Source organism: Erpetoichthys calabaricus, chromosome 1 (genome assembly GCF_900747795.2).
Source record: "Erpetoichthys calabaricus chromosome 1, fErpCal1.3, whole genome shotgun sequence".
Taxonomy (NCBI): Eukaryota; Metazoa; Chordata; class Cladistia; order Polypteriformes; family Polypteridae; genus Erpetoichthys; species Erpetoichthys calabaricus.
Genome location: NC_041394.2, coordinates 254,275,906 through 254,347,994, shown reverse-complemented (window position 1 = coordinate 254,347,994; position 72,089 = coordinate 254,275,906). Strand labels below are relative to the sequence as shown.

At 37.2% G+C, this 72,089-nt stretch overlaps 1 protein-coding gene across 1 annotated transcript; it reads right to left on the bottom strand.

Moving 5' to 3' along the window:
• Nucleotides 1-16,002: 16,002 nt before the first annotated feature.
• Nucleotides 16,003-57,550, bottom strand: LOC114661125 (ankyrin repeat and SOCS box protein 13-like). The gene is made up of 6 exons (XM_028814282.2): nt 57,391-57,550; nt 39,567-39,754; nt 32,655-32,805; nt 29,684-29,818; nt 19,859-20,050; nt 16,003-17,882 (listed from the first exon to the last, which is right to left on the bottom strand). Exons 1-6 carry the CDS (start codon nt 57,401-57,403, stop codon nt 17,755-17,757), a joined length of 807 nt encoding a protein of 268 aa, XP_028670115.1. The 5' UTR covers nt 57,404-57,550; the 3' UTR covers nt 16,003-17,754.
• Between the last annotated feature and the right edge of the window lie 14,539 nt (nt 57,551-72,089).

The window sequence follows — 72,089 nt, the reverse complement described above, 5'->3', positions numbered from 1 at the left end:
GGAGGAAACCCACGCAGACACGGGAAGAACATGCAAACTCCATGCAAGGAGGACCCAGGAAGCGAACCCAGGTCTTCTAACTGCAAGGCAGCAGTGCTACCACTGCACCACCGCGCTGTCCTCAATGGCCTGTTCTTGACAAAATTGTTTTAATGTGCTAATATTACCAGATACACCATTAGTCCAATTCAAACATAATAGGATTCAGGAGAAAAGGAAAACCATGGGATGAAATAGGCAATGTTTTCAATCACTCAACTGGACTGTGATAAATTACAGAAAGGTAGTGGAATGTGAAGAGTGGTGATGAAGGAAGAAAGTACAAAATCTGGTCTGTTAAGACAAAGAAAGGCAGAAAATACCAAATATTTTCATTAATTAAATACAAGAAGCACATATTATTACCAATGTACGTACTTTTCAGTTTAAAGGTCTTCACTGAAGATTGCAGTCAAGTAATAGACAGAGATGGTTCCTGCACCTCACTGGGCTGTATTTGACAACAAAAGTATGAATAGTTGAAGCAACACTTTTTCTAATAGTAACATATGGCTGTAGAGATTGGGAGACAATAAAGTACAGTGAAAGGATTGAAACATAAGATAGACAAGCTGATTACTTATAAATGACATAAACTTTGACTGCATCATGCAATCAAATGCAATTAATCTAGCCATACATTTCCTTAACCCACCTATTGCTGACCATGCAGTCGGACTCACTTATAATTAGTGTCCTCTGGCCCCTAATATCTCTTTTGGCCCCATCAGCGTTTGACCCTAACCATCGAAACATGTTGATATGCTACATTTATTATGTGGAAGTAACAGAAGGAGTTGGGTCGTAAGAGAAAAGCATACACCTCAGTTGATACTCCAGGCTTGTGTGTTACAGCAATGAGAAACCTTTTTTTATATCTACTCTGCTTTGTTACTTTTGTGGAATGGATATTAGAAGTTTAATTCTACTTTTGTATTGCTTCATACATTAAATTTTGAGCTCTTGTTTGTTCCTAATCTTCCTAAGGCTCTTGCCTTATAGATCATAAACTGCTGTTTTTATTCAAAATGTCTCAGCTTCTGATTCAAGTACAGCTCTTTATTTTCATATACAAATCCTTTTAAACAGCCCTATTGCTGTTAAACTTACCAACAAGCTAAACTTAAGGTTTTTTTTTTTTAAATATTATTTTTGGATGGAGTATTCCTTTAAGAAGGAGACTATGATGAAGGGGAGCTCTAAAATTCAAAAAGAGAGGTTATAAGATTTAAAGAAATACAAGATTTTCATAAAAATGATCAAGAATCATCTAGTTTTTGTTTCATGAATGAATATGGCTCTTTACTTTGTAAACTCTTGCCCACATAAGCATTTTAGAAATGACCTCTGCCACTCACAACAAAAAATATGTCAGATCAATAGATTTCGTTGACAGATGAAATATAATCAAGTAGATGAAAGAAAAGTAGAGCTAGGTTTTTACTGAGCCAAACAAGTTTCATAGTCTTACTTGTCAAATGTCTTCCATTCGTATTAAACCATCTCAAGGTCATCAGGATGTTATCGTAATGTCTGTCTCCACATATGGCCAACAGTTTGCTTCACAGCCTCCAGCCTTGATGCTCTCTGCATTACCTCTGTTAACTACACTGCAAAAAATGAAATCTAAGCAATGAAAAGTATTTACATCATGACATTAAATCTTGTTCTCCTTATTGTAAGAATTATTGACTTATCAAAAAATTGTATTTATGACTATTTAGCTTACTTTAAAAAATCTTGTCAAGTATATTTTGTTTACAAAATTGGCAGATTGTTTTGCTAAATAAAAAAAAACAACTCCCATTTGTCTAGTTTTTACATATGCATTTTTTGCAGTTTAAGACTCTAAAACCCATCAAAATCCTCCTAAAATGAAATGTATTGACTTAAAAAAGACAATTTAGGCTTTGATTGAAACAAACAAACAGAAAAAAACAAACTCAATGAAAAGCAAATGAAAGTATAAAAGACAAATGCCCTATTAAATTACAAGGAACTGGGAGAAATTAAGTTAACTAAGCTAACAAAGGATGAAAACTTAAGTACTGAATAAACAAAAGGGAAAATATAATTAAATCCGGAAAAGTTCTACAATAACATGACCAAAAACGAATACCAAAAGAATTTAACCAAAAGACAGATACGGGTCAATGCCTAAATACGTTTTCCTAGAAATAGCAAACACTGAACTCCTGCAAAGCAAAAACTTTACCCAATAATAAATCCACTACAACAAAATCTTAATTGATGTTAATGCCAAAGTCAAAGTGAGAATAACAAAATAAAAAAAAACACAAGGAAGGTATTCTGTCAGGGTTTTCCCAAGGACCTACTGAAACACACAGGGCCAGAGGTAAAATCACAGCGAGGAGCTACAGCCAAAGCACATCCTTACATCTTACCTCAGGTGAACTCACTTGTAAGTGCCACAGCACCTCAGGGAAACTTGCTAATGAGAAGCCCCGCCCCCAGATTAGGTCAATTAAGCAGGGACACGATGCACAAAGGAAAATGAAACTAGACAAAACCAAAACAAAAAGAATGATCTGTGAGATTGGTAGCACCAAACCAAGACACTGCTGGGGATGAAGACTCACTGTACAGTAAAGTCAAATAAGCGTTGTAGTAATAGTATTGCCACTTGTTTTCTTGATTCACTGTCTTCTTGATTTTAGTTACAGCTGATGTAAACTTGATTTAGTGTTTCAAGCAGAACTCCTTGTAGTGTGGCTTAGTAATTCCTGCAGTCACTCAGCAAGGCATTTTAAAAACAAAACTGACCAAAGATCGGCCATTTAGCCCAAGAAAGCTTGCCAATCCCATCCGACTAATTTCTCCAAATGATAATATTCTAACTGTAAAGACCCAGTGGATAGATAGAATAGCAAAAAAAATACAAGCTCACTGATGCCGACTATGCTATTGAAACTTTGCATAAACCAACAAGTATGTGCTTAACTTGATTTATAAAAATGTAAACCAGAAAGATTCCAAGCACTAATTTCTTATTTATGTGGTGCAGAATTACACACAAACTGGGGGAAAACCCGACAGATGATGCATGACATAAAAGTCCATATCTGTAAGCTGTATGCTCTTGAAGTTTGTCGGTACAGCACATCCTCCAGAAACATCTGGAACTGGTCACAACATCAGGCTATGTCCAGTCTGATTTCAGCTGTCTCTACCTAAGCTCAAAGTGTTCATCCCAGCTGCAAGAGGGAAAAGATAAAGTTATTCTCAAAATGAAAAAAACACTTAGCATCGGTTAAGTGTATCATTACGCACACATGTGGAATGTAGCTTGCATTTCTATTTGGCACATTTAAAAAATAATGGAAATAAAATCAAATCAGTATAAACTTACATAAATAAAGAGTCGAGATTCATTAGTCCAAAAGAACAATAAATGTTAGACAGCAATGGCACTTTGAGTTGTGCCAAACAAATTCCTTCCCAAAAGGAATTTTTAATACACAAGAATATCCAAAAAGCAGATCAGCACACCATGAAGCTGGGTTTAATTTATACAGTGACAACTGCCACAAAATAATATTAAAGATCCTTTTTTTTCTTCTTTGTTAATAGTGTGGTGCACTGGTTAGTCCTGCTGCCTCACAGCTCTGGAGCTCCGAGTCCAAATGTCGGCCCGGGTGCTGCCTGTGTAGAGCTTGTTGGTTTTTCTCTGGATACTTCGACTTTTTCCTCACATTCCATGATTGTGTTAAGTTGAATGGTGACTCTAAATTGTCCTAGTGTGAGTGAGTGTGGGTAGGCATACCCACTGCCAGACTGGTGTCGCCAAGGCTGGTTCACACCCTGCAGCTAGACAAGAACTGACTTCATGAACTGGTTAAGCTGGTTAGAAAACAAATGGATTTTTTTTGTGCATTTTGTTGTTGTTGCAAAGGCTTAATTTGGATTGGGTGTCCCAAAATCTGTTTTACATCAAAACGATTTAAACCATGTTACCTATGGCGTGAGTGTAATCCTCCTGATATTCACTGTGTTACATGCTCTCAAGTATTCTAGGGAGCACTACCTGTCTGTCTCGTAGCCACGGCACTGGTGACCTGACATGTAGCCATCCTGGGTCAGAGCCGCCTGCATCAGCCCTTGCCCCCCGTACTGGCTTGTCACATTTCTCTGTTCTTGTCACTGGCTGTGTGTTCTCCCTCCTCTACAGAGATATTCAACTTCTTTGTGCTGTGCCAACCTGATGGTATCCTTGTCCCTGAAACTTTTTATCAGCCAGGCTTCTTTTCATTTTATTTTATCTTTGACTAAGAATCTCAATGTGCCAAAACATTTTGTACAGCAGCATTTTTTTTTTTTTTTTTTAGAAAAATGAGTGTTGACAAGAATTCATACACAGTTGTGAGGGAGTGAGGGTGAAACTGGGAGCGACAAAGTGCTGATAAAGACAACCACGGTAAAGCAAATAGCTGTCTGTGTCCTCCTGTCTCGTAACACCAACTCCACCTAGTGACAAGGATCTGACAGCAAAAAAAAAATAAGCTCATCTGGAAAACATTAATCTGAATTTAAATGCATTCTTCACCAAATGAGATTTTAAATGGGGAAAAAAGTAGAATTTACGGTCAAAGATTAATTATAGTCTTCCATTGTGTACGACTAGACAGTATATGAGGAAAAGAACAAAGCTGATTGCTCAGCCTTTCACTGAGACAGACCAAATTGTGTGCAGCTTATAAAATGCAAAATCTTTTTCTCCATTTACATTTTTGCCTTGAAGCAGGACATCACTTAAAGAAGTGTGTTTGTGTGAATGTTATTTTTTTTTCCATCTCTCATTTAACTACCAGACAGCTTACAAAGGTGATATTTTAAATTACAGGCATTTAAAAAAACTCAGTCAGAATCCACAATTTCTCCTTACTGGTACTTTAAAAAAAATGAGGCCAAAAAAGACGGAACACCCACCATACACTCATTTTCGAGCAAGACTTAATTTATTTATGATTTCATTTTCCTTATGTAACCATTCACTGATCCACCGATCAATTTTCCAAAACCATTTTTTCCACTACAAAATTGTCAGCAGTTGGAGACATGTCTGGCAGCATGAGGTTCAAATCAGGAGCCAACCCTGGCCAGTGCCTCCCATTGGACTGAGGATCTTTGATCTGAATGCTTAACACTCGCCTGTGCCACTCCCATGTCTCTGCACCTGCGGAGTACTTACAGGGACACCTTATGAACAAATAAACTTTACAGAAGAAATGCACTGCTCTTAGTATATTTTATTTTCTTCCTGTGTAAAGCCTTGTGCCTGTTCATTAGTGCCCCCTGCAGGACACATTTCTGTCACTTTTTACAATCCAAAGACATAGGAAGAGCATGCAAACTCCACAAGAGAGTAACTGCCCTGTGATTTGAACCTCTACCTGCCTCCACAAATGGAGTTCTTATTTACATTTGTTTACTCAGTTAGGCATCCATGCTAAGTGAACAAAATCAACTCTTAAAGCGCCATGCTGCCCTTTAATTCAGAGCCTCAATACCAACCCACTTCTGACCCATTGAATGCAAGAAATGGAGCTAATAGTTTTAAATGGCCAACTGAAAAAATTTGGAAGGGATGCTGCCCTGTTGTGGTATTTTATACCTAATGTAAATGCAGGATGAGCTCCTCTCTCTCCACATATGAAATGTAACCTCTTGTCCTCTGGAGGTGTATTTTGTCCACCTATTGGCAACTAGCTGCACCACTGATACTTTCATTCAGATTATTTTTGTCTAAACTCTTGTGATTACCAGCTACTTCCACTGTGCCCCTGACCTGTGCTATGTATTTAAAGAGCCGGGTACCTGTTTTAAAAAAAACTAACTTTTATTTTATATAGTACCTGTTTATAGAAAACACTTGTTCCAAATCTCTTGACATGTGCAGATACACCGCAAAACTCTTCATTATTATTTGTATGCAGATATTAAGTGACTTGTTTAGGGTTGCTCTGAAGTTTAGAGGTTCTAGTTTGGGGCACCTTAACCACCATATTAAGAACATACAGTCTGGTGCCACCTAGTGGCTACACAGCCATATGCCAGAGAATCCTAAAGCAGTGGTTCTCAAGTTCAGTCCTTATGTCCACCTATGACTGCAGGTTTTTGTCCCAACCCACTTCCCCTACCTTAAATAAACAAACCATTACTTCCCAGTTTCCATGTTTTTTACAACCATCCATTATATGTGTAAAATGGGTAAGAATTCATTCACTTTCCTTTTAAATATTTTTTTATATTTTTTAATGTTCTGGTTATTTAGTCAAATATTTACTAATAAGAACACAAGTGGGTAACACTGAAGTAGCTGCTCCTTTCAGATTCATCTGCCCTGGTGACTGATCTGCTCGTCATAACTTGTTTGTATTCCAATCCAAATAAGAAAGCAAAATCCACAGAAAAAATGAATTTAAAAAAAATAACAAAAGAAAGACAAATACATGGAAGTCTTAATTCCCTATATTTGTAAATCTGACACTAGTGCACTTTTACTAAATGCAAAGTAAAATAAACAAATGAGTTTGTTATTTAAACAATGAGATCAATTAAAGGTAAAGATGGCTGACTGATTGAAAAACTGGTTGGAACAAAAACCTGCAGTCACAGGGGGCTCCCCAGAGACTGAACTGCCCAATTCTCTGCTGGCGAACCAGTTACTCATCTCCCCTAAGACACCTTTCTGGTCACTGCACTGCCTCTCTTCACTCCAGTGGGGGTCTTTATTAACACTGATACCCAGCCTCTACATACTGTATATAACCCCTGACAACCTGCTATATGAAATATTTGGGCAGATACAGGGCACTAAATCCAACAAATAACGTATTGTTTCCACATACAGTTTTTATATGGTAGATTTGTTTCTTCCTTTCTATGGTTCTTTGAGTGAGGAGAAACTTTCTATTGTTTATACAAAATCTGCCCTTAAGCTGTCACCTTATCCCCATGTTCTTGTTGAATTCATTTTAAAGTAACAACTGTGATCCACTGTGCTAATTCCTTTAATAATTTCAAACATGCATGTCACCTTTTAATCCCTGTTTGCCTAAACTAAAAGGGTTCAGCTCCTTGCGTGTACACATTATAAACCCCAGATCTGCCCCATTGTCATCTTAATACTGCCATCCTGAGAGAAGTCACAAGTTTCTCACTACTCTCAGTTGCAGACAAGACACTTTTGTCTGAGATAAGAGTTTTTTTTTTTTTCTCGCTGTTATATCTGATAGTCTTTTCTCAACTCATCTTTCCAACCTAGTTGCCTGTTTCTGGGTGTATGATTTTAATCAACTTGTGTACTCTCCTTTCCCCACTTTTGTACTGTAGTGGGTTAGCTCATGGGGGAAAGTGATAGAACATTGAGGATTGAGAGCTGGTCCTCCCATGAAACTGTGAAATTAGTGTATGTGTTTTTTTGTTTTTGTTTGCTTCTCCTTTTGTGAAAAGGTGGACACAACCAATTGGGGGCACCAACTGCATTGATAATTTGTTTGTAGTATGTATGACCACATAAGGAAGGAAAATTAATGCACTCACTGAGTCTCTTTCTTTCTCCCTTTTTCTCTTGCTCTCTGTCTGTTGCTGGGCAGAAGTAGACACTGGTGGACAGAGTCTGGCCAGTTAATACTGCTCATCAAAATGAAGGGTCATGATGTTGTCTGAAAGAAGGCTACATACGAGCACTTCATCCCTTCTTGTTTGAGGTTCAGCTCCTGTGTACCCCTTTGTATGACAAAGCAGCTTGATAATCACAGCTTTATTGAATGTGGCTAAACGGGGGTATTTTTGGGGACAAGAATAAAGGGAAAAAATTAGGTGGTAAGTAGTGCCAGCACAATGGTTTTATTTGAGTCTACATGCCAGATTTTAATTCCTGTTCTTTTTTATGTACTTATTAGAATTCATTTGAGGAACACTAAAGGGCACACATGGCTTTAATATCACACTTGTTGAATATTGACTTGGATATGTCAACAAGTAAAGAAATCTAAAGGAAAAAAAAAATGAAATAAAACAAGTATATAAATCTTCTACATATCCTGCATCAATTCAGATGTTCCATCACCCCTTCATATATGTGTCCTTATTCCTTCTCCATCAGAGAGCTGTGGTTATTTGACATTTACTTCCAAGCTCTTAGAGCTCTAGCTGTATTTAACCTTATAGAAGTCGATGTGAGGGTCAAAAATATCCACAAAAGCACCCACACTAAACTTTTGAAGAGCTCTGGTATGTCTCCATTAGGCACCCACACTAAACTTTTGAAGAGCTCTGGTATGTCTCCATTAGGTTAGCCCTGAAAATAACACTCCAAACCAGTCAAATATCTTCACAGGCTCTCTAGGGGTTCCAGATGGGATGGAAGTCTTTCCACGCGTTTGAGACTTTTGAGGATAGATGGTTACCATAAGAGGACCCTCACAAAGCGTCCCTCCCTCTCTCCATCTTTATACATTCTAATTTCCACATACTCAATGCATGAGCATGGCCTCCTAATAGCATTCTCACACTTATTTAATATCTGGCTGTGTAGAGTCTGCATGTTCTCTCTACATATGCATGGCTTTCATCTTTAGACTCTGATATCCTTACCACAAATCCAAAGGTGTGGGGTTAGCTTGATTGGTGACTCCCACCTACAGTAAGACTATACCTTTGGAGAGACTGCCATCACAACAAGGGCTGGCACTGCTTCTGATCCTTAGTAGGACTATATACAGTGGTGTGAAAAACTATTTGCCCCCTTCCTGATTTCTTATTCTTTTGCATGTTTGTCACACAAAATGTTTCTGATCATCAAACATATTTAACCATTAGTCAAATATAACACAAGTAAACACAAAATGCAGTTTGTAAATGGTGGTTTTTATTATTTAGGGAGAAAAAAAAATCCAAACCTACATGGCCCTGTGTGAAAAAGTAATTGCCCCCTGAACCTAATAACTGGTTGGGCCACCCTTAGCAGCAATAACTGCAATCAAGCGTTTGCGATAACTTGCAATGAGTCTATTACAGCGCTCTGGAGGAATTTTGGCCCACTCATCTTTGCAAAATTGTTGTAATTCAGCTTTATTTGAGGGTTTTCTAGCATGAACCGCCTTTTTAAGGTCATGCCATTGCATCTCAATTGGATTCAGGTCAGGACTTTGACTAGGCCACTCCAAAGTCTTCATTTTGTTTTTCTTCAGCCATTCAGAGGTGGATTTGCTGGTGTGTTTTGGGTCATTGTCCTGTTGCAGCACCCAAGATCGCTTCAGCTTGAGTTGACGAACAGATGGCCGGACATTCTCCTTCAGGATTTTTTGGTAGACAGTAGAATTCATGGTTCCATCTATCACAGCAAGCCTTCCAGGTCCTGAAGCAGCAAAACAACCCCAGACCATCACACTACCACCACCATATTTTACTGTTGGTATGATGTTCTTTTTCTGAAATGCTGTGTTCCTTTTACGCCAGATGTAACGGGACATTTGCCTTCCAAAAAGTTCAACTTTTGTCTCATCAGTCCACAAGGTATTTTCCCAAAAGTCTTGGCAATCATTGAGATGTTTCTTAGCAAAATTGAGACGAGCCCTAATGTTCTTTTTGCTTAACAGTGGTTTGCGTCTTGGACATCTGCCATGCAGGCCGTTTTTTCCCAGTCTCTTTCTTATGGTGGAGTCGTGAACACTGACCTTAATTGAGGCAAGTGAGGCCTGCAGTTCTTTAGACGTTGTCCTGGGGTCTTTTGTGACCTCTCGGATGAGTCGTCTCTGCGCTCTTGGGGTAATTTTGGTCGGCCGGCCACTCCTGGGAAGGTTCACCACTGTTCCATGTTTTTGCCATTTGTGGATAATGGCTGTCACTGTGGTTCGCTGGAGTCCCAAAGCTTTAGAAATGGCTTTATAACCTTTACCAGACTGATAGATCTCAATTACTTCTGTTCTCATTTGTTCCTGAATTTCTTTGGATCTTGGCATGATGTCTAGCTTTTGAGGTGCTTTTGGTCTACTTCTCTGTGTCAGGCAGCTCCTATTTAAGTGATTTCTTGATTGAAACAGGTGTGGCAGTAATCAGGCCTGGGGGTGGCTACGGAAATTGAACTCAGGTGTGATACACCACAGTTAGGTTATTTTTTAACAAGGGGGCAATTACTTTTTCACACAGGGCCATGTAGGTTTGGATTTTTTTTCTCCCTAAATAATAAACAACATCATTTAAAAACTGCATTTTGTGTTTACTTGTGTTATATTTGACTAATGGTTAAATGTGTTTGATGATCAGAAACATTTTGTGTGACAAACATGCAAAAGAATAAGAAATCAGGAAGGGGGCAAATAGTTTTTCACACCACTGTAGATGTAAGAAGTGTTGTAATCTTTAAGTCATTTCCTAACCCGTTTAATCCAGAACAGGGTCATGGAAAGGCTGGAGGCTATCCCACCTGGCACAGGATGCAAGGCAGGAACAAACCCTGAAGAGGGTGCCAGTCCACCACAGGGCATGTCTTTAAGTGCTCAGTATTAATGCACTAATTTTGAACATGGAAGTATCTGAGTATTAACAGATAAAGGATTTTTATCCCCCAGTCAAGCTTGTATTCAATTGGGTCTAGATAGGATGTTGAGGAGTTTGTTGGGTAGATAAAAACAATTACAATCAAAGCATGAGCCTCAGTTCAGTAAACCACCATATAAGGCTAATTCAGCTATCCAAACTGCCTTCCCTTCACAATTTTTGCTTAAGCATAAAGAAAAAAAATGGTACAAGTAGCACAGTTAATCTGGTAAATGTGGTATGAGGTGAAATGAAATAGGGAGTTGGCAGCACAGTGCTGCTTCATGTCTTTAATCAATAGCTTCACAATTTTTTTTTCCTACCATACCATTGCTACCAAACCTTTAGCAAACGTTGTGTATTTGTATCTCTTGCGAATACTGTCAATTTTTACTTTTGATACCTCACACTAATGCCATTGTTAAATTTGCAGTTACCAATGCACTGAGACATTCAACACTTTGAACAATGCGATGTCAAAAAGGTACTTTTGAGATTTATCTCTTCATTTGACTCACCAAGCTCATTTATTCAAAAGGAACAAGTTGTCCTTCTTTGAGCAAAAATCATTCTATTAAATGTTATATTTTGGAATTCATTTTATTATCATTCCAAATACTTTTGATTTCTTCTCTGTCAGATCATTAAAAGATTACCTACTGATATACTTCATTTAAAAAAAAGTGAGAGAGAAAAAAACACTTTTATTTTCTAGTTCTTCAAAAAAGGATAATTACAAATGAAGATAAAACTAAGAAAGAAACACACTGTACTACCTCTTCAATTATTGTATTAAACCCTACGCAGTTATAAATGAAGTCCAGATTGAGAAAGCTGTAGAAAGAACCAAAATCAAGTCCAACACACATAAGCAAGTCAGCAATATTAAAACAAATCATAAATGCAAAATATGTCTTTTTTAAGATCAAGGAGATATTTGGATGCTTTCAGATGTTAAATATCACAGTTTGTTCAATCTAATGTGATAAATTTAAGTTAATGACAAACTTGTGTCTAGATCTGTGCCAATCATCTCTTATATGATTTAGTGTGAAAATAAACATAAAAAAGTACAAACAAACTAACTAGACCACAGTTTTGCCACAGATTGTACTTAATATGCATAATATTGACAAAATGAACAAGTAACACAAGAGTAAGAAATGACTCCTTGATGTGAGGATGGACTTTCCATTCAAATTTTAAATATTATATTAAGACATATACTGTATCTATGCAATGATAAAGCATGCATTTAGAAAAACTAAGAGAACAGATAAGATCTTGTATGTCTGCTCTGCTCAGAAAATACCAGGTCAGAACCAATATAAACTAAGGACTAGGGACCTATTGTGAGTCTGCATTAACACACACAAGAAAAAAAAAAGGCATGCTGGTGAGATGCTAAGTTGGTAGGATCGGACAAAAGGCACATGGCCTGAACATGACAAGGAAGTTGGCCCCAACATTGCGATGTCCAGTTTGTTCAAGAGGTGCAGCAGGGAAGCACAAGAAGATTACAAATTCTGTTACAGAGAAACTCTCAGTCTATTACTCTACCAATTCCTGCAAGAGACCACACTGACTAAGGAGACTGATTAGCTTAATAAGACGAAGAGCCATCTGGATAGATAGGCATATTGGGTCCCTAGACTCCCAGAAAATAAGCTGATATCCATCCAGGTTGTATTATTATTTTGTCACATTCATTCATTTGCTCCTATTTTAGGCACATTAGGATCCTTAACTTAATTAATGATATATGAATATATCTATAAACATTCTCTACTGCTTGTTTCTGTATTCTATCCTGTTAAATGGGGTCATTGTTATAAAAGAAATTGGAAAGTATTTAACCACAGAAGCAGTCAACCTTGACAGCAACTATAAGAGTAGATACAGATTGCAGCTCTATCTTTGTGACAGGCTGCGAACGGTAGACATACAAGGGCTAGTGTGGTGATTTGCAACACTCTGTTTGGGTCTTTGAAATAAAGATTCTGAAAGTGAGAAAAGGGTCACCATAGGTCCATTTTATGATAAAACATTCATAAAGCAGAGTAAAAGTCAATAAAGGAACTACATATGGGAGGTGCTGATATTGGTAAAAGATATTTGGTTGGCAATGTAGACAGCTTTCTACTCCACATTAGCATTAACAAGAGGTTTTCAGACTTTCATGACACTTGGCAACATCCAGGCAACACCATGACCCAAGTACAGTTAGGACCATAAATATTTGGACAGAGAAAACTTTTTTCTAATTTTGGTTCTGTACATTACCACAATGAATTTTAAATGAAATAACTCAGATGCAGCTGAAGTGCAGACTTTCAGCTTTAATTCAGTGGGGTGAACAAAACGATTGCATAAAAATGTGAGGCAACTGAAGCATTTTTTTAACACAATCCCTTTATTTCAGAGGCTCAAAAGTAATTGGACAAATGAAATAACTGGAAATAAAATGTTCATTTCTAATACATGGTTGAAAACCCTTTGCTGGCAATGACAACCTGAAGTCTTGAACTCATGGACATCACTAAATGCTGGGTATCCTCCTTTTTAATGCTCTGCCAGGCCTTTACTGCAGCGGCTTTCAGCTGCTGTTTGTTTGTGGACCTTTCTGTCTGACGTTTAGTCTTCAACAAGTGAAATGCATGCTCAATTGGGTTAAGATCAGGTGACTGATTTGGCCATTCAAGAATTTTCCACTTCTTTGCTTTAATAAACTCCTGGGTTGCTTTGGCTATATGTTTTGGGTCATTGTCCATCTGTATCATGAAACGCCGCTCAATCAATTTGACTACATTTAGCTGGATTTGAGCAGACAGTATGTCTCTGAACACCTCAGAATTCAGTCGGCTGCTTCTGTCCTGTGTCACATCATCAATATTCACTAGTGTCCCAGTGCCACTGGCAGCCATGCACGCCCAAGCCATCACACTGCCTCCACCGTGTTTTACAGATGATGTGGTATGCTTTGGATAATGAGCTGTTCCACGCCTTCTCCATACTTTTTTCTTGCTATCGTTCTGGTAGAGGTTGATCTTGGTTTCATCTGTCCAAAGAATGTTTTTCCAGAACTGTGCTGGCTTTTTAAGATGTTCTTTAGCAAAGTCCAATCTAGCCTTTCTATTCTTGAGGCTCATGAGTGGCTTGCACCTTGCAGTGCACCCTCTGTATTTACTTTCATGCAGTCTTCTCTTTGTGATAGACTTGGATATCGATACGCCTACCCCCTGGAGAGTGTTGTTCACTTGGTTGGCTGTTGTGAAGGGGTTTCTCTTCACCATGGAAATGATTCTGCGATCATCCACCACTGTTGTCTTCCGTGGACGTCCAGGTCTTTTTGCGTTGCTGAGTTCACCAGTGCTTGCTTTCTTTCTGTTTTCGCAGCTTAAGGATGGCTTCTTTCACCTGCATGGAGAGCTCCTTTGACCGCATGTTGTCTGTTCATAGCAAAATCTTCCACATGCAAGCGCCACACCTCAAATCAACTCCAGGTCTTTTATCTGCTTAACTGATAATGACATAACGATGGACTTGCCCACACCTGCCCATGAAATAGCCTTTGAGTCAATTGTCCAATTACTTTTGAGCCCCTGAAATGAAGGCATTGTGCTAAAAAATGCTTTAGTTGCCTCACATTTTTATGCAATCGTTTTGTTCACCCCACTGAATTAAAGCTGAAAGTCTGCACTTCAACTGCATCTGAGTTGTTTCACTTAAAATTCATTGTGGTAATGTACAGAACCAAAATTAGAAAAAAGTGGTCTCTGTCCAAATATTTATGGACCTTACTTTAGATATTAATACCTGACCTATTACCATTAGTAAACAATTTACACAAAGGAAACGTCACATTGCCCATTTAGGGCTCTTAGAGACATATAAAGGGATAATATCATTGCATCATTTGTACAGTTCTTGTATAAATATACCCCCCAAAAAGCCTCTTCTTCCAATAAATGTTGAATAGATATTTTTCTCATTGTATTACACAATTTTACAATGGTATAATTCTTTTATAGAGACAGCACTGCAAAATAATCTGACTAAAATGGGTAATGTCAATATCTCAGCAACAACTGAAAGACAATGATGGGGAAAAAGACATGCGAATTACATCAATGGACAATATGTGTAAAGCAACGCTACTTAAAGTCTTTTTCACTTGTGCTAGCCATGGCCTAATGGAATTTAAAAATGTTGTTCAAATTAATCTGTCAAAGATAAGACCCAAAATGTATTCAAAGTAACAACCAACTTATGAGAGGTGAAGTAAGTGCTGGTTTCCCTCAGAGATATGTTCTATTTATGTCGCTTACAGACACCAAACTTTCCTTTTTTGAGTGTCTCAATAGATCTGCATTCACTTATGGTTTCCTTGAGGTTTTGCCCAACTGCAACTCAATTATTCAAATCTCTCTATTATATAAAAAAATCCTGGGATGAGACGAGACATTTTAGCCTTGGACGAGACGTGACTTTTTCAGATTGATACTTCAAGTACCGCAAGACGAGACTTTGTGAGATTTAACCACAACCAGGGCCAGATATAAAAGACAAAGAGTAGATGACAAAGTAGAATGTCGTAAAGATGTTCAAAACCATTGGCGCGATACACATGCAGAGCAGGTTAGACATAATGAAAGTACTAAAATTTGAAAGTCTCAAAAAATTACAGTAAAGATCGCATTAGCGCAAAGAAACGGAAATTATTACTTGGTGAAATAACGGAACAGTGAAAAGAGATTGAATATATTTCAGCTTTAAGTCGGAGACTTGTAGATTGTATGATTCATGTTGCCATCAAGGAAAAGTAGTGTTTCTTCCCAATGAAGAGGCGTTTCCACGAAAATTAAAAGACTTGTTGTTTGATGAAAGTGAAATCCATATACATGAGCAGCAGAGGCGCGAAGTGGCCAGCGTGTAGCGCAGGCCAGGGGGTTGGCAAGCAAAGCGAGCAGGGGGCAAAGCCCCCTAGTGATAAATAAATAATCACAATGACTACAGGGTATTCAATTTTGTTCAGTTAAAACACCCCTATAAGAAAAGAAATAAAACAGTTAAAGAGGGATTATTAAGCTAAAACATTGCAGACCCCATTAATACTACTCCATACCACCTACAGAGATGGTTTCTACCAGATATACCAGATGCAAAGGACTCTCTATTTTCCTTTTCCATGTGCTTATTGTGTAGAAAAAGGCTGTGGACTCATTGGAGAAGAAAAATCTTAATTGGTTATACATGAGTGTAACATTCTTCCAAAATTCAATAAAGAGATGGTATTATGCATAAGGAACTGAAAATAAATAGATAAAATAACACAAATGGTCACACACATTGTACATAAGCCCCTGATTAATGTCATCATCATTAAGAAATATCCAAAACTAATTCAATAAATTATTCTTTATTGTAAGTAGGTCCTTATACAATGAGTACTATCATAAATACCTTTACGGTGCAATCAAAAAGATTACAGTCCACATACCATGGTAAAACATGCATCCAGTTACAGAAACAGAAACATACATAGAAAGTCCACTTATTGTTGCGTGACAGGGTGATGCCGCAGTCTCAAAGCTTCAGTTCCAAACCCAACCACTGTCTAGCTGCACGTTCTTCTAAGAATTGTGAAGGTTTACTTTCTGTACTACAAAGACATGCACTTTTGGTTGACTAGGACGTCCACATTGTTGATGTGCGTGGGTGTGTGCATGAGGGTGCCAGACACTCTGGGGATGGTCCCTGCCTTGCACCCTCTGCCATCAAACAGGCTCCAAATCTTTTTAACCCTTCACTGGAATATGAAGTCACAGGAAATGGATAGATGACTGCATTTGTTTTTCCTCAATAATAACATGGTGGAAATTAAAAAATAACTGCTTAACAAACTCAGATTTCTATGATTTCTATCAACCAAAACAGATTTCTATCATATCATTCATCATGTTTCACCACTGATGGCTAGTGATACAATGATAGAAATAGTCTATACATTTTTGTGCTGGGAAACAGTAGGTAAAAAAGAATTTAACATCATTATGTGACACTTAATCATTTATTTAGAACAGACTACTATAAAATTCATATAGATGACTTGAGCAAGCAATGTTAATAAAATCGTACAAGAAAAAGGTAATATTTTGAATTTAGAAAATGACTATTAAATTGTAGTAATGTTTGATAAGGCTCAGTATTCTTGTGTTTAAATGCTCCTTAAGCCTTTTAATTTAGTGGGGGCCTTTCTTTTCAAGAAACTTGCATGTTAAATATTCTGATGGAAAGAAATTAATATGGCACTTAAAACAGGCAGGTGCAGAACTGGCTGCCAGACATCTGCACATGATTTAGGCCCAGAACTATTTGCCTTTATTCCTGATGCAGCCTGATTACTGAAAGCATAATTTCAAAAGAAATAAATAATTGTATCACCTTCAAACCCTTTCTAACCACCAGTAATCCCTGCTGTTTAGATGAGGCATTCACCACTAATATAATATTTAAAAAACATGCATGCAAAGTTGGAGATTTATGATCCCAACATGCTCAGTCCATGAGGTATGCATTAGTGCTGTGGAATCTGGAAGCAAATAGTGATTTCATCTTACTAACATAAAACTGTTTGTAATTAGTGACTACTGACTAAAGATGAAGTGCAAAAATGTAGACCATTATTGCTTAAAGTTAGATAAATAGCTGAGGCTATAGTACAAAAAAAAGGACATAATGTTCAAAATGTTTTAAGGGAGCCTTTTTTCTACTGAAAAAAGCTCTTTGAGTTTTCTATGTGGATGTTTATCGGTCAAATTTGAAAAAAAGAGACAGGCGGACCATGCTAGGCTCTGTGCCCCATCAAAAATTTTTCCCATTCTTCAAGACGTCATCCTTTGTATTGTTTTTTAGAATACAGTATAGCACAATGAAACCACAATTGTTTGTTAACAGAAATTATTACAGTTTTAAAATATCACATACGAGCACTTTCAATGCAGATACTTTCTCCTAACTCAGTTTTACACACTTTTCACAGGTTGTGAAATGGAGATTTGTGAATGCTGGTATTTACTTACTTACAACCTAATTCAAGTATGATTTTTACTGTCCGAGATGCATATTGATCTTGAAGTAATTTTCTGATGTTCAACAGTAAGAAAGGAAGTCAATTATTCTCTGAGGTATGTTGAGACACGACACCACTTCTAGCGCCTGTATTCCAAGAAAATTTCTCAAATTGACTCTGCACAGCTGCTGCAGACTTAAAGGGGTGCCTAGATGCAGGGGAGCATAGGAAGTTAACAAATGACTGCAAACAATTATTGGGAAATGCTGTGCAAAATAGAGCATAACCTTCTTTTACATCTAGCACTTACAAACAGGGCATAATTCATTGCAGAAAAGTCTTAACTCAGACTAATATTTAAGCATATATAAACATTTAGAATATAAACACATATAAGGTAATGCTTTCTTACCATACAAGGATGCACTTTAATAAAACAGAATAAAAATAGTATTTTATCCTGCTTTAAATGCTAAATTCACAAGAATAATTTTTACAATATCACACATATAACATGGATTTTAACTACTTGGTAAGCAAAACTATAAAACAAAAATAACTACTATTATCTACAGTAAAAGCACTAGTTATAGCTTGATATTCAATTTACTACATACTTTATTTCATTAATTATTTCAACTATAAACTTTCAAAAAATGTCTGATTTTCCACATGGGATTAATAAAGTTGATTTAATCTAATGTAATCAAAAATAAAAAAGGTTGGTGCACTTAAAAGCAGGTTGCACATACACAGTACTGATTTGTGGTGTTCCTTCTGAGTTTAGAACAAATCATTAATAGTGAGAAGACATTCAGGGAACCAACTTAACTTTTTCTCATGCTCAAAAAGAGAAGCTGGCCACAAGCCCAGGCCCTCTTAGTAAACTGCAGATAATCCAGCAGAGCTAAGGCAATTCATCTGCCTAGGTGAGTAAGTGGGCCACTGACTTCTATTAAAATTTTGAAGGTATCACATTACACAAAGTGATAGGATTTCTCTCTCTCTCTCAACCTCATTTCTAAGAACAATCCAGAAGAACCCCCAAATGACACTGTCAATAATCTCCCTTTCCCATCTTCATTTCATGTTTTCCCACAGACAGACTAGCCACAAACCAAGGCCCTCTTAGTCAGTATACTGTACATTATCCTAGTGAGCTAAAGGAAAATTCACTTGGCCCAATGGCAAGTCAGGTTTCTGACTGTAAGGATACCTTTTATGTAGAGACAGCTACTCTCTTTTTGCCCTCCATTATGCTTAGCAAATCTGGGTCAGGGCACCATTTGGCTCTGCTCAGGAATTCACTCAAGGTGATGCCACATCTCTAGCACTCATCCTCCCAGAGATGATATTTGCAGGATTCAAGCTTGGGCCCTGTTGGATTACAGAGATGTCATCTCTACCACTGTATCAAGTAAGCTTTCCTTTAGCTCAACTGAACAAGAAGTCACTTACTGACTTGGAGGTCCTAAGTTTAGAGCCAGGCTAACCATGTTAAGACATGAATCGGAAAGGGTCAAGACCCTGAATGATTTTTAGGTAATCTGTTATCATGCCTCATCTATTATGGAATTGGCAGTAACACATCAGTGGCCATCATGTCTTACCCTACTCATACTAGCACAAACACTCAATCGACACTTTTTCCACAATAAGGTGAATTTTCAATTTAACATTTTTTTCCCAGCATCAATGGTTATGCATTCACAATACAAAAACTATGACTTAATGGCACTTGCACTTTAATGTGTTACACATAAAGCATATTACCCATTACTTTGATATATTTAAGTTGATTAGATTTGACAACATAAACTGTCATGAAAAAATTGAAAGAATTCTAAAACTCAAGATAAATTAATAACAAAGATGAGTTTAGTAAAGAAAATGCACTCTCTGGGACAGTACTTTCAAAAAATAAATCATGTTTCAAAATGTGTAGTAGAAGCCAAATTTTTTTTTTCATTATAATGAGACATACATTTTTATCTTTATAAAAACCATAGATTATCATAGTTAAATAAGGGAAACATTACCACTAAGATTTGTCTACATTTTAAAATAAAGAGACTAATGCATGCCTCCTTGTGGCCAAACTGAATACAATTTTTAAAACTATAACTTTTAAACAAAACATCATTTAATGTCTTTTGTTACTTCAAGAAACACAAAATTACCTACTTTCATAAAACTGTAGACAGAGTGAAGCTGGAGTACCCGATCTGGTGTAGTCAACTGGCTTTTTCCCTTGATTATCCCGGGCATAGACATTCCCACCAAACTGAACTAGCAATTCTATTAAATCCACGTTCTTTACTTTTGCAGCATGGTGGAGTGCTGTTTCATGCAACTTTGCTGCATTTACTTTTGCACCTTGCATGGAATGGAAAAAAAATGAAAGATTACAATTGGTAAATTAATAGGTTGTCTAATAAATGTGGCTTTTATAACATTATATATATCTATTGTATGCAAAACAAATATTTGCCTGGTTCTATCATTAGGTAACATTTTAGTGTAGGTACTGCAAAAATGCAGCCCTTATTCATTTACTATTATGTAACAAGGCACTTCTTTGTGTCTTGTTCTTCTGCTTACAAAAGCATCAGCAAAGTCTTTGTGTCTGTAATGTAACCTACTACTGTAATAAAATTCACCTTGGATTAGTCTGAGACACATTTCTATTGATATTACATATTTAGTATAAGACCTGTGAATCCTTCACATTAACAAGTAATTTTACCATCATATCAATATGCCAAACTGCACAGAGAGGAATCACCCATCTACTGATATTTTATAAGTGTTATGAATATTAAAAGAAGCCTTTGTTAAGATCTTCTTACATAAGAGTAAATGATTAACAGATTAATTTTGCAGTACCTAAAGTGTTCTTTATTAATAATTGAAACTAAAGGAGGATTTCAATAAAAATATCTTTAACAGACAGACAAAACTGGACCGAGAAATACTGTTTTTTCACTAATTGTGTTTATGTTCAAATTTATTAAAAGGATAGGTAAAAGATATCAAGGAACATGTAGATGTGTACTTAAACTTATGACAAGATGCAAATCAGTATCTTAACTCACAGAAATCATTTTCTTGTTAAGAGTGTTGGAGGACATGACCAAGCAAAAAAGATTATTTGAGGCACTAAAATATCTTAGGAGAAATAATTAATTTAAGTGACAGAATTTATCATTTACAGTCATCATACTGTCATTTACAATAACCAATCAAAAAGTGCTGTTGTCTGCCATATTGCTGTCCACACTAGCAATAATTTCACCATTTACAAACTCCATTTTTTAAAGTGTTCAAGTGGTTAAGTCAGTTTTAATTTTAATTATTAACATTTATTTTTATATAAATTCTTTCTGTAAACTAAGAGTCTCTAATGGGTGGTTCATATGTCTGCAGTGGCACAGTTCTGATTAAAGTCATTTCATGATCACTATTATTGTTTTTTCTTCCTTATTAAAATAATGAAAAGGTATTTGGGTGTCATCTTTGCACTTCACACTTGATACATATTTACATAAATTTTGAAAGTAATGTAAAAATAAAATAATTAGTAACCTGTTTACTTTTTCAAGGAAGTAATACTTAAATTAATCCTGTTACAATTTCAGAGAAGTAATTAGTAATTTGTAGTGGATTACTTTCTTTGAGTAACTCTGAAAGTTAGTTATGAAAGTGGGTAGGAACATGTCACAGCTGACACACATACACACACACATATACATCTATATATATATAATTCACTAAGGCAAGACAACCATGGAAAGCACGCCGGAAGGGGCGTGGATTCACTAAGCTGCCAACAAGTAAGACACCCATGGCGCACGCAGGAAGGAGCCACGCCCACCAACTCTAAGACCATTGGATGCGACGACAACTCGCAGAGCCACGCCCACCAACTCGGATGCGACGACACAGAAAAAACGGCGTCATTTATATTCGTCTGTCGTAGAGGCCACATGCACCTCTGAGCCACGTTGACTGTTCATAGAGGCATGTTTCTCGTGGAGGTGAATCGCCATATGCAGCGTGTAAAATGGTTTGCGAGGGGTATCCCATGGGATCCTTAAAACAATCCTTTACAACTGAGGTTAAAACACAATGAAGTAAGCAGTTTTTAAAAACCAATATGCCCTGTGCCTCTGTTTCATTAGCGTCGGCGGTCCTCCAATTGTAAGTCACGGACAATTGTATGTTTCCCTCTCAAAACACAATGAAGGAAGCAGTCTTTAAAAATCAATAAGCCCTGTGCCTCTGTTTCATTAGCGTCTCACCTGCTTCATCCAATGCAGGCCCTGCAACAGTTGAGACGCTCTCTCAGCAGATGACCTTCTACACAAGCTGTGTGTGTGTGTGTGGGTGGGTGTTAGTTAGTTAATTAGTTACTCGAAGGATTTCAAGATTTAATGTGCACAAGTGGTAAAGTTGGTGGTCGGGGCTCCATGAGTTGCTCTTGCGAGCGGGCACATGACCAGGGGGTGTCTAAGCTTAGAGAACGAGGGGGGAGTGGGGAGGAACAGGTAAGAAGAGGCATGTTTGTCACGGAACTGAATCGCTGAGTGACCGTGCGATGACGGTCGGCTGGCAAAAACTGGCCGACAAATTAAACGCGTGTGCATTGTACTTACTGAAAGCAGCGTTACGGATTTTGCAAATGTTCATTTTTTTCCCTCCTTTTAGACAACTGTGTCTTTCCGGAAGTGTTCAGCCATCAATATATTATTTTTGCGGCGTTTGCCTGCAGGACCACATGCAGCAAGCGAGTGAGAGAGAGAGCGAGAGCGTGTGACACACACACACACACATACACAGGCGCGCGTGAGAGAGAGACAGCGCGCTGGACACATAGGAATAATAATACTTCGTTACATTGATATAACGGTGTTCTCAGTATTCAAAGCGCTATCCACACAGGAGGGAACCGGGAAGCGAACACACAATCTTCCAGAGTCTCCTTACCGCAAAGCAGCAACACTACTACAGCCCCACAAGGCAGTTAAAAAATACACCGGGCTCGAATCTGTTTTCACTTCTGTGCATAGCATTGTTGCAATGTTACTTTTCTTGGTGGCTTATTACATTATGGATGTTTCACATGTACATTGTTTCCCCTGGGCTTAAAAGACATTAAAAAACTTTTTCTCAACTACGCCATTGTCTTAATGTTGGTGGGCGGGTCTCCGTGAGTTGCTCTTGCAAGCGGGCACATGACCAGGGGGTGTGTAAGCTTACAGAACGAGGGTGGACGGGGGAGGACCAGGTAAGAAGACGCATGTTTGTCTCGGAACTGAATCGCTGAATGACCGTGCGATGGCAGTCAGCTGGCAAAAAGTGGCCGACAAATTAAACGCGTGTGCATTGTACTTACTGAAAGCAGTGTTACGGATTTTGCAAATGTTCATTTTTTTCCCTCCTTTTAGACAACTGTGTCTTTCCGGAAGTGTTCAGCTATCAATATATTATTTTTGTGGCGTTTACCTACAGGACCACGTGCAGCGAGAGAGCGAGAGCGTGTGACACACACACACATACAGACACGAGCGCGCTGGACACATAGGAATAATAATACTTCGTTACACTGATATAGCGGTGTTCTCAGTATTCAAAGCACCATCCACACAGGAAGGAACCGGGAAGCGAACACACAATCTTCCAGAGTCTCCTTACCACAGAGCAGCAACACTACTACAGCCCCATAAGGCAGTTAAAAAATACACCGGGCTCAAATTTGTTTTCACTTCTGTGCATAGCATTGCTGCAATGTTACTTTTCTTGGTGGCTTATTACATTACGGATGTTTCACATGTACATTGTTTCCCCTGGGCTTAAAAGACATTAAAAAAGTTTTTCTCAACTACACCATTGTCTTAATGTTGGTGGGCGGGTCTCCGTGAGTTGCTCTTGCAAGCGGGCATATGACCAGGGGGTGTGTAAGCTTACAGAATGAGGGTGGACGGGGGAGGACCAGTTAAGAAGACGCATGTTTGTCTCGGAACTGAATCGCTGAATGACCGTGCGATGGCGGTCGGCTGGCAAAAAGTGGCCGACAAATTAAACGCGTGTGCATTGTACTTACTGAAAGCAGCGTTATGGATTTTGCAAATGTTCATTTTTTTCCCTCCTTTTAGACAACTGTGTCTTTCCGGAAGTGTTCAGCTATCAATATATTATTTTTGCGGCGTTTGCCTACAGGACCACGTGCAGCGAGAGAGCGAGAGCGAGAGCATGTGACACACACACACATACAGACGCGAGCGCACTGGACACATAGGAATAATAATACTTCATTACACTGATATAGCGGTGTTCTCAGTATTCAAAGCACTATCCACACAGGAAGGAACCGGGAAGCGAACACACAATCTTCCAGAGTCTCCTTACCACAAAGCAGCAACACTACTACAGCGCCACAAGGCAGTTAAAAAATACACCGGGCTCGAATTTGTTTTCACTTTTGTAGATAGCATTGTTGCAATTTTACTTTTCTTGGTGGCTTATTACATTACGGATGTTTCACATGTTCATTGTTTCCCCTGTGCTTAAAAGATATTAAAAAAGTGTTTCTCAACTGTGACTACAAGTACTGACAACTGTGTCGTTCAGGAAGTGGTCACCCATCAATACATAATTATGCGGCGTATGCTACGCTGCGGGTTGGCTAGTACTCTATATAATCCTAAGCCTAAAAATGGAATGATTTTATGTGACTTTTTATGTCATGTTTTTTGTCACGCTTTAAATCGGGCTTATTTTAAAACCTATATACTGTATATATGTTTTATATCGTTCTTTTCAGAATTTATCATACTTTAATGTAATGTTGTTAGATTTTCAGATTCTTTATAATTTAAAAACAGAATAACTAAAAAATATCAAGAACTCATGTCTCGCGAGACAAGACTTTGTGCCAAGAGATTTAACCACGCCCGGGGCCGGAAATAAAAGACAAAGAGTAGGACAGCTGCTGTACAGGCTTTTAAATTGTTTGAAGCGCTGTGCGAGATGCAGATCACGTGGCACGGCAGCAGCTGATCAAGCAAAGAGGAAGTAAAAAAAAAAAAAAAAAAACACTATTTGTTTCCCATTGTACCACTCTTTAAGAGGGGGTTTTGGAGGAGCGACCACATCTCCTTGGGGTGCGTTCAGCCCCCCTCTTCACAACGCGAGCTGCAGAGATGCAAAGTGGCTGGTGTATAGCACAGGCTGGGGGGGCTGGTGAGTGAAGCGAGCAGGGGGCAAACCCCCTAGTATATATACTGTATAATGTACAACAATACAGTCTGAGGATGTCTGGAAAGTTATTACATAATAAAGGGGTTTCTGTTGGAAAGCTTATTATAATAAGTGTCAGTTATGAAAATGGGAAAAAAGTCTAAGGTCAGGACAGTAAAACCATATGATAGTGATCATCTAATTAAATTAGTAATTGTATCTACAGTATGCCTAGAAGACTCAGATGAAACTCATAGTGTTAATGCTCCTGATCAAATTAAACTAAGATTACACACATACATCTTTTTTTTCCATGTTCACACTATTTACCAATGTAACACACATCAATACATAGCTACAGATCAGATGAGATACAAAGAGGCCATATATAATTTGCTCTCAAGCTTCACTGTCCTGTTAGAAGTGCATTGTGTCCAGATAGATCTTTTAAAACCTGTATAGAACTACCATACACCATAACATATACACACAGGAACATAAGATCAAGATTGATGAGAACAGGCCATTCATTCCAACATAGCTTATCAATCTAATTTTTACAAAATAACATTGAGTCAAGTTTAGAAAAGTCCCACTGTCCATTACAATACTTGACAATTTGCTCCATGCTCCTATGGTTCTTTGTGTACAAAAAACATTCTAACATTTGTGCACAATTTAACTATGACAAGTTTTATCTGCATCCTTTTGTTTTTACTGAAAGATTAATTTTAAAATAACATCTTGGATCCACTATACTATTTCACTTCATAATTTTAAACACTTCAATCATGTCACTTCTTAAGCTATTTTTGCTTAAACAGAAAAGGTTAAACATCTTCATTCTCTCATCATACTGTAGCTTACATTTCTCAGTCACAGAATCAGACTAAGCTTTTTTGTAATATGGAGAGCATAACATATCACAGTGTTAAAGATGAGGCTTCACAAGTATGTTTTTTGCTTAATTATGGCCCCATTGAGTTTTATTCCACACATCATGCTTTATAACCTAAAAATATCCCTATGGCAGAATATTACATTGTAACAGGCTTTTCCTCTCTTTGTTGAGTCAAAAGACTGTAGGCTGATGACTTTTATGAAATGTGCTCCGCTATTTTTATTGTATTCTCATTTAATACTGGTGTAAATAAAGTTCTTCATTACTAAAAAATCCCACTTTCAACTAGCTCTTTTAATATTATTAAAAAGTTACATATTGACTACTGGAATAAATAAAGTTATTTATTACTAAAACATCCCACTTTCAATTAGCTCCTTTAATATTATTGAAAAGTTACATATTGACACAGTTATCAGAATAGATGTTACTAACATCCTCAGTAACAAAGTCAGTATCGCCTCACCATCAAGATACCATTCCCACTTCAGATGAGAAAACTGCCAAGGACAAAGAGAGCAATGTTCCAGTGTGATTACAAATCAGTAGACCAGTGAAATTAAACAGCTCCATTTTTCTCAATGGGAGTTTTCTTTTACTTCAATGGATTAAGCAAGCCTAACAATGAACTATAGTTTCTTTGTTTGATGCTATACTCTGTTATATTTTGCATCTGATTATTCTGTAAAATCACAACCAAAAGAGGGCCAATTGTTAACTGTGCAATACCAAATAAAATTTGATTGGACTGGATGAATACTGCAACATTTCATGAAATATTTTGGCATAAATGTCTAAGAAGATTGAATAGGGTTTTGTCTGTGACATTCTGCACTGCCTTCTAAAAATTAGTTTACATAATTATTTTTTCCAACTTCATATATTTGTAAAATTCTTGTTAACACTATGTATGTTTTGCAAATTCCCTCCTAATCAAAAACATTACAATATTGGTATGTATACATGAATCATCTGAGTGATTGGTCACTACTGAACACCAAGATTTCATCTGTTTACTCTATGTCCTATATTTCATATTTATGGACCAGAGAACAAGTGTTTGGACTACTGAACCAAAAGAAAGCAGTTTGTGAGGACCACAGATTGTGTGTTAGAAATGGTGGTGTTTAATACTCGAGCAACTCAGGGAACTGTCCGATCTCCCTTCCTGTTCCCCCTCAACCTTCCAGTACAATACCATATACATAAATTCTCAGATGACTCCTCCATCATAAGCTGAATTAATAATTAAGATGAGTTGAGTTATAGGAGGCTTGTGGAGAACCACCCACAACTCACCATCAGCAAGACAAAAGTTTGTTGTAGACTTCCTACATGCCAAAGATCCTTCAGAGGGAGGATGTGGAAGTTGTTCAGAGCTACAAATACTTGAAGGCTCACCTAAACAGCAAATAAGACTGGTTTGACAACACAGTGACACTATACAAGAAGGTCCAAGAGAGACTGTACTTCCTGTGGATAGTCAGGTCCTTTGATGTATGCAGCAAGCTGCTGTAGGTGTTTTACCAGTCTGTAGTGGGCAGTGTATTGTTTTACAAATTTGGTCTCCTGGAGAAGCAACTTGAGTTCAAAAAACACCAAATGCCAGAACCAACTTGAAGACTACTCCATTACAGGACTGACCCTAGACACACTGGAAGCTGTTTTGGAAGACAGGTTGGTAGAAAAACTAAATGCTATCCTGGAAAATCCCTTCCATTCCCTCCAGGAGGCACTCTCTTGAAGCAATTTTAGCCACAGGCTCATTACTCCACTCTGTGCTAAGAAGCACCTCTGGGGGTCTTTTCTGCCAGCTGCTATTAGGCAATTCAGTGCTTCCTCCCAATGTCCCAGAATAAATACTTACATTCTTTCATTTGCTATTTCTGCACAGCATATATTTATTACTTAATTATCTCTCTATTGATTGATTGTATTATTTGTCCTCCAAGTCTATATATTTGTTTTTTTGCGTTTCTGCTGCTGTATGCATCTAAATATCACCTTGGGATTAATAAAGTACTAAGTCTGCATCACACCGTGGAATTTATAAAGTAGAAAAAAAACATGATACTTAACAATACCAAAAATGGCCCAAAATTTAACATGATGCTTCTGCTGGACACAAATAATTATGTACTATATAATAAAATGATAAGAGGTGTGTGTGTGTTTGTGTGTGTCTGGTCCCTCAGAGCAATTTGATTGATCCATTTGACTTTGGTATGACAGGTCATATTTGACTTTGGTAACATGATCAAAAGAAGAAAGGTGACTGGAAGATACAGGTGGAAGAGTAAAGATGTATGAGCCTTGCAGAGAGTTGCCTTCAAAGATAGGAAGTGCAAAAACAGGCAGGAGGTGAGCAAAGTGCCTCGAAATGATGGAGTCTAGGAAGCAGGCTTTATGGGAAAGTGCTCAAGAGATGGAAAGCTGGTCAAAAGAGGTTCAGACACACAAGGACACAGAATAAAGGTACTGAAGGTAGATGTAGGAGAAGAGATATCAAATATTTTTAAATGTATTTTATTACCTGTCTTCGACAGGTCATGTGGCTAATCTACTCTATATATATATATAAAATCCTAAGCCTAAAAGTGCAACGGAAGTGCTTCATGTTTTTTGCCATGCTTTAAATCACACTTATTTTAAACCTATATATATATATATATATGTGTTTGGTATCATTATTTTCAGAATTTATTGAACTTTAATGTGATGTTGTTAAATTTTCAGATTCTTATTCCATTTTTAAATTATAAACTAAAAAATATTGCGAGACGGGACTTTGTGCCAAAAGAGTTAACCACACCCGGGGCCAGAAATAAAACACAAGCAGTAGGACAGCTGCTGTACACAATAATATCCAGTTTCTCAGCCACAGCACCATACCTCACCGCAGTTGTAAACCTGCAGTTACAGACCCGGAAGTAACGTCACCACAGTTTCAGGATGACTTCGTAAAATTACTTTTGGAAGATTTCGGCAGGTCTTGGCAAAGCCCAGAAAGTAACTTCGGGTCAAGGACCCGTTCAAAAATTACGGGATAAAAATGAGAAGGAAAAACAGTACATCAAACCAAATCATACACATCATTGTGAAGTTCAGAGAGTTTCTGCCATCACGTCGTGTCATATATCAAACTAAACAATACAGATCATTTCTGTGAAATACACTATTCACATTTATGTTGTGTTTGGGTTTTGGGAACCATTTAACATGTCGACAAAATTAATATCATTAAGATTTGTTTTAATTGAAAATAGTTTTTCGTTTACATTCATGAAACGAAATATACAATATAATTACAATGTTTACACCACATTAGAGTTTAGTAAAATGTTAATAATAAAAGTGATTAATTTTTTAAAATGTATAATGCATGTGTGCAATATTGTTCTAAACCAATTTAGAATGAACATTTAAGCCAGTCTAATATTGGTTTCCTCAGCGCCCAATATGGAAGATAACATATTTATTTATTAAGCCTCTTCTACAGTACTGTCCATGGTACGTAGGGTATGCTGTTCTTTTGGAAAATCCTGAAGGCCATTAGACAAAAAATAAAAGAAAATATAGTCCTCTATGACCAGATCATTCAACATGTGTCTTCACAATAAATTCTTATTTTTAACTTAATTTTACATTTCCAATGATTTAAAGCCACATGAAATAATTAATGAACCCATTCAGAATTGGTATATAGAAGATATTGAAAATGGCCTCATCCCAGAAGGGATGTTCACGATGTGCAGTCATTCAGAAACAGAAAACATTAAAAATAGAATATGCCTACTCCAGTCAGATTGTTTGTAAATAAGGAACATCAGATGAAAAGCAACAGACATAGTTATCATTTTGTAAGATACCTGCATTTAACAAAACCTTGACACAGTCAATGTGTTCCCTGGCACAGGCAACATGCAAGGGGGTCCCAAAATGACAGTCATGTGCTTCAAGTCTTGCACCTTGTAATATCATAAGCCTTACACATTCGGCATTACCTAAAAAAGAAATTAAAATGAAATGTAAATATACACCAATTGAAATTAACACTTTGTTCTTAAAACATGTTTGGAATTACTCACTATGGATATGGCCTTCAGATGTGAACCCATTTTGGCCTTGACCCCAAAATGAGACAATGAAGCCAAAGTTATAATTTAAAAAATGTCTTAAAAAAATAAGCAAAAGAACTAAAAATGTGAAAAATAAATAAACAAAATAAATATCATGGCCACCCCACTGGGTCCAATTAAAGAGGACTTTTCACCATGAGGTGTCAAACACAGAAATATTCATGTTCATCACTTACTATTTCTGTCTACTAGAATGGCCTCATTTCCTCCGACCAAATGGACCTTTGTATTGCCCTCCAAAAGAGCCCAGGTAAAAATGGCTAATGCCCATAACCATTACCCATGTTGTACTTCTAGCATAGAAGGCTCCTGGGTTCTTCCTCTGGGACTCTCTCTAGTAGGCTCAGGTGCCCCTGCAGTCCTAAACCCCTAAACTTTCATTAAAAGGACCAGAAACCTTCACTTTACCTGCCCAAGTCCTGTCTGGAACTACCTGGAAATAGTTGCAGTCCTGGTCCTGACCAAGTCTTCTTCCAGAATAACCACACAGAAATTTTATTTAAACACTCATTCAGCATGATGTCCGTGATGCCAGAATCGGAATGGATTCTTGCCATGTTAAATTGTGATTTTTTTTTTTTTTAATATTCGTACAAACATTTCTTAATGGTTCATATACATTTATATACTGGAAAGGGTCGTCATTACACACTTTTTTAAAATAAAAAGAGGACTTCATCAGGAACAGTATAATTTTTATTACCTAGCCTTACATAAGAGATGTCAACCCAGGTAAACACACTGTATCTCAAAGGGAGAAGAACAATATAACAAAAAGGTCAGAGGTAGCTTGAGAGGAAACAAATAATCCAGGAAAACAAAACAAAACTATAATTGACAAAAAAACACACACACACACACAAGCTCTTGTGTTTCAATATATCGTTAATGATACATTTCCAACAATTTCTACTTAATGGCATGAAATCAACATGCAAAATATAATTAACCACTAGTTAATTAAACTTAAAGAATATGTTAATACATACTGTATATCACTCAAGCATCATTAGTCAATGGTGATGAAGACTGGCCCCTGGAATGACACCCTACTGCCAAATTAAAATATAATCAATGACTAATTCCTCCATTTATAATTTATGTTTAATGTTAATACATCAGAGCTTCAAAAAATACCTGCAGTATGAGATTAATGAACACTAAACATTATACTGTATATGCATGCAAAGGCCAAATTCCCAAACATTATGGCATAAAGTATGTTCTCACCAATTTATGGAAAAAAAAATACTCAAGTAATAGTACCCTTTCATGAATACGGCTAAATGTTCATGACAATGAACAAACTGTTGGTACACAGCATTCACGGTATTTGAATGGTTTTATACAGTATGACTTACTAACCATTTCAGTATATTGAAGCAGTATAGAGGAATGCAGGCCATTCAGCAAAATAGGACACACCAATCCTATTTACCTAGATTCTCCAAAATGTATCGAGTGAAATTTCAAATGTCACCCAAATTTACCTTCTATCTGTGCCCTTTGTTTTTGTTGAAGGATTAATTTTAAAGTAACACCTGGGATCGACTGTTGCAACTCTCTTTATACTTTTAAATCCTTCAATCATAATCTCAAAAATTTCAAAAATGACTGCAAACCAGAAATGTATTTTTTTTAACGAATACTGTTTGCTATCCATTCATCTATGTATTCATTAGCTAATCCACCACAAACTAATCTAAAAATAAATAAATAAATAAAACTAGACAGAAAAAGGTAGTTCTTGAGAAAAATAAAAGAAAATCAGAAAAGAAAAAACAAAGAATAGGCTGCACTACCAATGAAAAAGAGACAGCAGGGATTAACTGTCATCAGTAAAATAGACTGGCTTCTACTTTTTAAACCTGAAATTTCTAGCCAACTGTTGCTTTGTGTTAGGACTGTAAACATTCACCACAGCAAGCAAAATCTGGATGTTTAAGTTACTAAAGACAATGGAATATAACTGCCATGTTTCTGATTTTGTTTTTATTTTATTTTGCCTTTAAAGTCACCATTTTAAAGACTTCTTTCAATGTTATCAATGTTCATTTGAGTTACCTGTGGTTCAGCCAACAACACCCTTTGTGTCTTATGTGGCTGCAGATTTGACTCATTATGCCTAAACAATAAGGTGTAATGAAAAGTAGATATTAACGTCACCTGCATTACATATTTGCTGTAATTTTAAAGGAGGGGGTGGAATAGGTTTAGTTTATCCCCATATGTTGTTTATTGATGTTCTGCTCCTGCCCACAGTACCCGACTAGCATCCTGCACAAGGAAGTATTTTAATGAAGTCAAACTTTAAAAGCATAGCCTATGGGCTTTCCAGACATCACAAATAATAACTGATTTCTGGAAGGAAGGCCAGTGTGCAATCCATCCTTTTTAAACTTTGGGCAGTTGGAGGATGGAGTGCATTTCTTGACCCTCTTCTTTGTATGATCCTGGAAACTTTTATGCACTGAAGCAAAGTAAGTAGTGCGTATACCTTAGAGGGAACACGAGTTGATGTAAACATACAACATTTCCAAATAAAGGTTTGCCCTCTGGTATTTAAGAAGAAGTAGTCATGTTCGAAATTAAGCCACTTAAAGTGAAGCAAGTGAATTTCTAATAAAAATAAGCCATATTTGAATATCAGGAGAGTAACAAAAAAAACACTTATATTCTCTCCATTTAGACAATAACTTACCACTCATGCAGGCTTCGTGCAAAGGTGTAGCCGTGAACAAAGGGGGATTTACATTGGCCCCATGTTCTAAGAGCACCTTAGCACATTCTATGCTCCCAGCAGCACAGGCATCGCACAGAGGAGTGCTACCATCAATGTTCCTTGCATCAACCTGAAAAATAGACTATCAGTATTAAAATCTTTTGAGAGTGACACAACTTCATTTTCATAGTAGAGATGTTAAAGTTCAAGAAATCGGGTGAACATTTTGTATAAGGAATCAACAATGTGTAAATGTTTACAGAGATCTGTGCCTGTATTTATCAAAGTCTCAGAATTACTTGTAGGAATTGCATTAAACATTACACTAGGATAAGAATTTGTCCTAGCTCTTAGCAGGAAATGAGAAGTATTTAAGTAGCGTCCTACACCTATTCCCAGCTATGAGTGACAGTTACACATACTGTATGAGAATGAATGATGTCACAACTTCACAACACTCTGAATCACAAATTGTAACTCATGATGACATTTTGTAGTTTTTTGATACTAACACTATCACTGCGCCATAAAGATGATAATAATAATAAGATAAAGCATGTTTAGAAAATGGATAGATGGATGGATGAATGGATGGATGATCCATAGCCATACTTTCAGATGAATCCCTCCCCGCTGTTATGGCAATGGGAAGCATCTTGTAAAGTTACAGTTATACTGAAACTAGTCATGGTGCTGTTCCTGAAGTCATGTTTACTCTTTCACTGTCCCAATCATCTTCCTCCATGCTGTGGTGTACCTCTCTCTGTGATCCCCCCTGTGATCTCCAAGGCTCTATTTATCTTATGCCCAAGGAGCCTCTGCCTATCTTTTTGAACCTTCACTGGCTATTAAAATGTAACAGGAATGTTCCATGGGTTCGTAGAATGCAAAGCTTAGCGTACATGTGTGACATTGCGCTGTTGATCGCAAGTCCAGCCGAACTTATCTTCAGGGTAATATGCTTGCTACTACAATACAGTTTCAGGTTGCATCCATGACACCCTGTGTGTTGATGCTGTGATATCACTTGCAATTAACATCTGTGTGCTCATCCACACTTTGGGAAATTATCTTTATGTGGGTGCCAATATTCTTGAATGCAGGTTACTTTAAGATTACCTCACATTGAGTTGTGCAGAAATGTATAAATTACCTCACACATTGTAAAGGCATTCAATGTTTGGTGCAAAATTCAAGAACCAGTTGGTTGTGACATACCCAAATCATCGCTATTGCAAGACTGCATTTTACAGATAACACAACTTCCATTTCAGCTGACAACACACATCTCTGTGTAAAAACAGCGATCACATAATGTAGAAGAGTTGTTAAAAACATTATTCCAACTCTGTCAAATCAATCTTTATATGAAGTCATTGTTGTCTTAAATACAGCGATCACATAATGTAGAAGATTTGTTATGAACATTATTCAATCCTCTGTCAAATCAATCTTTATATGAAGTCATTGTTGTCTAGCATTTCCAACACATTTTGCCTTACACAGGAAGCTTGAGCCAATCACTTTTTCTTATAGTTGCTCCAAGCGAGTTAGGACAGCTCACAAACTCTCCTGAACCCTGGTGATGTTGGCAGTAGTTTCCTAACTTAAGCAAAATTGTGTCACTCACTGTGAGATTCAGAACAATTTTCCTACACTGAGACATTTAATAAATACGGGTACTGAACATATTAACGTCAAATTACAGTAATTTAAAATTGGTAGATGATCTTATTTTGCCATATTTTGCTGAGCAATGGAAAGTCACATGGACCGCACTGTGCAATCTAGAAAAGTGATCTTCAACTTTGATTCATACTAGTGCTATATACACAGCCTGTGTTTTTTAAAGCATAATATGCAATTAATAGGCCATTTCAAAAAACACCTACTGTATAAGGTTTTATTAAATAAAAGCTGTTTTTTACCATTGGTTGCATTTCTTAATCATATAGGAAAACAAATAATTATTTTTAGGAATAAATAATGAACAGTAATACAGAATTTGTCACTGCAGATATTTTTGATAACAACAAACACTGCTCATCACACACTTGGTTTGTTTAAGTATTACCCTTAAACTTTAATTATAAAATGATGAAGTATTTCTGAAAATAATATATATATATATATATATATATATTTTTTTTTTTTTTTTTTTTTAAAAGCAGAATTAATTGCTGCAGACATTTTTTTCATAACTCAATTATATAAGCTACTTCATATGGGATTCAGTACTAGAGCATTTCTATCAGCAAAAGCCAGATTTAAAAAGCATGGAAATACAAATGTGTTTCCCCACCATACACAACAATCCAGTCAGCAGAAAAGACAACAGGCAATGGCAGCAGTCAGTTAAGCCATGGAAGAGTGGCCAGCTTGAACACCTGGGCAGCTTGAATAAAATCAGTAACAATGTATTAAGCTTTAGGAAAAAGGAAAATGAATCATTTAATTCAAAAGGGTTACACAGAAAATTAAAAGGACAATGTGAATACATTTTTTATTTCATTAGTTGAAATTGCACCGAATCAAAGTTTCTGTCCCTCCGTCTTTCTGTCTAGGAATTTCTTGAAGCTTTGCCCCAGTACTGTTTTGTCTACAAGGAGAGATCAAGTCAAGGACGATCACTATATTGGAGCATAGTACCCTCTGCTGGTGGTCCTATAAGCTCAGCAATGCTGAGACACAGGGCCTGGAGTGAGGGAACGATACATCATGTACTGTTACTGCAAAATTATGAATGATGCAGATTTTTAAATTAACTAACTAAATATTATTTTACTATATTTTGAAAGTCTTAAGTTAATGACTCCTTCATTTGCACGTTCTTGCATTAAAATCAACATGAAATAATCCTATTAACAAAGTAGTGTCTTTAAAACCAGTCTCATTATTTCGGACTAGGGCTAACTGCATTTTTTATTTATATAACTTATTGTACCTTTCCTTTTTCAGTATCTGATATAAAAATAGGTTTACAACATAATGTCTGTATGTCTAGGGGAACCTGCTGGAAGTTTTATTTTTTTTACTATAAGAAAATTTTTCATAATTATATTTTCATAATTATCCAAAAAAACAAGACAATTTCTGGTAACATTACTTTAAAATTACATTGACAACACTGATTTATGATCTCCCACACACACACTTTTACATTTTATATTATAAAACTGTAACATTCCTTCACACTTAGCTCAAAACTGACAGAATTTAACAAGAAACTGAAATCCTTTGCACTGCAGCCAAGGTTTACAGAATTGAAGATTACTGTAAGACCCATCACAAAAAAACATTAAAAATTTGGCTTTAATGTCTATGTCTAGAATTCCCCCATGCACAGTACACCACTTGACTTTAAAAGCTGTATTTTATATAAGATTCTAAATTATGCACACAATACCACACTAAATAATTTAACAAAAAGTCAAAGCAAAGGTGAACTTTTAGCTAGTTACAAGAATTATAAAGCAGGTATAAAGTAGTTAGCACTCGAACCTCACAGTTCCAGAATCATGAGCTCAAATCTCATCCTAGAAAGTTTCTCTTTGTCCGATTTTTTTCAGGGGTTCTTCCTAACATGCATATTATGTTATCTGGTGAGTGAGTGTGGCCCGTAGGTTTACTCCACTATTAGTGGGAGGATTAGTTGTCCTGCCACCCTTGTTTCCTGCCTAAGTCTGATTTTGTTCAGTTAAACTCCAGTAACTCTTAACAGCTATTAAAATGGCTCAGTAACGGATGGCTGGGATTACAATATTTATATAGCAACAGCACTAGAACGTAGCAAGAACAGTGTAAAGACCATACATTCCTTTATACCAGAAAAATCATTGAATATCTACATAATTATAAGTTTAAATTCTATTCAATCCATTTACCTTTATACTATACTTCACAGGTTGAGAACAAGTTACTGCACCATAAAGATATGGTATGGGGCCAGAGGTGAATATGGGCTTTCTGACAAGTGAAACTCCTTGGAGGACTATACTCTTGTTATCCCTAAAATCAGAAAAAGATTTTTGGAATGAAATAAAGAGCACTGTTAAATAGTATAAAAACATACAATACTGCTCAGAAGGAGAAGAAAGGAATAGGAAGGAAAAAAGCCTTTGGGCTTTTATTCAAGAAAAGTACCTCGGTTTATTGAAAAATGTAACTTCTCAATAGCAAGCTAAAGTATAAGGAGGAAAGCTGTCTTCTGGTGTTCACAGAACATCAGAAGTCAGTTTGTGAGTGGCCCAGTTAGAGAGGAGGAAAAACATTAAACCAGTCAGCAGCATAAAAAGGAGTTCAACTGTTTATCCATTTGCATTACAGTATGTCAAAATGAAGTTGTTTCACCAAGAGATGCTACAGAATCCATGATTACCGACTGCAGAAATGACACAAGAATGAACAGGACTGAAAACATATATACTGTAAATGTTAGGGTTTGGAAAGTCTTTGTCAGAAGTAGCAATAGCAGGAGACTAACAGTGGGAGAAGGTGCTAAGTTGTTATCAAGAGGGTTCTCTTGCAAAATGCCTTTAACCAGCAACAGACCCCCAAAACAGAATACCCTAAAATTGAAGAAAAGCAGTGTGAATTCTACTACAAATGGCAATGATAGACATGGGTATTTAAAAACTTTGGCTACCATGAAGCTTCAGCTTGTAGCAACCTCTAAACTTTCAGGATGATCAGAAACTTTGTGAAAATCCATGAAAAGAAAAGGTCCAAAATGCACTGGCAAAGAGGAGAAAATGGTTAAGTATGGTGTGTTATCAGGTAAATTGTTTAATTTCATAGACATGAAAATGTCTGTTGAGTAAAGGAGTTTGGTACTTTATTGTTTCCACTCTATAGGTCAATAGACACATTAACTTACTATAGGATTATAGGCTTAGGACAAATGTGTTCTGAAATTTTTCAAGTAAAGATGACAGAGGTTTTAGGGTATAGTTGTCATATTCTCTAATCCTAGCACCAGGGAATGTGATGTGTTACATGATTAGCACTGTAGGAAAAAGAAGGAAGGGGTTTTAACCTGCCCATCCCCAGGGAAGGCAAAATAATGTAGGAAAGTGAGTGACTTTAACCTTGGTTAATTAGCAGTTTTATTCTTCGATTATAAAGGAATTAAATTAAATAATTTGGGAAGGCTCCAACTTTATTTACCTTACTTTTTCTCTGCAGGAGGTGGTCTCCAGCTGTTAGACTTATATTAAGGAAGCTGAAGCACACTCTATTTAAGAAACAAAATAATGCAATTTATTTATAAACACAAGGATTATAGAAATATGACAACTGCACATATACTGACAAGAAGACAGGATGTAAGACAAACTAGACAGACACAAAGAAGAGGCTGGCTTTTTTTTGCTATTTAGAGGTCTAATTTATCTTGGCACAGATAAACAGTTTTACAATATTAAGGTTGATGTCTGATGCTGTATTGGGTGGTTTGTTATTGTTGCTGCTAGTTCATGAGAAGGATTCTTCTTGCACTGGAGCACACACTTTCTCTTTGCAATGTGGTCCTTTGTTAGTGTTGTGCTGTGTTTTTCTCAGGCTCCTTGTTGTGTCCTCTGCAATTTCATAGGGGAATTACTCTTTCTATCACAAGAGCTTAAATGCTAAAGTTCCTTTCTTGAAATAACAGCTGCTTCTCAGTATTCTCAGACTGGGCTCAATCACCAGCACAGGGCTTGGCTTCGCAGAGTGCATCTCAGCTTTCAGATTCACAAAGAGAAGAGACTGTCAGTTCTCAGCTTCCTCCAAAGAGGGAGTATCTCATCAGCTTTTTGGTTTCAGGGAGAGCTAGCAGGCTTCTGAGCGTGTAAGAGAACATCTTTCAAACAGCAAGTGACAAGTTTTTGAAAGAAGGTGTAAATCTGGTGAATCGATTAAAGTCACTTCCAGTTACAGAATCAGTACCTGCTCATAGGCACATTATTTTGTCTATCAAAGTTGTCACGCATTGAATTATATCTCTTTATTTGAACCTGGGTGTCCACTTAGCATTTTCTGATCTGAAGGAGCCTCTGCAAAGATTTCAGCTCAACTGATTTACACCATTCAAATGAAGAACAGGACTAATCCTGACACAGTAAGATCTGCAGTTGAGCCATTTTCTAAGGAATGCTGATTGGGGGTGAATATGGATTTCTACATCACAGTTAAATCTGCTTTCATAACAGGCATTGGACACCACTAAAAAGCTTAGGACAATGGGCAATGCCCACTTTGCCCTAAAGCACATTCAAGTAAGAATTTAATTGACTCTGTACACATGACAATAATGACACTATAGGCCTCTAGTCACCAATACAAGCAATATAACTTACAGATCTTAATATGCTTCTATATATAATTTACTTATTATTTCTTTCACAGCATCTTTTAAAATTGTCATTTTTTACATTGTCTTAAATCTTGATAGTGATCAACATTCAGAATATAACAGATCCATAAAGAAAACAGAATGTAACAGTGCACCCTGTACATAGTTCAACATGTTTTGAAATGTACAGAGAAGGCTCGTACAATTAAAGCTTCCTTAAATATTCACACACACGCAACATGGTAGATAAGCCTACCTGGAAACTGTGAACATTGACTATTAGTCAGGAGCTATGCAACTTCTGTTAGTTAAGTAATTATGTGCAAATCCAGCAACCATACTTTCATTTTGTGAGCCAAATAGACAACTACAACCTTAGCAAGTTATCCTTCAGGAAATCAAAAATGTATGAATTATTTGTACATTATTTAGAGATAGCAAGATGTGGTTGAATAAAACTCAGTGCACTACATTATTGGATGTGGGACAGACTTCCCAAAATGACAGCACCTCAGAGATCTCTCCTTCTTAATAGAGGCAAAGAAAAATATTGCACCTACCTGCGCTCCTGCTGCTAGTAACAACTTCACACATTGAGTCTGGCCCCGGAGACTGGCTTCATGAAGGGGGGTTATTGAATCAACAGTAACAACATTGACATAGGCTCCGTTTTCAATCAGCTCCTTCAGCTGGAGAACATGGCCTTGGCTTGCCGCTTCATGCAATGCGGTCCTATCAACCCAAAACCCTGTTTTCAAAGTGAAAACAAAATACACTTCAGACAACAGATTTCTGAACTGTATAAATGCATTATCATAAACTAAAAATGATAAACAAATATTTGAAATTAGAAATGAAACAAGTTTAAAAGGAAGTTATATTCTGGGTATTTTAAGTTACAATATTAGAAAATAACACCACAGAGTTACTGGGATGGAAACATTTTTACCTGTTCATGCAAATTATTGGGATTAGTGAGCATTTTTTTATATTTCAAACATGCTTAAAAAATCTCCACAAAAGGTAACTTAATATATATTGAGTAAATAGCTTCATGTGTAAATAATATTATTCAGACATTCTCTTGTTTTTGGACCTCTCAAGTAACATTCAGCTTGAGTGCAGTTCCTAGTAAAATATTATATTATTTTTTCTTTGAAAAGAGACACACCTGCAGGCCTTAACCTTCTCACTAATAAAAATCTACTTTAAATGCAAAAGTATTAAATGCCTTAAGGGACAGACTCGGCTTCATTTCAACACGCAGTTTCTTCTGTTTACTTTAATAAGTCAGCACTTTCTGAAAAAACAGGTGTTATTAAAAGGAATGTCATCTCAAGACCAATTCTATGAAGCACTCATGTGTTTGCATATGAACTTGGATTTTCAACAAATCCTTTTCAGTGGCTAAGCCAGGCCAGTGCTCCTTAATTATCAGTATGCTTTCATTTAATTTTTCATGACTCAAAATTGTAGTCTGCTTTCTATGAGATAATAAAATAATTTGAACACATAATCTGAGTGAATTACATTGTAATACATTTAGAAAATGTACTAAGGTTAAAAAACACACACAACTTAATCATGACAAACACCAACAGCCACACGAAAATACATTCTTTCATAGTCTTCACTACATAACTACTTTCACTATTTATCAAGAAATAAAACTGTACTGATAAACTTATCTTGCACAGTCATATTACAACTAGAAGCAATCCAGGGTAGCACATGCACATTGGCAATGTGGCCTTTTATACCATGGCCTTCATTAATTCCTATTTTCTTTTAATATAGAAAACAATATTACATAGTTTATGGAAGGTAAATATATTATACAGTATTGTATTTATTGCCAATGTAAAAGAACCAAAAATATCTGGCTTTTTATCATATGCATTTACAGTCCCCAAACTTGTTAACTGAATAATGCAAAACATTTAACTTTTTGACTGCCATATATGATCAAGTTTTTTTTTATTTTGATAAAGAGTACTATTATTGTTTTCAATATTTTAATGTTTCAGTTGGACATACTTATGAGGATAGAATTAAACAGGCTTGATTGTCTGTAGGGTCTGTATAGTCATTTTTGTCACATGCTCAGAGTACAGTGAAATTCTTACCTACATATGTTAATCTACATGCAACACATCATCACTCTCAGGCGTCATTATTAGTGAGCATAGCCTTACCTTAAAAAAAACTGCAGAGCATATTTGTCCTAAAACTATAAATTTACAGTGAGTTATTGTTGCTATTGAACCTAAAAGAGTGCTAACAATAAAGTGCCAAAAGGCCCCTGCTCAACAGGCATTTTCATGTCTACCATCCCATCTCTTCTCAATAAAAATGTTTCCAGTTTGACAGACAGACCCATCCACACAAGCCTTTTTTCTTAATCCAGCCTTGATCTTTTTCTCTCAACCACTGACTTATGCAAAACTTTAGCTCCCTTCACAAACCAGAGAAACTTTCCTTACTGGGCACTTTGTTTCAACAGGAGCTGCAGTTTCACTTGAATATAGGTCACAGACAATGCTGCCATATCTGGTTTCTCTGGAAAAAAAATCATATTGCACAACAGCCTCCTGCCTGATCAAAAACCATATTTACTGTATTTCTTGTAAAAAGTGTCCAGCAATCTATACAGGTAAAATGGGGGGTGGCTTTCATATTGATTTTGAACATTAAGATTAGAGACCTTGCTAGCTACTGCAGAACATTTCATACTCCTTGATCACATTCACATCGATCTTTCTGTTCTGAGTTCTTTTACAGGGTTTCAGAGACATTTTTAAAAAGAAAAAGAGAAAACTGTACACTCAAACTTACATCACACATTTCTTCAGCAGTGAATGGCCAATTAACTATTTTACCTCTCCCTTTATCTTCTGTAATGACCTGGCCTGATAGGTCATAAAAAAATATCTGGCACTTGTTTGATTTCCTGTGTTACCACCAATTATTCACAACTAAATTATTAAATCTTCAACCAAGACCTTAAAGGGACCCCACATAATTAACTTGATGTGCCTATTTTAAACATGACAATAGAAAGTCCTCACATTTTTAAATAGCCTCTCACAGTGTTGTGGAGGACTTTAGGTGCATTCTTCCTTGGAGAACTGTTTCAAAAATTGTGTGGCTTTTCATGTCAAAGCTGTTCTTTTCAAGCCCTGCTACATTATCTTAATGTGATTCGAGTTTGAACTTTTTGCTGTTCAGCCACTCTAAGTGTACAGAATCTTCTGTCTTTCACCATGACTCAGTTGTACTTTATGTTAGGTTCACTAATGGATGACCTTGCACTCTGCTGAGGAATCATCTGCAACACAGTGAAACTCATGGACAGTAGGGTAGGTTATCCAGGTCTCAATTCACAAAAGTGTTCCCAAGTAATTGTGCCAGCATCACCATGCTTTACCATTAATAAGTACCGGTAGTTCTTACTATTGAATGCATCCAATATGCCTCTGACTATGGTTTAGAGCAGGGGTCTCCAAAATTGTTTTCCCCGAGTGATACTTTTACAAAATGAAAATGGCCAAGAGATCCTCATGTTTTCTAACATTTATTCTCATAGCTTATTTCAACCCAAACAAAATGAATAAGCTTGTTTTACCTGAACATTTACAAAATGTTGGTGTCCACAACACACATTTTGCAATAAAACATCACAAAAAAATATTTAGTTCACCTGCAAGCAGATTTTGTATGTCTGTATGCATTTTCTAGTGTATCTCACACTATTGAATTAACACATGAATGCTGTCAAAACAAAACAATGCAATTACAAATACACAGTGTAACAAAGGCGCTATATTGGTGCCTGACCCGACACAGACTCACACTGGAGACACGTATAAAAATAAATAAACCTTTATTTTTCTTCACCTGTGAGGCACGTCTTCCCCGTAACTCCACAGGCACAACACAGTCCCAAAAGACACAAACAAAACACCACAACACTCTCCTTCGGCACCACCACTCCTCCTCTAAGCTTTGTCCTCCTCCTCCTCCCAATTCTGGCCATTGAGTGGTGGTTGCTGGGCCCTTTTATAGTCCACCCGGAAGTCCATCAGAGTGTGGCGAATACGCTGCCCATACGGGCTCAGGAGTCCCAGCTGCAGCACCCCCTCGCGGTGCCTGCGGTACCCAACAGGGCTGCACCCAACTCCAATTCCCATGGAGCCCTGCGGGAAACCGAGACGCCGTTGCAACCCAGGGGGGCGGCCATCTAGCGTCCAGGGGGAGGTATTGCACCGTCCAGGCTGCTCCCCCTGAATATAGAGTGAAGGGGCATCCCAGCCGTCTGCCACAACAGATATTACTTATTCATTTGTCATTTTGTTACATATCACTGTTTCATTTCACAAGAGTACACATATGTCCAGTTGCATGTATTTGTTTTTTAGTTAGTCAGATGGCTGGCACTGCATGGAGTCAACAAGAGAGGGAGGTGTATGGTGGAGTGTAGCCACTTAGGTTCACTCTTATGGAGTCATTTAAATGTTCATCTGTCAGTCTTGTTCTGAACTTTGATTTCATGACATTCATGTCAGAAAAGGCAGACTCACAGAGGTATGTAGACCCAAACAAAGCAGACATTTTCAGAGCTGCTTGGTGAAGATTCTTATAGTTATCTGGCTCTACTAAGCTCCAGAAATGCTAAGAATGCTGTTGAGACTTCAACTGCACATTATTTTGAAGGTTTACTAATATAAAATATATAAAATCCAATGTCTATCTGTCTGTATGTCTGTCCACTTTTCACGAGAGAACTACTTAACGGATTTAGATCGGGTTTTTTTCTATAATTTGCCTGAACATTCCGGTGGATTTTGCGACTTCTCTTATTTCGCTATGTATCATACTTCACTTGCGGTACAGATTTATTTGTGCAAATCCAAGAAACACGGAGCGGGCTGAGGGGAGGGGCCTTCCTCACTCAGTCGCCAGCTTTGGGGTGTGTTCCTTAATTCCGCTTAGCTAGCGAACGAGAGAACAATTGAATTCAAGTTTATTTGATATTTAAAATAAAGTGTTACTTAGGTCTTGATGAGTTTGAGTCCGGAAATTCTCTTAAGTATATGCCACACTGAAATGATAGATTGCAATTCAGATTGTGGATCGTGATATGATTTTTGGAAAGATCGCCCACCCCAAATTTGACTAATCAAGTTTTCAAATTTATGTAGGATTCATTAACCTTTTGGCGAGCTACTTGGAAAGGGGTTGCAAGCTACCGGTAGCTTGCGAGCAACGTGTTGGAGACCCCTGGTTTAGAGCATTTTAAACCTGTATGCTGTAAAGATTGTGTAGACTGTAAGAGCCAGCATCTGTTAAGTTTAAATTGAGTAGGGCTGGCCTTAATTGGTCTGACCAAATTATTCACTGAGGTGACCCAAATTATCCCTTTAATTGGACTGAGATTGTTAGTTAATAACCCTTATTTCACACTAAAATATCAGGTGTGGATTAACTTGAACATAAAATAAATTCAAGAGTACAAAATTGTAGTATTTTTTACTTGGGACACTTTCCCATATACAGTACTACTACAATCCATAGAGAGATGTCCAAATTCACCATAAAGAATGTGTATTAAAAGAAAGTCGGACATAAACTAAACACTCGCTTATAGTATTCAACTTATGTAATTAAAGATTCTATCACAGAGCAAAAATATTTTAAATAGTCATGCTTGCACAGATCACAATCACTCACACAAAGAGATAAAACTATTCAATGACTTAGCTTGAACTTGTCAAATTTATTCTTTCACTCAGGTTAAAAGAATGTTCAAGAAAAACAGGTTTACATTACTTACTTAGGGAAACTCTCTAAAATGGCTTGAAAGCTGTAAAGGAAACATTTATAAAGCTAAGGAAAAATATCAAGATCTGGTATACATCTGAAGTGAAAGTCACTTGTGATGACCAAAAGCATACATAATACATCTTGTTTATAAATTTGTTTCTCCTGAACTGCATCAAAACTGTATTTTTACGTTTCTACATATGCAGAACTACCAGCAAATATTTCCAATTGTACTATAAAAACAATAAGTTGAACTGAATTATTTTAGGTAATAAGGTAGTTTAATGGTTAGTGTTAAGTGTTTCACAGATCCAGAGTTCAGTGCTCTAGTCCTGGGTCCATAGCATATTCTACCCCTGCTTTGGTGGATCTTTCTCTGGATATTCTGGTTATCCTACAACATCTCAAAGACCTGTGTTTTAGGTTAATTGGCCTGAAAGGAGTATTAATTGTAAAGGACTGTAAACCTCTTCAGAGTTGGTTCTTGGCTTGGGCTAGGCTCTGGTCTTTATAAACATGAATTAGATAAGAAGATCAGAACCCAACCACAGGGGATGCACAAACCAGTGTGTTTCTTTGTGCCGGTCCCAAGCCCGGATAAATGGGGAGGGTTACATCAGGCATCCGGTGTAAAATTTTGCCAAATCAATATGCGAACAACAATACAAAATTTCCATACCGGATTGGTCGAGCCCTGGGTAAACAACGACCGCCACCAGTACTGTTAGCCAACAGGGTGCTGGTGGAAATTGGGCTACTGTTAGCCGAAGAAGAAAAGGGGGGAGACGTGTCCGGAGGCAGGAGGAGAGGAGGAAGGTAAAGAGAGTAGAACTGAGGGTAGGAACTTTGAATGTTGGCGGTATGACTGGTAAGGGGAGAGAGTTAGCAGATATGATGGAGAGAAGGAAGGTTGATATATTGTGTGTGCAAGAGACCAAATGAAAGGGGAATAAGGCCAGGTGGATTGGAGGTGGATTCAAATTGTTCTATCATGGTGTGAATAGGAGGAGAAATGGGGTAGGGGTTATTCTGAAGGAACAGTATGTCAAGAGTGTTTTGGAGGTGAAAAGAGTGTCGGACAGAGTAATGATAATAAAACTGAAAATTGGAGGTGTGATGATAAATGTTGTTAGAGCATATGCCCCGCAAGTTGGGTGTGCAATGGATGAGAAAGAAGATTTCTGGAGTGAGTTGGATGAAGTGATGAACAGTGTACCCAAGGGACAGAAAGTGGTGATTGGAGCGGATTTCAATGGGCATGTTGGTGAAGGGAACAGAGGAGATGAGGAGGTGATAGGTAGGTATGGTGTCAAGGAGAGGAATGAAGAAGGTCAGATGATAGTGGATTTTTCCAAAAGGATGGATATAGCTGTGGTGAATATGTATTTCAAGAAGAGGGAGGAACATAGGATTACATACAAGAGTGGAGGAAGATGCACACAGGTAGATTACATCCTATGCAGAAGAGTCAATCTGAAAGAGATTGAAGACTGCAAAGTGGTGGCAGGAAAAAGTGTAGTTAAGCTGCATAGGATGGTGGTCTGTAGGATGACGTTGGAGATCAAGAAGAGGAAGAGAGTGGGGGCAGAGCCAAGGATCAAATGGTGGGAGTTGATAAAGGAAGACTGCAAGGTTGAGTTTAGGGAGAAGGTGAGACAGGCACTGGGTAGTAGTGAAGAGTTACCAGACAGATGGGAAACTACAGCAGATGTAGTAAGGGTGACAGCAAGAAGGGTGCTTGGCATAACATCTGGACAGAGGAAGGAGGAAAAGGAAACCTGGTGGTGCAATGGGGAAGTACAGGAGAGTATACAGAGGAAGAGGATGGCAAAGAAGAAGTGGGATAGGCAGAGAGATGCAGAAAGTAGACAAGAGTACAAGGAGATAAGGCGCAAGGTGAAGAGAGTGGTGGCGAAGGCTAAAGAAAAGGCGTATGATGAGTTGTATGAGAGGTTGGACACTAAGGAGGGAGAAAAGGACATGTACCAATTGGTTAGACAGAGGGACCGAGCTGGGAAAGATGTGCAGCCAGTTAGGGTAATAAAGGATAAAGATGGAAACGTACTCACAAGCGAGGAGAGTGTGTTGAGCAGATGGAAAGAGTACTTTGAGAGGCTGATGAATAAAGAGAACAAGAGAGAAAGAAGAGGTTGGATTACGTGGAGATAGTGAATCAGGAAGTGCAATGGATTAGCAAGGAGGAAGCAAGGACAGCCATGAACAGGATGAAAAATGGAAAGGCCAGATGATATACCTGTGGAAGCATGGAGGTGTTTAGGAGAGATGGCAGTGGAGATTTTAACCAGATTTTTTAATGGAATCTTGGAAAGTGAGAGGATGCCTAAGGAGTGGAGAAAAAGTGTACTGGTGCCGATATTTAAGAATAAGGGGGATGTGCATGACTGTAGTAACTACAGGGGGATAAAATTGATGAGCCACAGCATGAAGTTAGAGGAAGCTAGATTAAGAAGTGAGGTGATGATTAGTGAGCAGCAGTATGGTTTCATGCTAACAAAGAACACCACAGATGCGATGTTTGCTTTGAGGATGTTGATGGAGAAGTATAGAGAAGGCCAGAAGGAGTTGCATTGCATCTTTGTGGACATTAGAGAAAGCATATGACAGGGTGCCTCAAGAGGAGTTGTTGTATTGTATGAAGAAGTTGGGAGTGGCAGAGAAGTATGTAAGAGTTGTACAGGATATGTACAAGGGACGTGTGACCGTTGTGCGGTCTGTGGTAGGAGCGACGGATGCATTCAAGGTGGAGGTGGGATTACATCAGAGATTGGCTCTGAGCCCTTTCTTATTTGCAATGGTGATGAACAGGTTGACAGATGAGAGTAGACAGGAGTCCCCGTGGACTATGATGTTTGTTGATGACATTGTGATCTGTAGCGATAGTAGGGAGCAGGTTGAGGAGACCCTGGAGAGGTGAAGATATGCTCTAGAGAGGAAAGGAATGAAGGTCAGTAGGAACAAGACAGAATACATGTGTGTAAATGACAGGGAGGTCAGTGGAATGGTGAGAATGCAAGGGGTAGAATTGGCGAAGGTGGATGAGTTTAAATACTTGGGATCAACAGTACAGAGTAATGGGGATTGTGGAAGAGAGGCGAAAAAGAGAGTGCAGGCAGGGTGGAATGGGTGGAGAAGAGCGTCAGGAGTAATCTGTGACAGACGGATATCAGCAAGAGTGAAAGGGAAGGTCTACAGGATGGTAGTGAGATCAGCTATGTTATATGGGTTAGAGACGGGGGCACTGACCAGAAAGCAGGAGACAGAGCTGGAGGTAGCAGACTTAAAGATGCTAAGATTTGCATTGGGTGTGACGAGGATGGACAGGATTAGAAATGAGTACATTAGAGGGTCAGCTCAAGTTGGACGTTTGGGAGACAAAGTCAGAGAGGCGAGATTGCGTTCATTTGGACATGTGCACAGGAGAGATGCTGAGTATATTAAGTGAAGGATGATAAAGATAGAGCTGCCAAAGAAGAGAAAAAGAGGAAGGCCTAAGAAAAGGATTACGGATGTGGTGAGAGAAGACATGCAGGTGATGGGTGTAACAGAACTAGATGCAGAGGACAGAAATATATGGAAGAAGATGATCCGCTGTGGCAACCCCTAACAGGAGCAGCTGAAAGAAGAAGAAGATAAGCAGATTAGAAACTGAATGGATGGATGAATTGTTATATCATAGCATACAGACCAACATATGAAAGTCATGTAACTCCTGTGTGAATATTGAAAATTTGCAGCAAGGTCACTGGCCAACAGCCTATCACTCAAGTTTATAATGTTGCCACTCATCTCTGTTAACAACACGTTTCGCAAGTTTATAGGATCCAAATTACAAATGCTGTCAACTGGGAGTGCACTAACCTTTACACTTAGATGATTTTGGGATGACATTTTTCATAACTTTTGAACACTGCTTGAGATCTAAACTCAGATCAGATTAGATAATGTTATCTAGGGGAAGATTTATTGTCACATCCTAAACTAATTTGTTCACACAAAGACTCATTTTGCTCAATTAAAATCATCCTAATCCATCTTTCATGATTCAATGGCAAAGTAAGCTCTTACTTTCAAGATTTTTTTAGAATTTATTTAAAATTCATAAATGCTACTGTAATTTACTCTGCCAGGTCTATGCTGTTTTAATATTTATGAGGAATCACACTGGGTCTTTTTTGCTACATAACTCTGTGTGTCTCATTTTAGTTTGACATTTTTTTTAATGTGTTTTGTTTTCCTGTCACAAAATAGTTGTACAGCCATGTTGCTTGCGTTTGTGTATCTTTGATTACACTGTGCATTATTGTATCTGTTTTGTTCTCTTAAATAAAGTAAAATGAAAAAAAATGAAATGTCCATGATTTCTGGAGCAGATCAAAAGAGGTCCCCAATTCCTTATGTAAAAAACAACAACAAATGACATTTGAAAAGTGACAAATATGGTATCTACTCCCATGTTAAATGACTTTCTATTTGCTCCTGGGACATTATTTGTAATATTTTTGGATAGACATTATATGCAGTCCCATACTGGACCTATAGAATATTACAATTATTACAACCAGGCAAAAGCCGAACCATTAATAAAAACAAAAAGACAAATGCATCAACCAACATTATGTAACCCGATTCTTAAAGAAGCTAATGGTCTACAGGGGGTATAAAATAGATTGTATTTTGGTATGCCAATTACAAGGTCAATCAGAGGCAGGGACAGGAGTTGGCATCACATAAACATTACTGGAAGATTGCAGTAATGGTGGTTAGGCACTGTCTCTATTATAAAAATTGCACTGGTGAGGTCCAGCAGGAAAGATAATGCAATGGATGACACCAACATACCTTTCAATAATTTCCTCTTGATTACTCTGTCATTTGTATTGTCTCCATTAGGAAGACTAGTGGTCTTCAGCCACAAAGTGAGAAGCAGGATGTACTACTGAAGAAAATCTAGACAATTCATTCCATGTGGCTTTAGCATGATGCCTTTTCACAGACAGTGAAGATAACAGGACAAGAACAAAATTCATAATGGATACTATGAATAATGTTGCATTTCCATAACACAGGTGTTGACGTGTGATCTGAAGTAATATTGACAAACCCCATGATTGATGTCATAGGCATTAGGATGTTTCTATATTCCACCCATCCCCCAATATATTTATTTCTCTAGACCTTCATGGATCATTCACAGAAGTTTAGGTAGCATTCTTAGTGGCATCATTCCACTATGACATATGCATGGTTAACATGTCACTGTGCGTCAGGATTTCCACCTAGCTAAGGAGATCAATTATTTGGAAGCTATCAAAATAACATAATTGTTTTTAACAGATGCATTGTTGAGGAATTCTTCATGTGCCATAACAGCAGTATAAACATCCTGCGGTCATCATGGTCTTTTTCCTGAGCACAATGCACAACCCTCTACTGCCAGTTTTGAGGGTAAGAGACTAACATACATTTCCAGGCTAGAATTTTTATGGCAGTATTAAATGTAAATTAGGACACTACATTTTGATGCAATGCATATTTCACGCCCTTTCATCTTTTAGCAATGTGTGCAAAACAATAGTGGCAGGATTGTTTGGAAGTGAGAGCTGGAAACTGACAAAAGAAGAAGTGCTGTAAAAGTAAACAAAAAACAACAGGTGGTGTCAAGCTTGCCCCATAAGACCCTATTGATTTCTAACCCAAGAACAGGAACTAATCCAGTGCATATTGCAAAAGCTGCACAAGTCCTGCTAGGTTTCTTTGTGATTAGCTGTAATTTATATGACAGCTGTCACTTCACAAACTGGCTCCTATGCCTTCTAAGAAGCACAAAGAGAGCATGTACAGCAATGGGTGCCAAGGAAACAATCACCAGCTGTGATCCTGTCATAACAGAAAAGCCAAACAAGTGGCTGATTTGTCAAGCACTAGTAGAAAAACAAAAAAGGGTAAGCCAACATGGCAAAACTATCTCATACTGACTGACAAGAAAGACCCATACTGACCTCTCTCAATACCCCAAATAATGCTAAAGATGTGGGATATATAAAAGTAGGGACCCCTTGCAGCCCAGTATGTTTAAGCCATGGGAAACCCTCAAAGAATCAGTTCTCTCTAGCAGTCTTTAAGAAAGCTGCTTCGTTTTTTTTCCTTTTGCTACTTGGTAGCCCAGTGGTTTTATGTTAGCTTGCTCTCATGCTTTGAGAATCCCTCTCCATCTCATTTAGGGGTTTAGACAGCCTCAGATGATACTGAGTTGTCTCACTTCTACTAGCAGCCCTGTCCAGGTAGACATGCTGCCTTTTAGCATTTTGCAGGGAACCTCTTATGCTCCTCTGCTACAGCGCTGGGAGCCTGCAGTTGCTTGCTTTGGGATGCTCTTCCGTGTGTTGTCCCATTGGGGGGGAATCCCAAAAGAGTTTAGAAACCTTACAGTGCGTAAAGCATTTTTTTTATTTTGTGTCCAAGTGTAGAGACTCTAGGCAAAAGCAACTGTCATTGGATAGGTTTCCTTGTTAAAGTCGCAAAAAAAGAAAGATTCCAGTGAGCCAACAGATAGCAGTGATTCCATTAGTTAGAGTGAAGATTTTGTATTAATCATTTTTATATAAATATTTGTGGGTTGTGAAACGAATTATGTGAGTTTCCATTATTTCTTATGGAGAAATTTGTTTTGATATATGAGTGCTTTGGATTATAAGCACGTTTCCAGAACGAATTATGCTCGCAAACAGAGGTTCCACTGTATTCCTAAAAAGAAAAAATGAAAATTGAGAAATAAGTACATTTATGTAAGACGGATCACAGAGTTTTAATGGGTAGTAATAATAATAACTCTTTACATTTATATAGCATTTTCTCGCTACTCAAAATGCTTCCATGCAGGGAGGACCTGGGACGCGAACCCATGATCTCCATTTTGCAAGGCAGTCTACTTGCATGTCCAGCCAATATTCACCCCATGACCATTCTCCGACAAACAAGAATGTAAATACATAACCACAATATACGAACTTAAGTGAATATATATATATATATATATATATATATATATATATATATATATATATATATATATATATATATATATATATATATATATATATATATATATATATATATATATATATATATATATATATATATATATATATATATATATATATGGCGGCACGGTGGCGCAGTGGGTAGCGCTGCTGCCTCGCAGTTGGGTGATCTGGGGACCTGGGTTCGATTCCCGGGTCCTCCCTGCGTGGAGTTTGCATGTTCTCCCCGTGTCTGCGTGGGTTTCCTCCGGGGGCTCCGGTTTCCTCCCACAGTCCAAAGACATGCGGGTTAGGTGGATTGGCGATTCTACATTGGCCCTAGTGTGTGCTTGGTGTGTGGGTGTGTTTGTGTGTGTCCTGCGGTGGGTTGGCACCCTGCCCAGGATTGTTTCCTGCCTTGTGCCCTGTGTTGGCTGGGATTGGCTCCAGCAGACCCCCGTGACCCTGTGTTCGGATTCAGCGGGTTGGAAAATGGATGGATGGATGGATGGATATATATATATATATATATATATATATATATATATATATATATATATATATGCGCTGTACCTGTATATTAACAGTTTAGGATTTGTAAAGAATATATAAGTAAGGCAAAAATACAAAATGCCACATTTTACATTAAGTTATTTCTGTTTGCATACAGTAAATGCTGTATATGCACACACAGAGAGGTACAAATACACATTAATACTAGAATAATACCACCTTCTCAGCTGCAAAGCCCTGTTTTGACATCTCCTCCCAAAGTACTTTTGGTGTTTTCATCCATTTCATTTTCTATTTTAATACAAGTATAGATTTATTTACTGCCTTGCCATCTATGCTGCCGCAGTAGGCTCTGGCCCCCACAGCCTGAATGAGTTAAGCAGGTAAGAGAATGTTGCATCATATTAAGCTATGTTCACATAACAGTTTATTACAGGGCTTAGAACTGCAAGTGCATTTTATAAAAATAAATTTAATTGAATTTTAATAGTTCCACAAACCTTTTCTAAGCTTTTTTACAAAACATTAATTCACAATGTCTAAACATTCTGAACTCAGAAATTGTCAAACCCATTGAGTAAGAGGCTCAAGTACACATAGAAATTTAGCCCTAGGAAAACAAATTTGAACAAAAATCCAGTACTAAAGATTACTTTTGCCCTTGATGTTCCCATTATACAATAAATCAGTTCCTTTTCAAGCTCTTAGTTATTTGGATAATTTTAACAAATTATTGGACTTTTACTAATATTAATAGCTAGAGGAGGAACTTAGTGCAGTTGCTTATCTACTTTCATTGAGTAATACTCATTGTGATTTTATGCCAGCAATGGTGTTTTGCATTCATACTTTTACCTCTTTTGGTAATTTTAGTTTATTTTAATTCATATGCAGTATTGGCATTTAGTGGGTAACTGTGTGGTATGGCATTGCTACTATAGTTGAGAAACAGGAGATTGTATTTACTGCACTAAATCTTGTACTTGTTGGGGTGGTTGTTTTTTTTTTTTTTTTTCAGAATCCCTTTTGTTATTTAAAAAAAAATCCTAGTTTTACATTCAAAAAAACTTCCATTATATAATTATTCCATATTTCTCTGACATTACAATTTATCAGTAAAACTCCAAACATGTTCCCCATCCTGGTCTTAACAGCCAACAATTTTACCTTGAGACAGACAGAGATTTTAACTGTCTATCAAGTACTTCTCTTAAAAATGGTAGGTTTAAGAAATATGAACAACAGTTAGTCACAGACCCTCCACAACTAACATTAGCACATCAATCAACTTTAACATCACTTGAATTGGACTCCGCTCTCTATGAAAGTTATTGAGCCACCACATGCATATTTGGGCTACATTTTTAACTACAAGATATTGTAAAGTGCTGTTAAAAATGTCTATTTCATGTAGTCTACTAATTCACATCATTGCATATATTATATGAATGTGACCTTTTGTTACAAATATTTAATAAACAAAAATGTGATAACTAACTCTTTGATAAACTAACTAAAAAATGTAAAATGCACCAATTTTCAAATCAGTTAACTACGTCCCCAAACACACATGAATGTTACGCCATGCATACACTTCCTAACATATTTTTTGTAATACTTGAATACTAGAGCTCACTCAGATTTATTCTGATTATTACTAAGACAGCACTATAACAGCTTCAGTTACAGGCTATCTACCCACCCTAATTACTGACTCACATACATTTTTTTTTCAAAAAAGTTTTTTTTTTTTTTTTTTTATGTACAGCATAATTTATGTGCTGAGGTGAATTTGCCTCACACTTATACATCCAATATTCATCCACCCATTTTTCACAGTTTTTTTCCTGTTTGTGGTCACAACCAGCAGGAGAACTATATCCAATAATAATTCAAAATACAATCGTTACTTACACATATAAAGTAAAGGCACAACTTCTACTTATCTATTAGATTGATATTTTGTATCTGAATGTATGCATGTCTGCACCAGGTCCACATATTTTCCGCATTAAAATAAAAAGAATGGCATGGACTATTATGCTGTAGCTCAGGAGTGTCAAATTCATTGTTTTTTAACTGTTGGAAAAACAAAACAATTAATGGGTCTAAGTATTTAAAATCAAATTAAATAAATTTAAGGCAGAGGAAATCTGTTCATTTGGCAGCAATAATTGGTTACTAACCAACTAAGAAACTGGCTGGAATGAAGGCCTGCAGCCACTGCAGCCATCCAGGATTTGAGTTTGACACTCTTGTTCTAGTTCAGGGGTGGCAAACTCCGATCCTGGAGATCCACAGTAGCTACAGGTTTTCATTCTATTTTCTTAATTAGTGACTAGTTTTTGCTACTAACTAACTTCATTTCATTGATTTGCTATTTAAGACTCAGACCCTTTAAATCAGGACTGAGAAAATTCTCCCCTGGAGGGCCACAGTAGTTTCAGGTTTTTGTTCCAACTCAATTGATTCATAAGAAATCTTTCACTGCTGGTGAAGCACTTATTGCTCAAGCTGCATTTTTCTGTTTCATTTTAGTTTTCACACTTGTTATGATTTTGAACCCTTCATTGCTTATTTTAGTCTTACATAGCTGTACTTATTGTTTTAAATGCTCCTTATTAACAATAACATGCAATATATAAAGGAATCACCAGTTCTATATCTAGCTTGTCTCCATTTCCACCATTGTGTATTCATCATTCACTATTTGGTTTAATTACTCAGAAGGAAACTGAAGAGAAAGTGAAGAAAATTATTCCTCCGTTTTGGGCATCAAATCACTTGGATGATACATGTATCACTAGGAAAGAAAAAAAATCTGTGATTTAAGAATGAACTGACATGGTAGAGTTAAAACACTAACAAGCCATGAAATAAAATAAGATCTGTTATTGGTGAGGACTGGCTTCTAATTAAGTAACTGGGGTGGAACAAAACCCTGAAGCCACGGTTTCTCTTTAGGATAGGAATTGGCCATACCTGCTCTAGTTAATCTGTTCATTTTAATTTTTACCCATCTAGTTCTTCACAGTAACACACATCATACAAGAATCATTACTAAATGGGAGGCCCTTTAATCTCAGGGCACAAATAAACACTTTAAATGGGGTCAGTTGTCACTGCGCTTAGAAGTACGGTATGTCTTTTCACTACAGGAAGAAGTTAGAGTTCATTCAGGAAACTACAGCAAACATTGAGACGACACTTAAACTACAAATAGTGGCTAGCCAAGGCCAAAGATGAATGTGGGTCACAGGTTCTTAGAAATAGCAATACTGCGAATGTCATCATGATGCCACTCTTATCCTAACAAATTAGACCGTTATATTTATGAATGTTTACTGCCAAAAGCTTCTTCCAAAAATAAAATTGTGTACTACAAGATAGAGTTTCATTCAGAGAAAGATGATCTGCTTCAGCCTGGAAGTGTTCTTACAGTCGTTTAAAATTTCTTCTGCCCTTGGAATACTCAATAGCACTACATAGCATTACATAGCTTTAGTTACTGAGTTTCAAATCTTCAAGAGATGTGAACCATTTCTCAAACATTGTCTCAATAATGCAGTAATTGCATCATTTATTATACAAACCATAATCATTCAACATTTCAAGTCAAACAGTAATAAATAAAGCCGATTTGTCCTTCACTGTGGCGGTCTTTGTAGACCTAACAATGTTTATATAGGATTAAAAGTACACAATATTCACAAATCACCTTAATCCAATTCAGTCTCACAGAGTTGTGGCTTACCCTTTCAACACCGAGTACAAGGCACAAATCAGCCTTGGCCCAGAGTGCCAGTCCATCATACATCCCATTTACACACCCATCTACAAAAGACCGACTTAGAGTCACCAAGCAATCCACCACAAGCCTTTGCCATTAAAACTGGAGTACTCAGAGGAAAAACAACTGAGAGTAAAATGTATAAATTCCAACTGGCCATGGAAGTAAAGCTTTGGGCTTTTGGAACCATGAGGCAGCAGTGCTAACCCCTGCATTACCAAGCCACCCTTTTGACATAACATTAATGGTATTTTGTTAGAAATAATAGTAGAAAAGACTACAAATATCCACACACTTGAATTATGGGGAGGAACTTTCACTCTAATCTGATGAAGAATGTATTCTATGGTGACAGCAATTAAACCTAAAATATTATCAATCTCCAGATCAGCTTAACTTTGTAAGTAGATGCCTGCACATTTTTTAAAATAAAGTGATAGTGGGGATTTAACAAATATTACATCGGTTGTTTTCATAAGACTGTTCATAATACCTTCAGTTTGACAGCAACCAACGGAAATTCTAAAAGCTTGGGTCATTTTACATGTGCTGCTAAAGATGACAGTACCAACATTTTACTCATCCATCCAGCTAGCCCATCTGCTCGTCCTATTCAGGATCATGCGGTGGTGGAGCACAGCCAATCTCAGCAGCATCGGTCGTGAAGCCAGACCCAACTTGGGTCGGAACGACAGCCCATAGCAGAGCACGTTCGCATTTGTGTTTTGTCGACTTTTCAGAAGTATTGCTCCAGTTTTGCGCATAACTGCAATGGAAACGCGTTTAGTACTCTTTGCCATATGGAAAGAAAACTGGAGAAAACCCCAGCTACAACAAATATTTTTCAGTAGTCATAAAGGGTCCCCACGACCATAATGGACCCAATGGTTTGCGAATCCCATGTTAAAAATGTATAGTACTCTGAGCTGGTCTCAGCTCACACCAATTAAACATTATTTTCCATCAGCGTTTTTTTTAATCCAAAGCCATTCAACTTGCACTAATAGACGTACTTTAACAGATTTTTTTGCAAAATTGTCAACATTAAATATGTCGTCGTCTCTTAAATAGGTAAAAAAAAGAAAGACTTGAAAATGACCCAGCAAATCGTCCTAGCAGTAAAAATCATTACGGTACTTTGCGATTTAAAGTTTGTACATAGACACCTTAAAGCAGTAGCGGCTGAGTGACACTATTTCCATAAAGATAAAAACTCACCAATATCACCCATAATGCTCACACTGGCGACGAACAGCCAGTGCAAAAGTCACGTCAATTTAAGGTGTATTAAAATATATACGTTCAACATCGTTGCTGTTTCTTGATGTCATCTGTTTTTATTACTGTCTACTTGCGTCACGGCAAACTGCGGAGGTCAAAGTTTTCACGAGTCTTAGCTAAATGAATCTTGGGACTTGTCGTTTATATGGGACTGCGAATCTTAACGGAAGCCATTACAGGCATTCAATCGTCTACTTCGATACTGCCAAATAAATATCTAAATAACAACACATATATACAACCAGAATGTATTTTCTATTAAAGAGAAAATTATTTTAGAATGGAAGAATGTACTGTCCATCACATTTACTATAAATGAATGAGATAAAAAAATGATTGACGCACACATTAACCAATAAGTGTTCTACAGGGGCGGTCACATTAGGTATGTATTTCGCGTGCGTAGATATAATGAGTCGCGATATTGGAAGTAGCATATTGTCAATTAAAAATAGTTATGTTATTACCTTAAGTTGATTACTGAATAATTAATGTATGATTAATACATTTTTCATCAGACGAAAGTTCAGAGCAGTCCTCTTTAACTTGTCTTGTTTCTGCTCATTCTGTAAAATCAGAAAGACGCAAAAGTTTTCCTGTAATCGTTTTTTCATAATTAAACTAATGTTAGTATTTTAACTTTAATCCATGTGAAGATCCATTCACACCCTTTGTTGACAGCGGTGCAAGTAAACATGTTTGCATGAAATACATTCTGCCCTGTCTACCCTATTCAGTTCTGTTCAGTACAAATTTGTATAAACGTAGTTATGCAGATGCGCATGAAAGTTATTCGCCATGTTTTTTTAATGTCTTTGCAAGCCAGTGGAAAATCGTCGTTGGAAAATGCATTACATTTCGTTTAAAGTTTATTTTATTCAAAGCATTACAAACATTAGTTTTCTTTTTAGGTCGGTTAAAGCCATTACGAATGGCCAATACCGCTGCATTCCGCGCTGCAGGCTGGTGTGCACTGCATGCATTCTTACTAATAGGATCTTGGCAGGTACAACCCATTATTTTTTCCGTGAGCACTTTAAATGAACAGAAACTGGCATAACTAAATCCAGTCAACTTTATTTGTTTAATAGTTGCATTACCGCAGTGCGGCACTTGTCTGCTTTGCTGCCATCTTTAGACTTCGTCTCACTCAGTGTTACCGTGAATAACGCAGGTCCAACTATATTGGCGAATATACTATAACTCAGTAACAACTAATGAAACCATTTTGATTAAGAAAGTTTAGTACAATTCACATGTTCAAGTGGCAAGCCCATTCTTTAGTTTAGAACGATATTAATAAGGCGCGTACATATATGAGATTTAGTTTTTGACATGGGAAAATAATTTAAAATGGAGGAAATCGGCTTCACAATTGGGAGTCTTCGACTGTCCTAGCGACCCTGACGGGGTCCCTATGACAGAAACAAATTAAGGACGCTGTTCTGCGATTGTTGCCATGCCCAGCACATTTCGCTATGCCAGCCAGTGTCAGCAAATCGTATTAAAATGTAAATTCGTGCCGTAAAGAACGGATACAAGGAGGCACTGCTAATGTTCACAACGTGTTTTTCATTTTTAATTATGGCACACAAATTATTAGAGTAAAAATCCATCAACAGTTTTGTGCACACTTAAACGCACGCCTCGCTGCATACATTGTATCATGTTCGGTCCCATACATTTATTTATAATTTCGTCACGTGAGGGCTTGTGATGCCATATTATTCAAGTGTGCTACTTTTACGGTCTAGTGTGAAGCTCTGTGTACCTTCTTTTTTCCGTAAAGACTACCTGTTCAGCTTTAACTGTACTGTAGGCGGAAATCAAACACTCCCAGCAGGCCGCCTGAGTCCACGTTGTCCAAGCCACAGCTGCTGGTGACGTCACCTGGCAGCTCCCCAGTTCTTGGTTAAACTGTCTGCGTTTTGGCGATTCACAGTTCAGTCATCCGCACGGAAAACTGATTTGCGCCTATGTACTACACTTAGGTACATGATCACGCTGACATACTTAAAGTCTAAGTCGCCCTTTTTAAAGTGGCAAATAGATAAATCAATAAATATATACGGTGACGCGGTGGGTAGCGCTGCAGCCTCGCAGTTAGCGGACCTGGGTTCGCTTCCTCCCTGCGTGGAGTTTGCATGATCTCCCCGTGTGTGCATGGGTTTCCTCCGGGTACTCCGGTTTGCTCCCACAGTCCAAAGACATGCAGGTTAGGTGCATTGACAGATATTAAATTGTCCCTAGTGTGTGCTTGGTGTGTGTGTGCGCGCCCTGCGGTGGGCTGGCCTTGTGCCCTGTGTTGGCTGGGATTGGCTCCAGCAGACCCCTGTGACCCTGTAGTTAGGATATAGCAGGGTGGATAATGGATGGATAAATGCACACATTTGTGAACATATCCAGTTACTCGATTAAACGTAACAATTGGCAATGCATATCCAAATTCTGAAAACCTTTATTGGTTGATTAGGTAATTGTTGTCAGTTTTACAGGATTCACCAAAAATAATTATAACGGCACCAATAGGCAGCGACTCACCGGCCTCATAATTAATGAGTAGAACTACTTTTAAAAAGATTTTCAATGCCTGTGTACACAGGTTAACTTTGCAGAATAATTTCTGGCAATTTTCCCCTGATGCATAATAAAGTCGAGTACCAAGTGGAAGATCGAGATCTTAGCTATAATTCCTGTAAATGTCACAATTTCGTATTGTATATTTTTCTTTTAAATGCATATTGAACACCTAATGCCTTTTAATGGCATACTTGGAAAATTTACTTCGGGGATCTAATTCTTAGGATTTTCCCACAGTGCCCCAAAATATCTAATAACATATTGAACAATAAGTCCTTGTCTATCGCCAGTGCCAGTGCCCTACCATTTTGTTTTAAATACAAACTTTTTACCAAATGCATTTTAATGACTTTACAGTATATGCCTAAGACAGGTAGAATACATTTGGGTAGCTACATCTGTAGATTTTCCCATAATGCTCAAAAATCTCAGTTCATATATTTTTGTTATATTTCCTATAATGTATGAAAATGTTCACTGCCCTTTCAGTATGCAATGTATATGTATTTTGTTTTGAGTTTGATGATTGTAATGGTGAAGACTTTGAAATTTGAATATATTTGTGTTTTGTACTGTTTAAATAAAATGTATTTATTATAAAAAAATATCAATGGCTGTCAAGATTGTCATTTTGATCAGCCTTTACTGTAGCATTTTCAAATTAAACAAAAATGAACTCATAAAGCATTTAAATAGACTATGGTAACTAAAGACAAATTCTAAACACATTTCACTATTCATTGGTTTAATTAATCTCCACTTGTGATCGCTGCTCTTTGAAGAGAAAATAATAACAATAATTGAAACATACTCTTTTATTTACATATAAAAACACACTTAGATCCTAATGTATTTAAATGGCTTTATGTACCTCTCTAAAGATAGATTAGATTTTTTTTTATTCTACTCCTTTTTGTGTTATAATACTACAGTTGTTTTGAATTGCTTCGACCTTGTAGACTAAATACAGCCAAAACAAATATGTAAACCATTTTACTTGAGCATTTACCAAAGCAGGTTCAGAGATGATGGCTCTAGCCTTTGTGTTTTAATAGAGGCCAATAATACTAAGTTCACAAAATATAATTCCTTCATATTGAAAACAGATTTATTAGATCAAAAAAGCTGAATAGGAGGGGCCAAAATGTTTTCAGGAAATGCAATAAAAATGATTACTTATGTGGAGGTAATATAAACTTCTCAAAGAACTGGATCTAATGTTAAGGTTAATCAATGCAATATCTTCGTTGGAGAAAGCCATCAAGAAGCCAAGTCAGATTGTCAAGCATTTCTGATCAATTAATCAAAGCTACATTCTTTTGTGGATAATACAATTTAAGGCAAATTTTCATATATAATATCCCTAAATCCTACTAAAGAGACATTACTTAATAATGCTCTGGTAAAATGAGATAATAACTTGTTTATAGTTTACCCTAGTTATGACCAATATTCTTTTCTTACATGAATAATGTGTAAGTGTAGCTGGTTAATTTAAAGTTCACATATTGGATGTTCACAGGGCTTCAAAATGTTTTCTGTTAGGAAGCCTAGAGTTTGTTCTTTCTCACTCTCTCTCTCTCTCTCTCTCTCTCTCTCTCTCTCTCTCTCTCTCTCTCTGTGTGTGTGTGTTAGAAACAGCCCCACTGGAGAGGCAGATAACAAGCAAAATGATTTGCAACATGCTGTTAATTCTGACTATTTCCACAGTGTAATTGCAGCCTGCAGTACCTATGAGGTCAGTCACATAATACCCCAACATCATGTAACACCCACAACATCAGTCATGAAACACCCATTGAATTCCTGGTTACACTATGGCTAAGCCCTCCTTCAGCCTCATTGAAACTTGTAACAGGCAATAATGTTAAAAAGGGACTTTATTTGACCTGATAAGACATAGTTACACAACACAGACCACACCATCCAGAGTGAGTTTACACACACACACACAAACACACGCACGCATGCGCACACACACACACACACACACACACGTTTTTCTCCAATTACAGCAGAAACCATAAATTGAGGTACCTGTGTAAAGTGGGATTACATAAGCACTTTCGGCAATAATAATCACAAAAAGCACTCCTCATTTCTTAATACACTGTCTTGACATGACTTTGATTTATTCTAAAAAGAGCAGTCAGGCCCAAAGCCTTGTAATAGTAAGAAAAAATATTATTTCTTTGTCACTTCAGACCTCTGTTTTAGAACTCTGACATTCTTCATCTTGTCTAAGCAATGCTATATGAGTTACCTGGTAGATGTCGACAAAGTGATCAGGCCTAGTGAGCATTTTAAAATGGATCTGCTTCACGTCCCATAGGTTTTATTTTCCATTATCTGTTCAGTTTTGTGATTAGTTGTGCAGATCTAATAAAACCGCTTCAAATGTAAAAAATTGCAACTGATGTCTCTAAATACAGTTAGCGATATCTGCCATTGTCATGTTCAGCTAATGTATTTCACTATACTACTGTGTCCTTATGAATGATCTGGCGAAATGTTTTGAATTGTAGCTTTGACAATTCTACGGAAGCATATTATGGCCACAGAAAAGAAAACAAAAAGGGATACAGTGATGAAAAAAAAGTCTATGTCGAGATTAAAGTCAAAATGTTGACGTTATTCTCAACATTTCCACTGTAATCTTGTCGTTTATGAGTACAGTAACACCTTAATCTCGTCGTTTATGAGTAAGTGAGTTACACTGAAATATACTAGCTTCCCTCTGGAATTTAACTTTGTTTTTTTACTGGTGTCTGCTCTGTTTGTTAGTAATTGTCAATATTCTTTTTCATTTGACAAAACAAATTCTTTTTACAAAGTTAATGAAAAAGAAAAAGACAAAAAAGATGTAAAAATTTAAAGGTTCTGCAAAAATTACACATTTCTGATGAATGCAAATCTTGTTCAACTTCACTTTTCTAAATGCAAAATAAGAAAACAATGGCAGTTGATTAAATAATGAGATAAATTAAAGGTAAAAAATTACAGGTTTTTGAAGTTTATTGAAACCACACTCTGCAGCTACAGAAACCCCAGGAATGCACCTTAGAACCACTGCCTTAGGTGTGATACAAAAGTGCAAGTTACTTTTAAGTGGATGACTTGATCATAAATCTCTAAAGCATGGACAGCTTGACTGCAGTTATTTTTGTCTTGGATGATAAGCCAATCATTCTGAGATCAAAAATATAATATTTGCAATTCATATACACTGATGTTGTTGTTAATCTCAGTAGCTACTGCATCAAAATGTCTGTCTAATAATGCTAGTCTCTAATAGTGCTGGCTAAATGAGGCTACTTAATACTGGAATTTGTTTTTATGTTTGGGAGAATTTGACACTCTTTGATTTTGAGGTGGTGTGTTATGTCTTCTCGTTTGGATCTTATTCTGATATTGCAATTTTGTTGCCAAGCAAAGTTATAAAAGACATGTGAAGTTCCTCACATCTATAGTAGTCTACTTGCCACTAACAGAAATAATGGTAGAAGAAGTGAGGCTACTCCGTTCACCATGCTAATATTTTTTAAATGCAGAAACTCATTCATCAGGCAATAACAAATATAACAGATCATTAACAGATCATTTTGAAAGCAACACCTGATGCCACCTCAACTGAGAACATATTCTGTTTTTCACTTTTCTTCTTATTTTTAAGCATGGAATCAACCTTTGCTTTTTCAGTTCAATATTATACTACCTTACCATATATATAAGAGGTCAGAAGTTCTGAAGTTCAGTCCTGCAGTACCACTGTGACTGTGGGTTTATCTATCAACCATTTTCATAAATCAGTGGATCAGTCATATGTATAATTGATTTAATTGTTTAATTGCTCTATCATTTCTTATTTTGCATTCAGAAAAATGTGCCACTGTTATATTTGCATGTAAAATAAATTCAGAAATTTGTATATTTTGACATAGGTTTAAATGTTTACATTTTCTTTATCATATTCTTTATAATTCCAGTTTTACTGCCGAGTTTGCTCCCTTATTAATATAAAAAAGTGAGAAATAGTACTGAGTAGTTCAGACACAGCTGCAAATGCCATGGAAAGCTAAAGGACAGCAGTTATTTCAGTGACCTCTCCACTAATCAGTAAGAACAGGGTAAGCTTATTGCTCCCTCACAGCTCCAGAGTCTTTATTTTAAATTCTAGCCTAGGCACTGCCTGCACAGAGTTTGCACATTCTCCCAATGTCTGCATGGATTTTCCTTCAACATCCCAAAGGGTGAGGTTTATTTGCAACAATGAAACTGGCACACTCTAAAGCCAGCAGCCATACCATCTATACTGCAGAACAGGTAATCCACCTGAAGATAAAGTTGTTTGGTCCTGGCCAGTACTTGGATGGGAGACCACCTAGGAAAAGTTTGGTTTGCTACAGGAAGAAGTGTTGGTGAGGTCGTCAGGGGGCACTTACTCTGTGGTCTGTGTGTGTATCCAAAAGCTCCAGTGCAGTGATGGGGATGCTGTGCTATAAAAATTGGTGCCAACGTTCAGATGAGATTTAAAATCAAGGCCCTACTCTGCACATCCCTGTGCATCTTTCAAAAACAAAATGGTGTTTCCCAATGATCTGGCTAAATGTCACATTTCCCTCCATGGCCTAGTCATTATGGTCCCCTAATCATCACCTCTCCCTTATTGGCTAAGTATCTTTCTCACCCGTTCACCACCTAATAGCTAATGTCTGGTGAGCAAAGTATGACTGCTGTTGCATCATCCAGGTGGATGCTACATATTGGTGGTGGTAGAAGTGTTCCCCCCATTTAAAGTGCTTTGAGCAGGTTAGAAAAGCACTATATAAAATTAACTAATTAAATTTGCCCAATGCTAGTTTGTGGAAGTGTGTTTTTGCAAATGTGCCATATGTTGTCACTTCCTGTCTCGAACCCAGTGGTGCTAAGACAGGCACTGGATCTCCATGACTTCAACTGGATAAGTGGGCTAACAAACTGAATGAATTAACTGATTGATATGACTGATATTCTTTTTTCCAATTAATGACATTCTCAAATTTGCTTAATCCAGTTTAGGTCTCAAAGAAACAGGAGCTTACCCTGGCAACTCTGAAAGCAAGACAGAATCCAATCCATCCATCCAGTATCCAACCCGCTGAATCCGAACACAGGGTCACGGGGGTCTGCTGGAGCCAATCCCAGCCAACACAACGCACAAGGCAGGAACCAATCCTGGGCAGGGTGCCAACCCACCGCAGGACAGACAGAATCCAATGAATACTAAAAAAAGTTTAGATAAATAATTTTAAATTACGTTGCATTCAAAACTATTCTGTTCTTGACAAGCACTCATTCAATACTGCCTATTATTGTTGCCTGACTAGAGTGTGAAAAGAATGGGTTATCCACTATATATTAGTCAGAGAATTAGGCCCTTAGGAAGTCACTCATCATACATTTGGGTTTTTTTTTTTTTTTTTTTTTAATTTTATTGATTTTATTGAAATCATACAACATTCCATACAAACAGATCAATTTTACAAGAATAGGATTGAAAACAAATCAGCCCCCACCCCTGAGAAAGAGAGCATGGGCAGCAGAATAAAACTTAAACCTAGTAAAAACAAGTAAATAGAGTTAAAATTAATAACTGAATATAGATAAATGGAGAAGAAAAAGAAAAAAAAGACAATAGTGAGAGAATCTGCTTCCTTAGTGCTTTAAAGCTTACAAGCCGGCGCCCACCGTAGCATACGGCGGTGTAAGAATAGGAACGGAAAACGGTGAGAAAGGAATTCAGAAATCAAGAAGAAATAAATACTTCTTGAAAGACCCAGTGTGCATGTAGAATTTCCGGCCAAGCAGGATTACAAGTGAAAGTGATAAATAAATCAGGCTTTCCGAATTTACTTACTATGGCCATGGTATCCTGATAGTTTTGTTGCATGTATCTTGGACTTCCTGGAAATGTGGACGGTAATATGATCATTTTGCCTACACGTACGTTGTTATTTTCAGTGTTTGCTTGCAGTGCGTCTGACAGTCATTTGTATTGTTCCACACGCAGATCTTGTTGATGTAATCTGAGATAGTTAAGACGTGCGCCCTCTGTTTTAACATACGCATCTACGACGTACTGTTGGAATAGTTTGCCGCTGGAGTACAAAATACTAAATGTATTCCTCATTGCTAATCTGTACGCGTAAAATTGGCATTGAGTAAGCCTTATTCGCTTGACAGTTCTTATATCGGGAACATGTTGTAAATCTTTGTGCCAGCCAATGTCTCCGTAAGGGAATAAAAGTGGGTAAACCATAGGATCATAATTCATATTGAGTGTGGAAATCTGTTTACAGGAGTGGCCTATGGTATAGATGCAAATGTCCCTTTCGGCAGGCGGTTCGTCATCTTCTCCGACAAATATCACTGCAACATCGGTGTGACATGTCGGGGCATTGTATCGTCGTAAATCCTGCCTAGGGTTTTCCTTGAAAACTATTCGTACAGTTGCTGTTGGATTGGACTGAGTGATTTCATGCATGTGTTTGTATAATTTAGCGAAGGGGTTGATGGTTCTGAGCATGGAATCTAGCTGGAGAAGTAAATTTTCACTGCATACAGAGTTTGTTTTATTTTGTAAGCGTACTTCAGTAGCTTGCGCTGTGTCAAAAACATACAACTGTCCATATCCTGGAGAGGTAGAAGTGTTAGCGTATAGTGGAGAGATTTGGTGATAAATTTGCCCATGTATTTTAAAACAGTATGGTCCGTGGTCCGTGGCCAGGAGGTTGAGTTATCTGTGCACCCATGGAAGCAAACGCAAGAGAAGAGTTGTATTCTCGAATGTGTTCACGATAATTTTTAGCTTCTGATGTTTGCTGTGTAAGAAGCTGTTGTAAAGAAACGGGTGGCTCCTGCAAAGGTGGTAACGCTACTTTACAGTTGTGCCAGCACCTCGAGTACATGTTGGATGTATTACGCTCAGCAGGCCAGTATAGTACATGACATGGAAGAGGACGAATAGGAATCGAGAAATGCCGTGTCGGCTGAGTGTGGGCGGGACCGGTTTTGAAGTGGAAGCAGGACGAACCAGAAGAGAGATATATATAAGAGATTCTAAAATGTTATTGATTAGATCCTGCCAGGTTTTGAAAAATTTCTGCACAGATCCTCTAAGTGAGAATTTTATTTTTTCCAATTTCAAATAATATATAACATCAGTTACCCACTGACTTAAAAGGGGATAGTTAGGATTCTTCCAGTTGAGCAAAATAAGCCTACGTGCCAATAGTGTAGTAAATGCAATTACAGTTTGTTTGTCCTTCTACACTTTAAGCCCATCTGGAAGTACACCAAACACAGCTGTTAGTGAATTAGGAGGGATTGTGACACTAAGGCTGTCTGAAAGGCATTTAAAAATTTTGGTCCAAAATGATGTTAATTTGGTGTAGGCCCAAAACATGTGACCCCAGTGAGGCTGGAACTTGATTGCAGCGTTCGCAGGTTGGATCTTGCTCTGGAAACATTTTGGACAATTTTAAGCGAGACAGATGTGCTTGATATATAATTTTTAGTTGAATAATTGTATGCTTTGCGCATATGGAGCTCGAGTGAATTCTCTGCATTGCTACCTTCCACTCCTTTTCTGATATGTTGAGGGAAAGATCATTTTCCCATTGTCCTCTTGGATCTTTGAAAGGGAGGGACTGTAAAATGGTTTTATATATTGCAGAGATGCTGTCTAAGTCCTTGAAACTGATAAATATATTTTCCAGCATAGAGGGAGGAGGGAGGTGAGGAAAATTGGGCAGGTTCTATTTAACAAAGTTTCTAATTTGAAGATATTGAAAGAAATGCGTTGCTGGAAAGTTAAATTTAGAATGTAATTGTTCGTAGGATGCAAAGATGTTGTCTATGTACAGATCTCTAAGTGATTTAATCCCAAATGTTTTCCAGATATTAAAAACTGCATATGTTTGCAAAGGGGTTGAAAAAGGTGGTTCTCGTGCAGAGGTGCCACCGATCAAAGATTCTCTATCTTAAAATGCTTCCTACATTGGTTCCATATTCTGAGTGAGTGAAGCACTATTGGGTTATTTGTATATTGACGATAATTTGCATTTATTGGGGCGCAAAGCAAGGAATATAAAGAGGAACTGCAGGATTCTATTTCTATTGCAGACCAAGCCTGCATATGTTCATCTATTTGTGCCAATGTCCAGATTTTAATATGTTGTATGTTTGCTGCCCATTAGTAAAATCGAAAGTTAGGTAGAGCAATGCCACCTTCTGCCTTTGGCCTTTGTAGGGTCTCTCTTTGGATACGTGGATGTTTTGAATTCCAAATAAATGTGGTTATGGTTGAATCTAATTTCTTAAACATACATTTGTTTGAGAAGAACAGGGCCAGTAACATGCACTGAAAAGTACAAATTACATCCTAGCTAGCAGACTACATTTAGCTTGATTCTGGTTGTGCTCTGGCACTATCAGCAACAATCCGGCTAGGTGCAGATTTGCTATCCTGCCTGAGACTCAAATCCAGGTTAGTAATGGCTCACTAATTTCTGGCCCAAGTATGCCACCTCACATCTGGGCTGAACTCAGAATAAGCACAGTATGTCAACTACAGTAAAGTTATGGCATATTGCATTCGTGCCATGTTTGTTCCAAAATAGGTAGTTCCGGATAGTTTGCACCAGAATTTCGGCAGGTCGCATTGCATGATCAACTATAACCACACCGGCTGATCTGTTAGCGGTTCAATCAACACGTTGCATCTGCACTGAATCCACATTAGAACAGACTATGTCTGACTAGCCAGCAAGTAAAATACACTCAGGCTGCATCCAGACAGATTTATCCATGACATACTCTAATTACTTGGGCTGTAGCATTTTTGCTACCCTAGGCAAAACTGTAAATCCCTACAAAATAGCAGATTAATTTAATTACAGTAAAAAAAGAAAAGTAAGATAATGTTATTCTCATTGTTAATTCAACTACTTAATTAAATAATAGTTACCCAGCTAGCAAAATATACTCAGGCCTCATTTGGGCAGATTTCTAATAGCCAGACCCTAATCAGTCAGCCCAGATGTGGCTGTAGCACTTGGTCCAAATATATTTGGAATGACTGGCTGGTTCTGGTCCAAGCTATTCAGGCCAGAAATGACAATCAATCACTGTCTGCCAGCACCATACCAGAATCTGCCCGCTAATAACTTTTACTTAAAGCCAGAATTGTGCCAGTTCCATTCCAGCTAACAAAATATAATCGGGCCACATCTGAGCAGATTTCTCCAAGCCAGGTCCAAATCAATTAGCCCAGACATAGCTGTAGTAGTAGGGCTGAGTCTGTCTTGAATGATGGTCATTCGGACAAGAAATGGCAGCCAATCACTGCCGTAAGCCAGAATCACCCTGCTAATATATTATACTTCCTGCCAGAATTGTGCCAGTTCTGTACATAGATCAATTGCGTAAAGCTCTTTAAATATTATAACAATGTAAATATAAGGATATACTCAGCCCAATATTTGTATTGTGTGCAATTTTTGATACTATGTTTCTTTTATAATGACACATTCTACATTTCTAAGATATAATTCATGTTCTCCAGCCAATTTTCCTTGTGTGTAGAACAGTTGGCATAATTAGAACGATAGAATTTAAAGCTCTACTGACTGATAATGGAATTATGGGAGCTGTAGTGTCGAGCTTTGGCTACAAACCACACTCTAGGATAAGTTCCTCTCTGTAGCCTGTGGGAATGGGGCGTGCCTAAACCTGGGTGGAGTTAAATGTTTAACTCCGCCTGTGATTCATAGATGTTACCTATGCGTAACATGTTTTAACCATGAGTGAGTGAACAACCAAAAAAGGGATTTTCAGTGAAGTGTGAAGTTCAGCAGCCTAGGGAAGGAGACTGGAAATGTTCCTGCTTTGATTTAATGTAAGTACTCTAACATGCTAATTAAATCTGTCACTGTTTCAATATCAAAACACAATGTCAGTACACCATCTGGGCAGGTTTCGGGGAACCATTTATGTCAATATAGGAGGAGCAATTGTGTCTATTGTATGAATTGTATTTTTTATATTAGGCCCTAGTATCAATTTTACACAGTTCAGCCACTGAAATTGTGTTCGCCCGATATTAAAGTGGGTTTCATGGTGTATAAAAACCTGTCATATTTGGGTTCCTTTTATGACATGATAGATTACATCTGTATCAGTGTAAGAGATGAAGTAATATATGCATATATTTTTGGATAATCTGCTGTAGTTAAAAGCTAACAACTGATATAAATAATGAATGAACTGGAATATACTTTTTAAATTATTTACAGTTGTCCTTCAGATAACTGGCAAGAACTTGTGGAAATAATGAAAACAACTGCTGCAAGGGCACAGCTTAGAGGATATTTTAGAAATCATTCACTCAAAGAAAATTGGATGAGTTCATGGGCTCAGGAAGCCAAAATTATTCTCATTACGTCTGCAGTAAAAGGTTAATACATATTTAAACTGTATTATGTTTTATAAAAATTTTACTTTGATGTTTGAATTAATTATCTTTTTCTTGTTAATAGCAAAAGCACCAAGGACCATTACAAGAAATAATATTTCGCAATCTTGCAAGAGATCAAACTGAAAGGATAGGTCCTCATTTTGGAAAATTTGAAGCAAAACAGGAGCACTGACCACGGTTCTAGGTTCTGTGGATATGAAAACATTGTGGAGGTTTCCCATGTTTTCCTACACTCAGAAATCTAGAGACTGAAAAAAGAAAATTGGGATCTCAAACAAAATGTCATTCAAACATTAGAAGGTGAAATATTTAGATACACATACTTCACCTTTTTATCTTATAATATGTTCTAGTAGTGATCACAGGCTCTTTGAGTATTTTTTCCTTCAGTCTCTTAAATTAACAGAGGTTTGCCATCATGCGAAACTAAACACATTTTCTACATTTTCAGGGTAAACAAAATAATGAATAAATGTATCAGGATAGCTGCTGTGGAACAATGTATAATAAAACTATAATCCTCATACTGCACCTGATATAACATGGTGTTCCATGAAACACAGCTTCACCATATGCCTTTGTTACTGGAATGTAGTGGAGTTGCCAACTGCATGTAGTGGAGTTGCCAACTACGGTAATTTTAAAATGACATTATTTTTCTAGATTTACTACAGATAGTCTCTGTTATCAATAATTAAAGAAGGTACAGCCATACATTTTCCAGGATTCACATTTATGGCTTCCATAACCACCAGCTAGAACAATTAGCAATAATATTCAATAAATACATAACAATAATATTGTTCAATCAGCAATCATTGACTTGAGTAACACAAGTGAAAGTATAGGCTAACAATGTTATTTGATGTGTCTTCTTATGTTTTGTATTGCAGCTTTCATGTAAATGTGCTTTACTGTACACATTTTTGTTAAGAATAATTGCACTTGCTTATTTTCATTTCAATGTTCAGTTCCTGAAAATTTAACAATAAGAGCTAACAAATCCTCTGCAAGGAAATTTATAAGTGGTTTCTTCCAGGGGTGCTATGACGATGCATTCTTAGCTTGGTATTCTTTGGCAGGTGGTAGGAGTTGGTAAACACAGTAATAACGACCCACCAAAAGAACTGTTAGATGTTGACAGGAAGAAAAAAATGGTGGTTATGTGTCACTTTATATTAATTTCTAGGCACTAGAATAAAAGTTATATTAAATACGTTAATAACACTGGAAATAAAAATACTATATTATGTAAGTTTGCAGTATTGTGACTCAGTTAGCCATATTCTGCAATACTGGTATCATAGGTTTTTTTTTTTTTTTGCTCATGTCTTTACACCAATTAACCTAAAATGTTAGTCCACCAAATTAATTGATATTATGACCCATATAACCTGAAACTGCTTAGACTTGAATCCCTGGTATTTTGTTCATTGGAATGTTATTCTTTTGCTTTCAGAATCTACCAACTGTACCTTTCTAGTTCTTCATGTCTGCAAAATTAACTTTTATTTATCAACAGCCTTAAATGAGTCGATAT

What these genes read in the sequence shown, in the direction of transcription:
- LOC114661125 (XM_028814282.2), bottom strand. An exon ending in TACTAGCAGCAGGAGCGCAG is followed by an intron (nt 32,806 to 39,566) that starts GTAGGTGCAATA and finishes TCTATTTTTCAG; the next exon opens with GTTGATGCAAGGAACATTGA. An exon ending in CAAGGTTTTGTTAAATGCAG is followed by an intron (nt 20,051 to 29,683) that starts GTATCTTACAAA and finishes ATTCCATGCAAG; the next exon opens with GTGCAAAAGTAAATGCAGCA.